The 52,047-nt window shown below is 42.0% G+C and overlaps 3 protein-coding genes across 5 annotated transcripts; 1 reads left to right on the top strand and 2 right to left on the bottom strand.

Moving 5' to 3' along the window:
• Positions 1–23,028: 23,028 nt before the first annotated feature.
• Positions 23,029–28,490, bottom strand: LOC147267767 (uncharacterized). Of its 2 annotated transcripts, none has more exons than XM_086200658.1 (4): positions 28,442–28,490; positions 27,817–28,115; positions 26,812–26,935; positions 23,029–25,254 (listed from the first exon to the last, which is right to left on the bottom strand). In XM_086200658.1, exons 2-4 carry the CDS (start codon positions 28,112–28,114, stop codon positions 24,864–24,866), a joined length of 813 nt encoding a protein of 270 aa, XP_086056784.1. In that variant the 5' UTR covers position 28,115; positions 28,442–28,490; the 3' UTR covers positions 23,029–24,863. The 2 variants fall into 2 exon arrangements, with proteins under 2 accessions (XP_086056784.1, XP_086056783.1); XM_086200657.1 differs by having other exon boundaries at positions 28,333–28,487.
• A 42-nt stretch (positions 28,491–28,532) lies between these two features.
• On the top strand, positions 28,533–43,671 carry stx18 (syntaxin 18). Of its 2 annotated transcripts, none has more exons than XM_086200655.1 (11): positions 28,533–28,725; positions 39,463–39,530; positions 41,036–41,151; positions 41,279–41,353; positions 41,446–41,512; positions 41,599–41,690; positions 42,010–42,101; positions 42,371–42,429; positions 42,691–42,760; positions 42,852–42,932; positions 43,030–43,671. In XM_086200655.1, exons 1-11 carry the CDS (start codon positions 28,573–28,575, stop codon positions 43,123–43,125), a joined length of 969 nt encoding a protein of 322 aa, XP_086056781.1. In that variant the 5' UTR covers positions 28,533–28,572; the 3' UTR covers positions 43,126–43,671. The 2 variants fall into 2 exon arrangements, with proteins under 2 accessions (XP_086056781.1, XP_086056780.1); XM_086200654.1 differs by having other exon boundaries at positions 41,276–41,353; positions 43,030–43,668.
• A 444-nt stretch (positions 43,672–44,115) lies between these two features.
• LOC147267765 (neuronal vesicle trafficking-associated protein 1-like) lies at positions 44,116–48,946 on the bottom strand. Its single transcript, XM_086200653.1, has 5 exons — positions 48,648–48,946; positions 48,235–48,388; positions 47,958–48,074; positions 46,561–46,671; positions 44,116–45,494 (listed from the first exon to the last, which is right to left on the bottom strand). The coding sequence occupies exons 2-5, from the start codon at positions 48,361–48,363 to the stop codon at positions 45,294–45,296; spliced, it is 558 nt and encodes a 185-aa protein (XP_086056779.1). The 5' UTR covers positions 48,364–48,388; positions 48,648–48,946; the 3' UTR covers positions 44,116–45,293.
• Between the last annotated feature and the right edge of the window lie 3,101 nt (positions 48,947–52,047).

Genomic DNA, 52,047 nt, shown 5'->3' with positions numbered 1-52,047 from the left:
AAATACATCTTCACTGAGAGACATAAACACATTTTAAAAGTCATATTTCGCTTTACTTTTGGGTTCCATCTGATTTTTTTTTGGACCCTCTTTGATGTTGATTTCATATTCTTCCTCTTCCCTGGCAACATATGTCCCGTGTTACATCACGTCATGCTAACCAACAATCACTTTGTCAAAACACATCTCCAGGCTCAGAGTGAGGGGATGAGAGAGGCTCTGAGAGAGAGAGAGAGAGAGAGAGAGAGAGAGAGAGAGAGAGAGAGAGAGAGAGAGAGAGGAGGCCTGAAAACTGAAGGCTCTGTCAGGAGTATTATTAAAGCAGTAACAAATAGCTACTCTTAACGTCGCGCGGCCAGCAGCTCCGCAGCCTCGCCCCTGGCACCTTCTCCTTGATGTTAGCACCAGGTCACTGTGGGACCGGATCAGGCCGGCTCATTGAGTGACAGCTTCAATAAGACTAATTACAGTGGGCTGCAGGGCCCAGTTATGTTGTCTGAGGACTCCACCCACTGTGGAGCCAGAATGACTGTGTTAACTATGGTGTTAGAGCAAGGTAGACATCAGTCAGTCACCGCTGGACCTCAGAGTCATAAACACACACACGCACACGCACACGCACACACACACACACACATACACACACACACACACGCGCGCGCGCACAGTCACATACATGCACACTCATGCACATAGGGATGCACAGAGGCTGGTTTATGACCGGACACAAGAAAGTCAACCCACTAGGGATGCAACAACAGTTATTTTACTGTTATTTTCATTAATTTGTTAATTACTTGGACCATAAAACATTCACACACAAAAAAGGTTTTCTGAGAACAAGTTAATGTGCTTACTTATTCCAGGAAATTACATATACGGACAGAAGGGAAAAAAATATAAATATATATATATATATACACATATATATATATATATTTGCAGATTATTACTTATTTCAGTGAAGTCAAATATATTTATCCCAAAATATATGAGAAGAAAAAATTGGCACGCACTCACACACACACACACACACACACACACACACACACACACACACACACACACACACACACACACACACACACACAATTCCACATACCACACATATTACACCCAAAAATATGCTCATGTGATGATGAGTATAATAAATATCTCAGAAAATATCCTATTTCTTTGACCAATGAGCAATGCTCACATATGACATAATTATGCTCACTTACAATGACTCAGTCATAAGATTGATATATATATATATATATATATATATATATATATATATATATATATATACAGCATATATATATACAGCATATATATATGCTGTATATATATATATATACAGCATATATATATATATATATACAGCATATATATATATATATATATGCTGTATATATATATATATTGTGTGTGTGTGTAAAAGGCCCCAAAAAAGTCAAAAAATGTTTATTGATGTATATGAAACAATATGATGCATCACTATGTTAAATAATTACATTATTTTAAAAACACATTTCACACAAAATTTATTGTTAAAAAGTAATAAAAAAATCACATCTGGAATAAGAGTGTTTATGAGGATGGTGGTGGAGTTCTCCAAACAGCTGACTGTCTGTCACTTTTCATTCAAGTCAACTCTGTCAGAAGTTATTTGATGCCTTCCCTATAAAATGTTCCTAAAAATATTTATTCAAGTAAATAAATCAATTCAAACAGGTCCTTTTACCTTCCACATCATAGTCAGCTGCCACAACATCCCATTAATTTTAAAATCAGGTTCAGACTTTCCTGTTTATACAAAAACTGCAAATTATGGTTAATTATGTATCAGCTTAATGACTGTCATTAAGGCATATTGTAATTCATTATGGTATATCATAATTACTGGTTGCTCATCTCAAACACCATGGCAGCGTAGAGTTTCATTTATCACAACACGGAGCTCGACAGTTTCATTCTGCTCCCAGACCACTTGAGTCTATCGGATTATTTAATTGTTTTTTAAATGTAATCTAGGAAACTACACAAGTCTGATCCGTGGAGATGCTGATGTTCCTTCTCTATTCATCCTTCAGCCTGAGATGCAAAGGTGGAGATCGGTCAACCTGGCAACCCAGCAGACAGGACAGGGATGCGTAGGAGGTTCATTCCACAGTGGAGCCACGACTGCTTAGATGCTGTTGTGTCTGGACTCCTTCAGGTCACTTTAATGTCAGCCCACGGACTCAAATCAGCCCCCGTGTTGCTGCAGCGGCTCCAGGAGGATCCCTCTTCTTCCCGCCTCCCTCCCTCCCTCTGCTGGTCCATCCTGCTGCTGCTGACCTGTCACATTCCTCTGTTCCTCATCACATTTTAGTCAGACATGAAATGTTACTGATGCTGAAGTATGAGATCACGTTCTTCAACATCTTCTGGATTTTAACGAGTCCATCATCAGCCTCTTCTCTCTGTGTTTACGGCATCACTGATCTGGCAGTAAACCCAGTTCCTGTCTGCTTATTTTTGACGTTAAGAGTACACAAGCTATCCCCGAGAGCTTGTGTGTATACAACTTTGCTTTTAGGGGATTAGACCCTGCATTGGGCCTTTTAACTTCAGTCAGAGCTGCATCCTGATATCCTGGTGTGACTGGTTTGAGGGGGTAATTCACTCCACTCGAAACATGGGCTTTTAGAGGTTCCACATGTGCCTTGGCACCAGACAGAAGAAAGGCCGGTAGGTTTCATTAATTGTGGCAACATTCCTGTACTGTTGTCAGGTGGTTTTATTAGCATTAGCTCTGCCCGCAGGCTGTCATTATGCCTCATTTAGAGGCTGAAGCATTCCCATGGCTGTCAGGTCATAAATGCTTTCGAAAAATGTTAATCACCAACAACTTAATCGTCAAATCAATAAAGTCATTTTAATGTTTGGAACTAATCGATGCAATCAGCCAAAGGTAAAAGAATAAACTACCGAATGAGCATAAATTAGTGAATTTGGAACAAATGATTCTTTAATCTCTAGATTTTAGAAACAAACTCATGTTCCCTAATGTGCTCTTTTACTAAGATGGAGTGACAAAAATATTTCCCCATCAGACATCCCAGAAGAAACATCAGCAGCTCCTTTAATCGAGGAAACTCATGGGGAGGATTTATTGGAGCAATCATCGTAATAACAGTAAATCCTCAATAATTGACATGCCAAAATTACTTGAAAAAATTGGTTTTGGTTTTTTTGTGTTTTGTTTAGTTTTTGTTTTTTTTCCTGACAGAGACCTTTAAACAGGCAGCGGTGATTCAGCAGGTTGAAAATGAAAAGCAGACTGATTGTTGCTGTAAGCATTAACCCCTCCTCTGGTTTGATCCTCAGGTCAGGCCCGGCTACTGAAGCAGTCTCGCTCCTGACGGGGTCGACGTGAGCCCGTTGACAAGGTCAGAGCTAAGTGGTGGAGAGGTTGTCATGACTGACTGCCGAGCGCATCTGACTCATCTGTGCAATAATTTGTCAATATGTCATGTTGCTTGAGTCAGAGAGTTGGCTGAGAAAAGTTTCATGTTCGGTCTTGAAATGGGATTAGATCGTCTATTGTTCGTAAATAAACAGAGAATTATTGAACTTCATTACTTTCCAAACATTTGTCACTAAAGGCATTTTGCTAAAAGTTCTTTTTTAGTCATTTTTTTATGTCTTTTAATAATGTTAAAAAAAGAAATTGACCAAAAGAGATATAGTCTAGTGCAGGTTAAGTATTAATTGTACTTTTTTTCCCCTAATTTTCCTGGATCGGACTTCTTACTGGCACCATGTGACTGATACAAGCTGAGAAATGCGACTAGTTAGCGGTGCTTATTGTGGTCATCTGGACGCAATTTGTTTGCACCAATAAAAGTGCACAGGAATTGTTTTAATGACCATGTTATCCACCATGGAAGCATGAAATTTTATGTCTTTTTTCCACTGTGACCTCCAATATCATCTCAGGATGACCTAATGAAAGCAAATTACACTTCATTACAAATATATTTAGCTGTTTCAGGCTGAGTTTTTGACTTTGATCAAGTGTGTTTATGCGCACATTGCATGCAAGCACATGCATGACCTGTTTATTTGTTTGTTTGCGCAAGATTTGCAGCCACTCTCTGAGAGAAACTCTTGACGTCATCATGACTTGCTCAGAAGTGTGTGTGTGCGTGTGTGAGCGTGTGTGTGTGTGTGTGTGTGTCTGTGTGTGTGTGGTTAACTGTCTCTCTGCATGGAGCTGAGATGTGAGGAGTGAATAAGGAGCTCTGCTGCTATCCGACTGCAGATCAAATACACATCAGGCGGCACATGGACGACAAACAGTCAAAACAGAACCTGATCTCGGGGCAATTACCAGTGTTTGTTTAATCCCTAGAACGTGCTGCCTGACTCCCCTTTTCAGCTGGGGTGAGAAAAGGGATTATTACTCATTAGGACTTCCCAGTTTTTTGAGGTGTGGGGGTGGAGGGGAAGTTTGACAGGGAGGAGGGGGAGTCTCAAGGTGCCAGTGTGGAAAAAGAAAGATAACTTTGTGTGTGTGTGTGTGTGTGTGTGTGTGTGTGTGTGTGTGTGTGTGTGTGTGTGCGCGCGCACACGCATGTGTGTGTTTCCTCACACAAAAAGCATTCAAGAAGACACACAGGGGCAGTAACTGAATTTTCTCCAGCTTTCTTACTTTGCAATCTTTGTTTTGATGAACAAAGTTCTCACACTGACGCTTTTCCACCGTTCCTCATTGTTAGCCCGCTGGCGATACTCTCCCAACGATTCTGTTACCTGTTTGTTACTTCAGCTTCAATTAAAGCTATTTGAAACCTCAACCACCCACAGGCTGACTGTGCTATACAATTAAGGTGGCGTGAGACCTGGGTTTGTCTCAGACTAACACTTAAATGACAGCATTCAGGGCCCTTGAGGGTTGGGTGAATTACTTTATTGGATAGCTGAGGATTTATAATTACCCCAAGAAGTAATTGCAACTAATTCCACCCAGCCTCGAGGGTATCATAAGTTATGTATTCAGCAGAAAGTCGAGTCTTTGACTCACAGGCCTATGAATGCCAGGAAGTTGGAAAGAAGAATTTAATATGAGTTGTGTGGGTATGAACTCGTGGTGAATGGAGTAACCCTGTGTACTTTGTACAACCCAGCATCAGTAATGACTGTATTTTCATGGTTTTACTTGCATTTCAATTTTGAATTGCAATTCTAGGTCATTTAAAAAAAAAAATCTGATGAATTTGAAAGGATATGCTTGAGTGTGCACACTCCAAATCCCTGCAAAAACAGAGAACAATCAGAGATTTCAGTTTCAGCCCGTAAGGATCAAAAGAAGCCAAGGTTCAACTTTAAACTTTGATGCATGTTTGCTGTTTGGCCAATAATCCCATTATTTGTCTTCTGGCTAATTTTGTTCACCTCTGACTGTCCTGTGTTTTCAGGGATTATATGACTGGAGGCCACAGTTTTGTTAGATGTTACAGTGGGACACAGCTGCTTGTTTCTCTTTCTCAGGATTGCCCCCCGAAACTTAAAAGAAAATTCTTATTTGAACACAAACCATAAACTTTCCCCAAGCCACTGTTTTTGGGCCTCAAGCTAACTGGAGCTCAACCAAGATTTATAATGAGGCACAAAGGAAACATGTTTAATAGGTCATATATGAAATATGGTATCGCATCAAAGGGTCAGAACAAACAAGTAACAGTCATAAAGGTTGGATGACTTGTTTGACATTTGAGGATTAAAAATAAGTTTATGTGCTTTGAGCCAAATTGCTGCCGTTCATCTGGATTCAGTCACATTTTCTGTCCTAGTTATTTGTGACTTTATTAATTCAAGTTCCTCTCCACAAAAAAGTGGTTCAAAATGTGTGTTACCATGATGATAAATGATCCGTCTAATGCGTTTGCACCTGCATTCTTTTTATCCTCATTAGGATCGGAAATATTTCCTCCAGAACAAAACATGCACACGAGTCAGTTGTGGGCTGGGCGTCAACTTGACGGGTACTTGGCAGGTACATATGTCAAATATATGGAATGCCAATCATGTTTCTGGGTGGATACGTAAGGTCATACACTTAAATCAAAAATGAAACACAGGAAGGTAAAGCAGAGGCAGGATCACCACGGATTATGGATGTGAGTGGGTCCTAAATCAGATGGTGATTCCTCGACAAATGAAGTTATGATTTTTGTAACGCCACACAATCTGCAATTCATCAGCAGCAGACCATCGCTCTAAACCTTTACCAAACATTTGTAGGGACAGTCGAGTAATCATGAATAAAAAAACATCTGTTGCAAATATACTAAGATGACTCAAGTTCTGGTAGCGTAGTAAGAAACTCGAAACAAGAGCTGCATAAACAAAGGCAGGTATTTTGTGTTGTATAAGTGCTACATTTTTTTAACTCATGTAAACTAAAAAAAAAATCTCCATGTAAAATGTTAATATCTATTTTTCTTGGGATTATGAAGTATTTTCCAGTGCATTATACAGATTTGCATTTGAGCCGTTGGCTTGCGTGTTTTATTGAACTATTGCATGCTTTCTCAGTAAGGAAAGTATTAATTTTAACGTTTGAAAAGTCCACTGTTTGGAGTAATGCATTTGCAACTACTGTAAGGAGAAAGTTGTGTGACAGTTAACTGTTAATGAGTGGTGGGAGTGTGTTGTCAAGGGGGCTTTTGGCTACGATGACGTCACTGAGGACGTTATGCGTCAACCTGTTGTGCAGATTCCCTTTCAAACTAGCCAACCATGCAGACAAGCAGATTGGTGGAAAAATACAAGAGCTGACCGACTGTATATTCATGTGTAAATGAGTGGTGCTATCTAGTGGGCGGAGTAATTATTACCACAGGAGCATAGGAAGTCATGTGACATCAGAAGATTAGGACAAGATCTGTATGCAGAGGTGGAGGGAGCAGAGGATAGATTATTATGAAGTGGACAGATGATACGAGACTCATGTTGTCAACTACTGAGTGTTTAGATGGCTGTTTTGACAGGATCTGTGGAGACGGTCCGGTAGCCGATGAGGAGTGGATACAGTGGAGGCAGGTGTACTGGGAGACGGCCTCCTGCTTCCACCAAGACATTGTTCAACCCTGACCTAGATTTTTGTCTTCGTCTTCGTCGTCCTCCGCTTCATCCGGTGGGTCCGGGTCGTGGAGGCAGCAGTCTCAGCAAGGAAGCCCAGACTGCCCTCTCCCCAGCCACTTCAACCAGCTCTTCCGGGAGGATCCCGAGGCGTTCCCAGGCCAGCCGAGAGATATAATCCCTCCACCGTGTCCTGGGTCGGCCTCGAGGCCTCCTCCCAGTTGGACATGCCTGGAAAACCTCCAGAGGGAGGCGCCCAGGAGGCATCCTCACCAGATGCCCGAACCACCTCAACTGGCTCCTCTCGACATGGAGGAGCAGCAGTTCTACTCTGAGTCCCTCCCGAATGACTGAGCTTCTCACCCTATCTCTAAGGGAGAGCCCAGCCACCCTGCGGAGGAAACTCATTTTGGCCGCTTGTATTCGCGATCTTGTTCTTTTGGTCATTACCCAAAGCTCATTACCATAGGTGAGGATTGGAACGTAGATTGACCGGTAAATCGAGAGCCTCGCCTTTTGGCTAAGCTCCCTCTTCACCACAACAGACTGGTTTAGCAACCGCAAGACTGCAGATGCCGCCCCAATCCGCCTGTCAATCTCCCGCTCCATCTTACCCTCACTCGTGAACAAGACCACGAGATACTTAAACTCCTCCACCTGAGGTAAGACCTCCCCCCCGACCCGGAGTGGGCAAACCACCCTTTTCCGGCTGAGGACCATGGCCTCAGACTTGGAGGTGCTGATTCTAATCCCAGCCGCTTCACATTCGGCTGCAAACTGTCCCAGCAAGAGCTGGAGGTCGTGGCCCGATGGCGCTAAGAGGACTACGTCATCCGCAAACAGCAAAGACGACATCCTCCCGCCACCAAACTCAACCCCCTCCACCACCCGGCTGCGCCTAGAAATTCTGTCCTTAAAAGTTATGAACAGAACCGGTGACAAAGGGCAGCCTTGGTGGAGTCCAACCCTCACTGGGAACAAGTCCGACTTACTGCCGGCCACACGGACCAGACTCTCACTCCTCCGGTAGAATGACCGAATGGCCCTTTGTAAAGGGTCATCCACCCCGTACTCCCGGAGTACCCCCCACAGTATGCTCCTGGGAACACGGTCGTAAGCCTTCTCCAAGTCCACAAAGCACATGTGGACTGGTTGGGCAAACTCCCATGCCCCCTCCAGCACCCTAGCGAGGATGAAGAGCTGATCCATGGTTCCACGGCCAGGACGAAAACCACACTGCTCCTCCTCAATCTGAGGTTCGACTATCGCCCTGACCCTCCTCTCCAGTACCCTGGCGTAGACCTTACTAGGGAGGCTGAGAAGTGTGATCCCCGATAGTTGGAACACACCCTCTGGTCCCCTTTCTTAAAGACGCGGACCACCACCCCGGTCTGCCACTCCAAAGGCACTTCCCCCGATGTCCACGCAATGTTGCAGAGACGTGTCAGCCAAGACAGCCCCACTACATCCAGAGCCTTGAGATACCCAAGGAGGATCTCATCCACCCCCGGGGCTCTGCCACCGCGGAGTTGTTTAACTGCCTCGGCGACTTCTGCCCCGGAGATTGGACGACCCCCCCCCCCCCCAAGCACTCCCCAGACTCTGTCTCCTCCACGGAGTACGTGCTAGTGGGATTGAGGAGTTCCTCAAAGTATTCCTTCCACTGCCCAATTATCTCCCCAGTTGACGTCAGCAGCCTCCCACCTCCACTGTAAACAGTGTGGGCAAGTTGCCGCCTTCCCCCCCCGAGGCGACGGACGGTTTGCCAGAACCTTTTTGGAGCCGACCGATAGTCGTTCTCCATGGCCTCACCGAACTCTTCCCACGCCCGAGTTTTTGCTTTGGCGACCGCCACAGCTGCACACCGTTTGGCCTGCCGGTACCGGTCAGCTGCCTCTGGAGACCCACAGGCCAGCCATGCCCCGTAAGCCTCCTTCTTCAGCCTGACGGCTCCCCTCACCTCTGGTGTCCACCAGCGGGTTCGAGGATTACCCCCGCGGCCGGCCCCAGCAGCCTTGCGGCCACAGCTCACAGCAGCCGCCTCGACAATGGCAGAGCGGAACATGGCCCATTTGGACTCAATGTCCCCCACTACCCCCGTGATGTGATCAAAGCTCTGCCGGAGGTGGGAGTTAAAGATCGTTCTGACTGGTTCTTCTGCCAGGCGTTCCCAACAAACCCTCACTACTCGTTTGGGCCTGCCAGGTCTGCGCGGCATCTTCCCCTGCCATCTGATCCAACTCACCACCAGGTGGTGATCAGTTGACAGCTCAGCTCCTCTCTTCACCCGAGTGTCCAGAACATGCGGTCGCAGGTCAAATGATACGACTATAAAATCGATCATAGACCTGCGACCTAGGGTGTCCTGGTGCCATGTGCACCGGTGGGCATCCTTATGCTCGAACATGGTGTTCGTTATGGCCAAACTGCGACTTGCACAGAAGTCCAATAACTGAACACCACTCGGGTTCAGGTCGGGCCTGCCGTTCCTCCCAATCACACCTCTCCAGGTCATGCTGTCGTTGCCCACGTGAGCGTTGAAGTCTCCCAGTAGGACAATGGAGTCCCCAGCCGGGGCACCATCCAGTACCCTTCCCAAGGACTCCAAAAAGGGTGGGTACTCTGAACTGGTGTTCGGCGCATATGCGCAGACCACAGTCAGGACCCGTTCCCCGACCCGAAGGCGCACGGAAGCAACCCTTTCGTCCACGGGGGTAAACCCCAACGTACAGGCAGAGAGTCGAGGGGCAACCAAAAAGCCCACCCCCGCCCTCCGCCTCTCACCCGGAGCAACTCCAGCAAAAGAGAAAGTCCAACCCCTCTCAAGGACTCGGGTTCTGGACCCAGAGCTATGTGTCGAGGTGAGGGCGACTATATCTAGCCGGTAACGCTCAACCTCTTCCACCAGCTCCAGCTCCTTCCCCACCAGAGAGGTAACGTTCCATGTCCCAAAAGCAGCTTCCATGTCTGTATTTCAGACAGCCGAGGCACCCGCCTGAAACTGCCACCCAAACCCCATTGCACCGGACCCCTCCGGTTCCCCTGATGAGTGGTGAGTCCAAGGGAGGACGTGCTTTTTGATTTTTGTCTCAAATCTAACTGTGCGTTTTGTTTGCCGGACTAAGAAAATGTGTTATATTAGAGAGTCAGAACAAATGATTTACATCTGTTTGGGTTTGACAACATGTTGATCCAAACTCAAAGTAAGAAAGACATCTTAGCATTAACTTCATTTTTTTTTCCTTTTCCAGATAACTTCTGAATTCTAGTCATATCTTAGCAAGATTCTGAATTTGAACCTCTGAAATAAAATGAGTACTTGATGTCATTTTAAAAAGCTTTATATTGAACACATAAAACACTGCATACCAAGCAAGATTATGCTATATTCTAAAAGAAGTTTTGTAGTTATTTGCTCAAATATGTCAATGGGATTTGAAATGAGATTTTTTTGGAACAGAATCAAACTGAGTTCAGGAAATACGTAACTTTATCTTTGGTCTATTTTTGCTGTTCCTCCTTCCTCTTCTAACTACTGTAATCTCTCGTTCTGTCTCTCTACTGGCTCTCACACACACCCATACCCACACAAACATTTTGTGGTCATGTAGTGACAAACCCGGGGGATGAGAAGAGGTTTCATGCTGACAGGATGTCAGTGCTCGGTGGGAGACGGCTAACTAGTGGGAGCATCAAAGACCAGCTCCCTTCCACCACAGCACACACTCACCGCATTCCTCAAAGGTGCAGATATGAAAGGGTTAGAGTGTATGCTTTGTAGGCTGAACAACAACAAAAAAAAAGCAGCAATCAACCATAAGACATGATTCTTTCTAGACATGGAGGTACATTGGCGGAATTAGTTCAGATTCTACATTTTCATACATTTACACACATCTCTAAACTATCAATGGTCTCTCCAGCTGTCTCCACTTTGGACTTTACTGTTGGCTCTTTTTCATGACTTTGGCAGCAGTTACCACCATCCTAAAACAAAAAAGTCTCATATACCACTCAGCACACACACCGCAGGGCGCTGTGCGTGTCTACTTTGCCCCAGTGTGAAGTGGTAAAAGTTGTTGCGGAAAGGAAAAGGGAATATAATGAGACATTTATTTGGTGACAGTCTCACTCACTGTGCCTCTGTTTCACATCATGTCAAGAGATGCAATAAATGACCAAACGTTGTGAGTACTGACGGTGCTTTCTTTTTAGAGCCAATAAGTCTCTGAACAAGCTCTCTGTGAGGCAGATATATCGTTACAATACCATCCATATCATATGCATGTAAATGCATAGCTACTTAACTACTAAGGCCGTTCTTGGGCACTCTTGATATTAAAACTTTTGATAGTGGAATATAATCCATATATAACCCATGAAATCATGAGCAGGAGTGAGAGGTCATTTCCTTTCGCAGATATTTATCTCGTTTCAAATCTAGAAACTTTATTGAGATGTGACATCTGCAGCTACTTTTGTGATTCGTTAGCTGTGAACTTCCTAACCCTTACCTGATCTTAACCATTTAACTTTTCACCACTATCTTAAAACAGTGTTTTCCTTTGAGAAGGAAAAAGCAGCTTGTAAAAGAATAAACGCTACAATTGTTACTAACCCAGTAATATGATTTTGTTTTATATTTTTAACAGATGGCTTATGTATTTACATTAGTATATTCTTACATTTAAAAAAAGAACTAGAAACCGCGAACTCACATCTAATTTACTGGCGGAGAGAAAGAAACGAAAGGAAAAGAAAGAGAGAAAGAAAACCCGCGGGTTCCCCAGAGCCCTCATACAGTTGGTAACATAGTTTACTGTAAAATTTGAGATTGTATCCAAACAGGCAATCCAGTGTAACTTGGCAATTCCCAACCAGACACAATGACATCAAACACCATATGACTTATTAAAAGCAAGCTTATCTGAAAAAATTGACTCATGGATATATATTGAGTGACAGAAATAAATGAATCTTATGTAAATCTAAACTGTAGTTTGAATACGACAACCAGCCACAAGGGGGCGTTTCAGCTCTTTAGGCTTCACTTCTCAGTGGCAATTATGTGTACATTTATGTAGCACGTGTTACAATACCACTCCTGAAGGAATATTGTTTGGGTTTTCACTGTAATTTGGATTTAATCATTTGAATTCTAATGATTTACCTATCTTAATTGGAAGTGCTTTGATGATATTTGGATTAAACATTCCTTTTTTGGGATCAGTGTTAGTTCTTCCACGACTTGGACAGTATTCTGATGTCAAAAAAAAGATTAAAGGTTCTATCTGCATATCACCACGAATAGTCTGACACATTTATCGTCCAACTCTATTGTGGATATCTTGGGAGTCTTTTTTGGGGCAATTTGCTTTTTGTCAAATAAGTTAGCACCCTTTTTATGACTCAGTGATGACTCACATGTCATTGCACGCGAATAAACATTGACTTTATTTCACCTAATGTGGGTTTTTCCTTTTTGCTCTTCACAGCATCACTATTGTCTTGTCCCCATTCTTATTCATCCCAAACAACCCCCCACCCCTCCATTACCCTTGAGCAATGTGACAAACCCCCCTCCACACACACACACACACACACACACACACACACACACACACACACACACACACACACACACACACCTCCCCTTCCATGATCGTCACACACCAAAACAGGACCTGTTTTGACTGCCGCTTAATTACACACCGTTTTACTCCACAGCCTACCTGTCAAAATGAGGGGGCCAGCTGGGGGCTGGAGGTATTGGGGCCCCCAGCATCCTCTCCATCAATGTCGGTAGCCCTCACAAAGGCCCTCATGACAGGGGATGAGTAGTTCTAATGTTGAGGCCATGCCTGCCGCCCAAAGTCACCCCATTCCTAATTGCCCTCAGAGATGGCAGATAATGAAGGGACTTTAAAGTGAAAATGGCCCCTAATGAGTGAGAGGAGTGAGAGAGAGAGCACAAAGACATGTAGGAGAACAGCAAAAGTCAGTATATAAGTTAGAAAATGCTAGAGATATGCAGAGAGCTGCTGTCCCCCTCACTGTGCTCCAAAGAGCTCCAAGGAGTCCTAGACGGGAGCCTGAGACGGACACCCAGCAGGGGGCTGCTTCATCCATCTTCCTCCCTTGCTTCCTTCTCACCCATCCTCACCCCTCTGTCTCCAGCGTAACCTCCAGGCACCTGTCTGCCCCCTCCCCTCTTCGGTTTGTTTCGCAGCTCAGCTCGCCATCATTTCCCTCCTTGCGTCATATTCCTCTCTCTTTCATCCTTTATTGAGGTCTCTCTGGAAACCCATCCCTCCCATTGTCCCTGCCCCTCCCTCTTTCTCTGAGTCCTCAATGAAAACTAGTTGGATGGACAAATTTACAATGGCACCGCCACTCGGTCTGGCGTCAGGGTCTTCCTATACCAGCAACATGCCTGGGATTCTTCACGCTGTCTTGCATACTTTCACATGACGCCAAGGAAACTTGTGTGATTTACATACAAAGCATTTCTCTCTTTACTGCATGCTCCTTTTGTCATGGTACTGTCTCCTGATAACCTCTTCTTTGTTATTGTGATGAAGCGTCCTCATCCTATACCTCTCATTTATCAGCAAGCTATAAAGTCAGTTTACACCCTGAGCTCTTAGTTCCTCAAAGCAGTAAAAATAAAGTCAAGATCCATTAAATACTTTTAATGATATTGCTCATAGGAAGGTTGGAGACGTAAAAACTAAATTTTTAGTTCATGAACAAGTTTTTGCTAAGAAAATATTTCTGGCCTTATTTTCAGCTAAAGCCTGCTCATTTGAAATATAGTACAAGGCTTTCTGTCTTTCGTTTAGTTCTTATTTTACTGTGTAAAAATACTTTTGGAGCAGTGTAGCCAATATAGGATGAATTAAAGGACAATATATAAAGTACAAATGTTATATAATGTCGTGTATAAATGTCATACGCATTTGTATTGTATATGTATAAGTATCATCAATGCAATAGCCCAATGAAGCTCATATATAAGATCTCTCTCTTTCTATATATATATATATATATATATATAGATAGATAGATAGATAGATAGATAGATAAAATGTCTCAATACATTTTAAATCCTCCAAACAGGAGCAGCACTCTTCTTTTTTTGTTGTTTTATGTGAAACAATGACAATAAAGGCTTTCTATGTCTATTTGTAATTATTATTCACAGTATTTGTTGAGTTTAAATACATTTGACCAGTTAATTATTGTCAACTAATAATTTTAATTTAGAAATATTCTCACATTACAATATATTCTGAGAGTTGTCATCAATTAGAGAAACAGTAGTGACACACCCCCCCCCCCCCACACACGCCTAAATGTCCTCAGTAGGAGGGCCTGATGACAGAAAACTGCTGCTATCTTGAACTCTTAGTAGTTTTATTGACTTCCTGCCGTGATTCAGAGAGTTTCGAGATATTCACTGCAGCGGAAACACACTTTAACTGTTGTGACTGACAATTAATCCAAGTCAACAAAGTCTATAAGAATGAACTCATCTCAGTGACAGTGATGACCCGCCCTTGTTGCACTGTGAAATACAAGCTGATGAAACGGCCTGTTAACTGTAATCTGCCTTTATCAGGCTCCATCGGCCTTTGTGGCCTTTTGTCTCCCCCTTGAACAACTTGCGTTGTTGGTGCGGCCCTCTAAGGGGAGTCCTCTCCTCCTGACAAAGAGCAGAGCCAGCAGGCTCCTCTGAATGATAATATGTGTAGGAATCAGTTGGTATTTACTGCTGAAGAGGTGGAGTGCATTAAGCCAAAAGACTGATTGTTGTTGTGTTTGCCTTTACTAATTGGCTGGAAGGCAGGAATCTGCTGATATCAATCAGAGGGAAAAGCAGTGATCAGAGGAGGAAAAAGGGAAAGGGGAAAGGAGGAGTGGAGGCTGCAGATTAAGAAACTGCACGGTTGGTTGGCATTCTGAGGGCTGATGAGAACATTAAGATTAAAAGGGCATGCCAGACAGTGACAAGCGGTCGATCCTTGTTTACTTAAAGCGGAATTATATTGTGCACATTCCCACATGCTGATTGAGGTCACGGCCTTCTTTATCACTGACTTTGTGCGCAATCGTAATGTCTTCATAACACGTATTAACTGCCACAGTGGTGAATAATTAACATCAGGTTTATCCATCCAATGGGGTCCCTCTGAGAAACCACAGCGATCATCCCTTTGGAATAGGAAGGGAGGGAAAGCAGGACCAGAGAGTCCCGTCTAACCATGGGTACTTGTCTACTTAGTAATCAGGACAAGCTGTGGGGAGACTTGGCCTACAGTCCCAACCGCAATTTCTTCCTCCGCAGAGGAAGAAGAAGAAGAGGAATAACGGTGGGGGTGAGGGGTGGGGGGTGGTAAGAGAGCATTTTTGCTGGACGAGCAGAAAAGTAGCCATCCCTGCGATGTCCTAAAGAACGTAGGCAAGCCACATGTCTCAAAGTGTATATTTGTATGTGTGTGGGCGTGTGCGTGCACGGTGGTGCGTGTCACAAATGGACTTAAGTCAGCTGCCCTGAAAACAGAGACGCTACTCATCAACTTTTAGGTCAGAGGGAGCCCAAATTGAGTGTGTGACACACAGCCGAGAGGGAGACTGGAAAAGGGGGGTGGGATGGTTGAAATACATGTGAGAGCCAAAAAGTTGGGCTTGCAAATGGTCATGGTTGAAACCAGTATTCACAGTGAATTTCCGGCCGCAGTGCCATGCCTAAGTCCCCTTGATTATTTTCTGGTTCAGGGGTTGCGGCATTTCAAAGCCTCCTCTCTGCCCACGTCTGTGATTTGGTCTTGTTAAGGGGCCTATATTTCAGCGGGAGAAACCTTAAGCTAAATTAGAAGTGACTATCAATCACACAGAGTTCTCATTCTTCCAGCGGGGTGTGGTGTAGACCTGGACGCTCACCAGTCTAACACGCTGACACTGAGTGGGCTGATATTTGCGTTTGTAATAGAAGGTTAAATTTATGGCGAGACGGGGAAATTTTATGAACTTTTACAGCACTGCGAGTTTGGAAGTGCACCTCGACAGTGAGAAGGCCTTTGTCCAAAGTGAAGATGCTTCAGTGGAAATGAACAATCGCTCACTGTCCAATGGAAAACACCCAAACCAAATGAATCTCATGTTTATGTCATGAAAAAGATTCTTATTTTGGGGGTTAAATCTGAATTTTATCCAGAATCACATCTTTGAAATATGTGACAGGCAGACTGGCTGCTCTTTGGTTTTGATTTGTAAACACAAGAGGAAAATCTGTTTTTGTTTGAACTGATGTAAAAGAAAACTGCACCAGTATCTACAACATGCACATCACCATTGTTTATTCTTTTAATTAAATTTCAATCATTTAAAGGGCTTCTGTGGCTGTAGGGGAGCTCTCCGAGGCTGGAAAAAATAAAACGTTGTTTTTTTCTGTGAGTGAAGTAGGATTCAGTGACTTTGGTGCACATCAGCAAGTCAGGATGTCTGCCCCGCTTTGATTGCGACTTTTCCTTTTTAATGTGTTTCATAAGAGACCCTGAAACTTTGGATTGAACTTATAACCGAAAATCAAACAACTATCAGGGGAAACCCTAATAAAAGAGAATCAGCCTCTTTTGATGAGGGTAATTATACATTTTGATTAAAGTGGCATCCATCCATCCATTTTCTTCTGCTTATCCTGTGAAGGGTCACGGGGGGCTGGAGCCTATCCCAGCAGCCTTCAGGCGAGAGGCGGGGTTCACCCTGGACAGGTCACCAGTCCATCACAGGGCCAACACATAGAGACAGACAACCATTCAAACTCACAGTCACACCTACGGTCAATTTAGAGTATCAATCAGCCTCGTCCCCTCTTGATGTCTTTGGACTGTGGGAGGAAGCTGGAGTACCAGAGAGAACCCACACAGGAACAGGGAGAACATGGAGACTCACACAGAAAGATCCTGTGATGGAGCCGGGACTCGAACCAGGAACCTTCTTGCTGTGAGGCGACAGTGCTAACCACTGCACCACCGTGCAGCCCAGCATTCATTTTCACATTAATTAAATTTTTCTAATCTACAAACGATGGAAAAATCATGAAAAAACAAAGATAGTCAAAGGTCAATTTTCAAATCCAGACAAAGAACTACAGATAGATACAGAGAAAAGTCCGCTCAGTGCTCATCCAGTAATTAATGAAACTGGGAAATGTTGGAATTTTTTGTTTGATAAGTAAAATAATCAACTGCTTAAATAATTAACCTATCTGAAATATTAAGGTTAAAGGTCAAAGGCATTCAGAGTGTGGAGAAGAGAAATGACCTCTGACGGGAAATAAAAGAATGAAAGGTCAGCGGGCTCAACTCCTCGAGGACATAAAGAGAAAAAATGAAAGCGTTCAGACGAGCGATCAAGTATCTGTTTCACATAGTGCCTGTCGCTGCACCCCCCCCCCCCCCGATAAGACATGAAAGAGATAACCTCATAAAAAATTGGAATAAACCATCTTCCAAGGTTGAATCATTGTAATTACATGTAATTGACTGTTTGGCGGCAAAACCATTTCCTCCTCAGATGTTTTTTTTTTGTTGTTTTTTGAGAATCACTTTGTTCTTGGCCCCAAGCCACCGACTGACCTTCTCAAATTGCAGTCTTTCATGAATTGTGGCATGAGTGGGACGGGGACGGGGGTGGGGGACGGGGTATCTGTGTGTGTGTGTGTGTGTGTGTGTGTGTGTGTGTGTGTGTGTGTGTGTGTGTGTGTGTGTGCACGCTGGGGGGGGGGGGGGGGTTGCAGCATGCTATGTTGTCACCAGATGAGTTACTCTGTTACTCTCCACTAGTTCCATATGGTCTTAGTCATCTATCAGGCTCCTCTCTCTCTCTCTCTCTCTCTCTCTCTCTCTCTCTCTTTCTGCCTATTTATAAATTCAGCCGTTTGTGATACTCAGGCCTTGGACGGAGCGGGAGGTTAAGTATGGGAGAAACCACCAAGACACAAGTTAGTTCATGTTTCGTGCGAGGGTCTCTGGGGAGATTTGGTTTTGCTCAGAGGCAGGAATACGTGCCTGTACAGTAGACAAGCCTGAGGATGCATAATGGTGGCCATTGTTTTGGGTTGATTGACCTCAACTGGTCATCTTTTGTGCAAAGGTTCTAAAAAAAAATAAAAAAAAATCTGCAGGCTGTTTTATTTAAGGAGAAGAAAATACAACATTCTGACTATGAATTCCTTTTCTCAGTGAACCCGCTGACTTGCGTTCACACCCATAATTCCCCATCATTTTAAACCATTTTCAACATTACATCTCTCCAGCGAGGATGAGGCAATGGGAAGACTAGTGACCCGCTCTGTAAATGCTTCCATGGAGTAACCCCCCCCCCCCCCCCCGCCCCAGTCCATTGTGTCAGGGTGAATGTACTCTCCTGTGTCACTTCTGTCAAGTCATAATTGGGGGAATGTTCAGAGGTTTGCTATTCAGGGAATTGTTTGAATCCCTGGCAAATGCACTCCATTTAAACTCACAAGACGTAACTGTTAATGACAGCGCTGATGAAGCAATGTGACAATTTGTGACTTGAAACGTGCGGAAATACAATTATTTACACATGGTTAGAGTGGAAGATTTTAGCCCAGCTTACAGTTGACAGGGAATGTACAGTAGTGGTTGGACGAATGACTGCAAACATTGCTTCTATGTATCTAGTTGTAAAAGAAAAGCAGCGGACTGCTTTCATTGCATCTGGTACGATGAGACAAAAAGAGTGAAGCTTCAAATTCAAAATGTGAAATGAAAAAATCAGCGTTGGCGTGTACCATCTGTCACAAAAGGTCACAGCCAGACTTTAACTCGTGATTTGTCGGAAAACAAATAGTCCAGTGGTCTCAAAAGATACCAAAAAATGGGAAACAGTCATTGAAAATATCAGTTTCAATTTCCAGCAGTGAGGTTTCACATCATACAAGACTTGACTTTTATATTACAGTGAGCAGAATTACTTAGGGTTCACTGAATAGCTAATCATTTGAACCAATAAGAAGTAAAGAGATAATTACATGTGTTTGACTTTTAGTGGATTAAGTAAAAATGTCCCTTTGATCTAAAAAGTAAAACCTTCCATCCAGTTATAATTGAGAAATTATAATTCTAGTATTCATTGCTGATTTGTCTTGATTACATGGACTCAAGAGTAAGCTGCGATTGCAAATGTCAGCTTGCCATTTTGATTTGATTGGCTGATGAAAGGTATAATTTGGGACTGCCAAGACGTCAACTTCAAAAGCTTCCTGTGCCATATTAGGCTGGAATGTCAAAGCTGTCCAGGCAAAAAATGATCCAATTTTCTACTGGCTTTAATTACAAAGAGGATCCCGTTTCATTGGTGGAGCAATTGCTGACCATTTTTGAAGACCATTGTGGAAAATGATCAAGTCAAGCGTATCCAGAGCGCTTAGATCTGGGCTGTGTCAGTGTGGCCATGGCATGATTATGTCATATATGAGACCCACACACTCACAATCTCTTACAAACGAAGAATTAAAAGACATTTTGTGCCAAGGATAAACAGAACAACATACAACGATAACACGGATGGCCATAATTTTTAAAAATATTGTTTAACAGTCGTTTTTGTTTGTGCTGCGGTGTTGGCTATGAATCTAAATGAAATAAGTGCATAAAGGCTAATTTGACTTGTAAACGTGTCTTTTGAGAGAGTTTTCCATTCTTGGCTGATGCACGCCAACAAAATAAAAGCATAAATTGTGGTTAATCCCTGGAGCAGAGACATTGTGCCTGAAGCCCGTTCGTAATGGGCAATGCCCTTTCTAATCTAAATAAAGTTAAGCGTTTGTAACAGTGACTGCATTTTGGAAAATCCAATTTGTGATTGCAACATCTGTACTTAACCTATTGGTAGTTCTTTGTTGGTCCAAGCAGCTAAGCTGCATGTCTTTTCCATTATTATTTTTCCAGGAAACTCACATGTACATGACCTCGCATGCAATGCTTATGATTCATATTCAGAGACTGGGTCCTGCTTATTATGGTGGTAAAACAGAATTATTCTCAGACATGCAAACGCATGAACAGAGCATAAAACACAGTTCTGCGCGCACAAAAGAACAATATTCCCGTCCTGTAGTCAAACACACGCAAACAATCAGTTACAGCATCGTGGAGGCTTTGTCAAATTAAAGGACATTATTTTCTCTATCACTGTGAAATAGAATATTTATTGTTGTTTATAATGAAATCAGAATACTATCTTGATGATTCAATCAAACTTGTCTTGACATTAATTCCCAATATCTTTTCTCCTGAGCCCTGAACCAACTTCTTCCACCCACCTGGTTGACACAAAGCCAACCAAAACAAACTAGATCATTTAATGCCTTACCTTCTCTTTCAGCCTTCCACCTGTCACATTCTGTCAAACCATATGTCACGAGAAGAAGGACACAAAGAAAAGGAATCATTCTCCCACATGTGGGACATGTCCAGAGGCTTATTAGTAAGCCTGCAGGGTGTGGCAGGTAAGCCTCCACCTCAAAGACAACTGCCTCCACCCATGTAATTGCCCTTCATCCGATCAAGCTGCATGACATTCCTTCAGACTGGTTCAAGAACCTACCGCCAGAAGACGGAGAGTTAACTGCAGTCAACTGGCCTAAAGAGGGTGTCTGGCTGAGAGATTGTCAGTCATGACTGTACGCTTCATGTAGTTCTGTCTGTCACTGTTGTGAGATGACGCGTGATGTCAAGTCTTCGTGTGATGTATGGCTGTCACAAAGAATTTTACAAACCGACTGATCAAAGTGAAGTGTCTCTGATCAGTGGTGAAAAACAACTATGTCTGTCCTCTGTGGCATCTGTAGCACATTTTGGGCAAACACAAGCTATGTCCAAATCTTCACGGCCGGGAAAAGTTTAAATATATGCATTGCAGACCATTAAGTGGTGCATGATGGGATATTGTGTCATCTGCTCATGTGTCAGGCTGGTACAGCAGAGCTTAGCCACATGCGTTTGTTCAATAATCACAAATAATGATACACTTAACGATTCAATCCAGTACAAAAGAAAAGGGTAAACGCAACAAGCCAGAAACATGCAAGTCAATCATATTCCCTCTAATGAGTTCTCAGAGCTGCGGCTGTTCTGTGGAGTCCGAGGAAGGGTGCATCCTCAGGCTACGCAAAGATAAGGACCTTTGATAGAATTAAGCTAACGTCGAACAGCCAGTAGATGAGTCCGGTGAAGATAAAGCAGCCCTGACTGACAGCTCTGATAATAGTCCAAACAAAGAGAAAGTGGAGATTAAGGGGTTCCTTTTCAAGCAGTTAAGTGGACTGCCCAGAGGAGGCCGTGAAACATGGCTCATCTGTCAGGGATGGAGTGGAATGGATACTGTCACTGACACTTCACACAGGGATAGATAGCATCTAGGAATGCCAATAAAGAATGTGTGACTAGTAGCTCAATTATTAGGCAATCATTAGCTGTCTTCTTCATAAGAATGTTTGCCTGCAATGTATTATTAAGCATGCGACAACAACAAAAAATGCAAGAATGCAAGAATGCATAGATCAAACGGTATTCCTGGAGTAACCGCAGAACAAGTAGGAGTGATTTACTTCTACTCTACTTTTGGACAAGAGGGTTAGAAATTTAAGCAAAACCAACTCCATAAAAAAAAAGATACGATTCCTTAATACATCTCCAAATGTGCTTAAAAGAAAAAAGGGACGTGCTATAATTGGCTGAAAACACAGACATCTTCTTCGAACATTCTTAGCGTCTTTCCAGGTAGTCTCAATGTGGAGTTCTTTAAAGGTTAAGGTTACTCAGGGATCATTCAGAATATTCTGGGAATATTCAGAGATGTAGGGCTTTAGGGCAGACCTTCCCTCTAGAAAGTTCCTATAATGGAATCTGAGCAAACGTTTTAAGCAGGTGAACTTAAATATGACCAAAAAGAACTTCATTGGTTGTTTTCTTAAAGGTTCCTGTCACATAACAAGACTCTGCTGATGTACTGGGAACACTGGAGACCTAGAGAAGTGTTCTATTGTAACCCACAAATGTTCCCAAAATATCGGAATTTTCCACCAAATAAAAAACTGTGGGGATCAACAGGCATGTTCTTAGAATGTTCTTGAAACGTACAATTTTGCAGATGGCGAATATTTTCATGTGACCTATGGAAAAATCACATTCCAGCATTCACTTTACATCATAAAATTCCTCTTAGGTATATCACAATGTGACCAGACATTAACAAAAGTTAATTTTGAAATGCATGACTTTTGAAACCAAGACTTAAGTTTGAAGGTTCTCCTACGGCTCTGGATGTTCTACACTTTTAGCGAGCATTTAAAGAACTTCTGAACAGTGGAAATAAGCTATCAGGGACATGGAACACCGAACCACTTGGGTTAAACAACATTGTTAGTGTATCTACTTCTAATTTTAAATGTAAAATAGCAACTATTTAATAATCCAGATTATACCGAAGGTGCTCTCGAGATCATCTGACAGAACGGGGAGACTTGTTGTATCAGACCAAAATGTCTGGCTTTGTTCTCGATACCAACCGTCCAGCTTCCAAATTCTTGCTGTGTCAGTTGGTGACGCATGAATCCAGCAAGCTCAATTAGCGTTTGACCCCGGAGATTAAAACAAGGAAACCGCTCACGTCAACACGTTTAATATCATAAGCATAATCGTGGATTATTTTAAGTATAAAACACTGGCCTCTTTTCACTGTCAGACCTTAAAAATAAATAAATGAAAGATGTTTTAATGCTGAGGCGGCAGAGAAGGAGAAACAGACAGTCACAGCACTCAGCTGTAACACGGTATGGCACAACACTAACAAAGGAAATGAGCAAACCACACAGCAAATAAGAGACTTTTATTTAAAACTCCTGGCGCCAATTCTTACATCTGACTGCCAACCTCAGTCACGTACAAATAAACAGATTTATGAGAAATATTGCACACAAATTACTACATTTTGTCTAGACAGGACATTATTTTAACTTTACTTACATTGGCATGGAGTTCAGTTTTCATATATATGTATATCAGCGTACTGTATGTCAAACATTTACGGCTTCCAAATTTGCACTTAAGAGTCAATGGTATGTATCAGCAAATAAACCAAATGTGCTACAGTGTAAAGCTTATTCATATGAATGGCACTTCCTTTCCAAATAGACACAAATTATACTTCATACCACAAATTATTTAATTAAAATTCCTGAAAATAGAAGGTTTGCAGGGTGTTCAGTTCAAATTTTGGTAGAGTGAAGTTTCCTTAGCTGACATTCCCTTAATTACGGAGTCCCCTCGTTGAAGTTGGAGGAAAATAAAGACACATACAATCTTATCCTTGGTTTACGCACAAATACAACCTAGACAAATTTAGATTTGTGACCAGCGCACGTGGATTTGCAAACTTGCACAAACACATTGGCAATCTAAGCCCATGATCTAGGAAACTGTGCTAACAGTACACCGTGGATGAGAACGCATGGTATCGGAGAGCCTGGCTCTACCAGAGCAGAGTAATATATTCAGCCACAATTGGTCCAGATGAGGCCCAGATGTACTTGAAATCTTTAGCATCAGCTATATCTGGCCCAGAGATAAGATGCTAAAACTCACCCTTCGCTCTTGCTGTGTTGTACATGGGCCAAATCTTGCCTACATGAGACCAAACTCCAGTCAAATCCAGGTTGTGGTTGTTGGCCAGACACGACCCTTATGACCTCTTCCTCTGGCAGAAATGAGCCGTGGTTGGCTCACAATTGCTTGCTATCTGGAATGAAGCTTCATAAATCAAACTAATTCCAAAGGACTCCATTTGAGAACGTCTGGTCAAACAAGCTAGTCCTTCTGTAATGGCCTTGCTTTGCCTTTCCAACTGATTTCCACTTAAATTTATCAACACTTCTTAAACTAATTCCTTAAAAATGGGCATTAAATTATTGCAGAGCTGTTCCTCCGTACTGCGTTTGTTTGCATTCACAAGCATTTTGTCTGCTATTGGTTGAGGTGTTCAAATAACTGGTTAACTCTGTGTATAAAAACAAGAATAACTAAATAACCTGTTTATTAGCTGATCCTCTTGTTTGACGTGTTTGGATTCCGGTGGTGTGTGCTGATCGCATCCTTTATATGAACAGGACTGGAAAGAAGAGAAGCGAGAAGAGGAGTTGAGGAGAGTGAAGGAGCCATGAGGCAAAAAATAGAGCAAGAGGAGAAGTGAAGAAAAGTATCAAACAAAACAGATTTCATAAAGTTCATCAGGGTTCAAAAGAAGCCTTTGTCAAACAACAAGAACAGAGGCTTTAGGAACATTGGAACCTGAACTCTAGTATGGATGGACGGATAAATCACCCACCAGGTTTGACAAACTAGATTTTGCTGGTACAATAATCAGGTCCAGTTGACCTGATTATTTTGTTCCCAATGAAAACATGGACATTTAATGACCTGGCAATAACACAAATCAGCACAACTATATATATATATATATATATATATATATATATATATATACACACACACATACATATACATATATACACATATATACATATACATATATACATATACATATATATGTATGTGTGTGTGTGTGTGTGTGTGTGTGTTACACATCACACTTGGTTAGATTTTAGGAGCAGGCAGCAATCACAAACTGGTGCAACAGGTTGTCGTCCTTCAGCTAAGTCAGTCCTCTGTAGAAGAGTCGGCCATTTGCTTCTTCATCAACAGGATTTTTAGTGTGTAATATTCCTCCTGCAGCTTGAGGACAGCCTCTTGTCTTCTCAGAACAGACATTTCCAAATCCACCCTTTCTTGCAAAGTGGTAGTGTGCACTGGAGGTGCCGAGGTAGAGCGGGATGATGCATGTTGTTCTTCAGGGGAGGTGAAGAGAGCAGCGTGTTGGTTGCTGAACTGGACCGCCACCGACTTGGAAATGTTGGAGGAAGGAGTCATTTTCTGTTCTGGCGGAGAAGTGGAAGAATCGGTGGCGAAAGTATCGAGCACCGGCTCTGCCTGAGGAAGTCCGTCTGTAAATCCCTCACCTGTTGTGTGATTGGTTCCAACTTTATCACAGCTGAAAAGGCAGAAAAAACAAATTTGGCCCTGTGTATGTTGAATTTCTACAGTTACTATTTTCTGACTTAAACTACTTAGTAAAAATGCAAAAGACAAGCAAAAAGGTTTTTTTTTAAAGATGTGAAATGAAAATACAGATACATGCAAGGTTGAAATATAAATTGGGAGGTACAGAAGCAAAACGATGGAGACACAAAATGATTAAAAAGGAAACTAAAAAGAGAAATAAAGAGAGACAGGTATATTCAAACATTAATTCATAAATGGATAAAAGAGGCCCTGCAACAGCCTGCTGGTCTGTCCAGGGTGAACCCCGCCTCCTGCCCAGAGTCAACTGGGATAGGCTCCGCCCCCCGCGACCCTTAACAGGAATAAGCGGAAAACAGAAGATGGATGGATCAAAGAGGTAAATACATGAGGGAAATTCATACGATGGTAAATGAACAAAGAAGACATTAGAAATTATTAATTCATAGAAATATGAATCTATGTCGCATTTCATCACAAACTCAATATTTGGTGCTTTAAATGGAACTTATCATTTATTTTTTTCTTATGTTTTTTTTTAATTTTTATTTATGTATTTTTGATCTTGGCATCTTTGCTCCTCCCTGTAGAGAGAAGAGGCTTAACTGACATAGAGCAGCTGCAAAGTACTGAGTGGTCAACTGAAAATTCCTTGATCAAGTAATCAAATAAAATCTAAAATAAAACAATTAATTTTGAATATTCATATATTTACTTATTAACGGTAAAGATGACTGTTACTTGTGCATTTTATCACAGAATATTATTCAACAATTTATGAATTTATGACATTTTGCACCAACAACCTTACAAAATTTTGAAAGTAAAAGTTTTTATTCGAATGGCAAAATGAATTTAGGCAGACCAACATCTATTACTAAGGCTCAATATAAAAATAAAGGACATTCATTGTTGTGCATTCATTAACCCTACACCTGCCAAACCCAGTTCACTCTGCAATAAAACTGACTGAATTTACCTCCTGTATTGGAGCAAAATAAGCTCCAGTGCTACAAATATTTCATTCATCCATTATGGGAGAAACACACACACACACACACACACACACACACACACTCACACTCACACTCACTTGTTCCACAAGACCACAACACTTTTGCCTGGTAGAAGTTCCCAGCTGGTGATCAGTGAACTAAATTAAGCAACTGCTCAGCATTATGTATTTCTACTTCTTTTTCTTTTCACCAATGTCGTATGTGCGGACTTGAAACTAGCAATGATGATTGCGCTTGACTGAGCAAAAACTTGTGCCATGTTTAAAAAAGGGCCTTTGGAATTTTGGCTCCTGTCCTCCATTTTGCAGCCTGCGCTCCAACCAAACCACGTCCTCTTCCGAGTGTCTCCTTCCGCTTTGTAATAGCGGCGTGTTGAAAGCCGTGATTTAAGCTTTGAAATGAAACTAACCAAGCTTCGAGACAGAGGATTTGCTTGCATCCCTTTGTAAATCAACGTACTTGGGTTAAATTCTAGACACACAAATAAAGCCAACAAATAAAAAATGTGTCACCTGTTTTGTTGAGTTTCCAAGGATAGAGATTCCTCTCTCTCCTGCTGCAGAATGTCTGAGAGGTTCATCACAGAAATCACGATTTGGGTGACTGTACTGAACTGTTCAAGGGACAAGCCTTCATCTGTGAATAAAATGAATCATGGTATACTTTATATCATTTGAGTAGAATCAATATTCAGTCGTGTGCATTTGTTTATTTCATCATCGAAGTTCTTCTCTCAGACATGTTCAGACCTCATATCGACACTGAAGTTGAACATCTCACTGGAACCAAATATACAAAATCTTTGAGTCATGGAAAATGATTTCTAACCAGTGCAATGGATAAAGGCTGCAGTTGGATGGACCCTGACCGTTCCCATCAGACAGCCAATTAACACCACAGCGAATGACATCACACACACATATGTTAGCGTTAACAGAGTTGCCATGGACACCATGGATCAACTGCTTACACAGCAATATAACCCTGACTTCCCTGAGTGCAGCTGAGATGTCAGGGGTGGATGGCTTCTTCATGGACTCGTTCTTGTTCTTCAGTCCAAAAAACACTGCTGGAATTTCACAGGAAAAAGCATTGCTGTAATCTATGTTGCTCATCTGAAGTAATCCAAGTTTCTTGAAGCCTCAACATGCCTCATGCCATGTTTTAGCCTTACTAAAACCATGGTGCCATTGCTGGGAGCTCCAGGCGGGCTAAAGTGAGCATGGAGGCTAAAAACACGGTGTCAGAGAAGCAGTTTTAACTGCCATCCTAGTTTTCTGTTGGTTAAAAAAAGAAACCCCGAAAAATAAGTTTAATGTGTGATACTTAACTGAGATTTGGACCTGTTGAATGAATAACAAGGCAATAAAATGATATTATTTTGATCCGAATGAGTAATTTGCATCATGAGTTTCTGAGTTTAAACCACTGAATAAATGAACCAAATTTAAACAGAAGTTTGCAGTTATACTAATTATAATGTGCTTCATCACTTGCAAAATGCAGATTTTACACACCTGTTCCTGTTTGCCTTTTCTGCCGTTTGATTTCTTCCCTTGACTTTGCCAGCAAATTTTCCCACTTCTTGTTGCAGTCAGCAACTGTGCGTTGAATCTGGGGAAAGGCAGCATTGATGGCCTGGGCTATCTCTTCCCAGGCTTGTCTTTTATCTTGTATTGACACTCCGGTGCAGCATTTTCCTCGAATTATATCTTTCCTATCCTGCATAAGCTGAGCGAGAAGTAAACACTCCTGGTCTGTCCAGTTAGGTCTCCGCTTCCTGCTGGACATCCCCTCAAGAAGTTGTAGGGGCATTCTGAGGGACAGAAGGAGGTACACATATTGATTATTTCATGATTAACTATTTGTAGAACTAGTCCTTACTATATATTTAAAGCACAAGCATACAGCGCAGACAACTCATCACCAATTACAGTATTAGTGCTATTATTAATTGACACCCTTCCACTTAAGTCTTTTTTTATTAAGTCATGCGTTTAAGAGATTTTTTTCCCTTTAAAATGTGTAGCTACCTGGAGCTGAATCAAGGTGAGGAGTATCTTGATAATAGATCAGACCACTGCGCGATGTTAGTATTATGAGATATGAAACGCGCTAAAACAAGTAAATCAAAATAAATACTTAAGGTAAAAGGTAAGGCTTTCTCCTTCGTCTCAGGGAAAAATTAAACGTGGCGCAGAGCAATGACGTCGTTACTTGGTGACGTGTCAGTTTGTTTACAGCGGTCCTCCCTGCGCTGCAGCGGCACAGACATGGCTGCGGATATAACTCTACTTTTCAAAGCCAGCGTCAAAACAGTTAAGACCAGAAACAAGGCGATAGGAATAGGCTTTGACTCTGCCAAAGATGAGATTTTTAAGAGGAGCAGACCCAAGAGCGGCTTCTCTCCCAAGGCGAAAGAAGTGGTGAGTGTTTCCTCAAGCTAACTTTAGCTAACCGGGCTAGCACTCACGCGAACCCTCTTACCAGCCGGTAAACTGCTGAAATGACAGCGTTACTTGTTCCGTATCGGACTGAAGATACGCGTTCGGTTTGATGTCCTGAGTGTCGACACATTAAATCTCAAAATTTAGATGAATTAGTTTGAAACAGCTGCTCGTACATGTTGCTGACCATGCTCCTTCAGAGTGGATGCCTTCATAAGACGCTCATATAAGATAAATAAAATAAATATCTATCTTTTTATGAATCATCATCATCATAACTGCAGTTTGTGTTGGAGTGATATACATTTATTCTGCCTCTCTTTGTGTTGATATACGTGTCAGCTGTACTGTACTTCTTATTTATGGGATGTAGTGGGTGTATCCTGCTATCATGCTGTCATATACACATGAACAATAAAAAAAAAAACGAAAACAGCCACCTCTGTATAAAAATGCCCATGGGAGATGCACCGCCCTAGCTTAATGCTTCACCAGCATGCTAGAAATGCTATGGTCCACTTTATCTGCTGATATCAGATTCTTTCTTTTAACTCAACCTGTAACAAAAACAAGATTTATTGAACAACATACAAGTTTATGATGGAATATTTGTAAGTGATACGACGCTGTTGGACTCATACATGAACAGCTCCTCGTGAACAGCACAGCAATGCGGTGAGAGTTGCCCATGTTGAGGAGGAAGTGACTGTCTCACACTCATAGTTGTCTGTATTAAATTCAGTGTTTTATTGCCTCTTGGTGTAAATTTGGTATGCTGTAGAACCTGAGCAGGCCTGAGATCTCCGAGGCACCAGAGTGAACTGCCCTCTGTCATTTGTGGCCTTTAAAAATATTGGCATTTTATTTCATAGTGCGTCATATGATAAAGGAGGAACCCAGTTAGACAGACATCGCAGGTGAGGTGGCGTGTCTTTACTATAAAGACATTTCAGTAATTTCTTTGTCTTTTTATATTGTTTCGAAAAATCTCACAACATGAAATAAATGTGGGATTTAATTTTTAGGCCTTGTCACTCAGAGCACCACAGACAAATATATGATGTGGAAAAAGTCAAGATCATAGTTATAATGGCTTTTGTATTTATTACATTTTCGAACAGGAATTTGGATCATCTGACTTATGTTTACATAATTGCTATGAAATGAAAAATACAAAAACATTCTCAGACATTTTTCATTCTTCAATTTTAGAACGAGGCTGAAGATGACCTGCATTTTCCTCACAAGAGGCCTGTTTGACAACAGTGGCTGTGAAGTGACATTGTTGAAAAGACAACTGAATTATTAACTGGTAAATTTAAGCCCATAACGTCTCTATGTTTAACATGGAACATATTGAACTATGGCTGTTGATTTAGATAAAATTTAATTGAAATCGCTGTTTTGTCCAACTGCAATTTTCAATTCTCAAGAAGCCAAAATATTTGTTGAAGGCTACTTTTTCATCAAAATACCAGTTTAAGATAAATATTGTGGTACTGCAGAGTGCTACCATCCATCCATCCATCCATCTATTTTCTTCCACTTATTCATATTAAGGGTCGCAGGGGAGTGGAGCCTATCCCAGCAGCTAGGGGCGAGAGGTGGGGTTCACCCTGGACAGGTCACCAGTCCATCACAGGACCAACACATAAAGGCAGACAACCATTCACACTCACAGTCACACCTACAGTCAATTTAGAGTATCAATCAGCCTCATCCTCTCTTGATGTCTTTGGACTGTGGGAGGAAGCTGGAGTACCAGAGAGAACCCACACAGGAACAGGGAGAACATGGAGACTCCACACAGAAAGATCCTGTGATGGAGCCGGGACTCAAACCCGAACTTTCTTGCTGTGAGGCGACAGTGCTGACCACTGGCAGAGTGCTACGTATTGATAAATGTGATTATTTGAAATGAAGATCATTAGACAAATCCCACCATTATCATTTCAATAGATCTTAAGTTGCAAATCATATTGCGATATTTTTCAAACTAATTGCAATTACATACTTTTTTGAATGTTTGCAACCTTACCTTGAACCGACTGGCCAGATTTAGCTTTTTTTTGTTTTGTTTTATCCTAAACGTCAACTCACAATACCCTAATACTAATAGAATTGGATTCAAAAACAAAAAACATATTTTCTTATGTTTGAATTGACTTAAACTCTCTTGAACTTACAAGCTGCAGTTTTGGTTTTTGATTTTAATACTTCTGTTTATGGACTTAACTAAATCTGGCTATTTACTGACCTACAGAAATATCAAATAACTCAAAAATAAGTTGTTTTGAAGCTCTTATCGTAGGATGTTCATTTACGATCTGGAAATACAACATTGGTATGAATGAGTCTTTGCTCTGCATCATGAGCATTGCTTGTTCAGCTACAAGTCCTTGGCCTGACATGAATTTCATGAAAACAAACTTCTTCAAAGGCACCTTGAAGAACCACTTTACATTTCCCTCGGGGAGTCTGGACTTTAAGTTGTACCTGATGTCAACCATCAGTCTGAGGCAAACATGAGCCCAGTCCCATCAGCTCTGCACCAGCAGATTTTGTTATGTTATGCTACATTTGTATTAGAAGTGGTGGTTTAATAAAAGCAGTGGTGCTGATTCAAAGAAACCTAAACCTGTCCTGTGGTGCATGGCCTCTGCTCTTTTCCCCCCCTACTGCTGTCTCCCTCTCACTGCAGATATCATCTCAAACCATCTCAGTCAAGCAGCTTTTGTAGAAATTGAAATTGGGGAGTTTGGAATGTCCTGACTGCTTACAGTTATGTTGTGGTTTGCGCCCACATCTTCCCCCAACTTCTCTCTGCACTGTCTGACAGAGGCAGTGTGTGTGCGTGTGCGTGTGCGTGCGTACCAGCACGCGCAAGCCCTCTCTTCACATGTATGATTCCATAAACATTCTGCAATAACATTTTCTTTCGGCTCTTGAACAATTTCTTGGGGAAAGCCGATCCTCCCAAGAGCCAGTGATTAAAGGTGGAAGATCAAAACAGAGAAAATATTAAATTAGGTCCCCAGCAACAATGTTGACAGCCGGCACCTAATGCACAACAGATGTGAGTGCCCTGAAAGACATGCACAACTCTCCAAGTTCCCAGTGAAGCTTCACAAAAATAGAAAGAAAACATCAAAGTTGACAAATACACACTTTTTCTATGAGGTCTTTTTTTTTTCTATTCAGAATTCAGCTCATTGAGAAGGGAGATGTAACTTCTTTCAAGGCGATGCAAAATTGCCTCGATTGACTAATAAGAGGGCCAGTGTTAGCAGAGCGGGGTTTGGTCAGGGGAATCTTTAGCTCTTAGGGGTCGGTTTGGGCCACTGTGATCTTTATTTCACCACTCGCCTCATCTCTCTCCGCGGCGTGCTGCCCTTCTCCAGTTTAAATGGAGGAGGTCATTCTGAAATTGTTAAATTGTGTGTTGAAAATAGTGCCTGGCTCCCTGCTGTGCCTTTAGTATTGGTATTCCAAAAGTGGCCCCTTCTCACAGTGTTTTCGTTACACCCGGAAAGTGTGGCCAGCGTGTGTGTGTGTGTGTGGGGGGGGGGGGGGGTGTATCTATTCCCAAAATACTTAGATGAATTATTAGAATCACAAATTTCAAAAAGTCCTTCTTCTGTAATTTGAAATAATCCGAGAATTATTTGAGGATACTCTGGATTTGTTACCGCGCAAATAAAGTTAAATTCTGATGTTATCATAATTTAATTTATTTAAATTATGTTTAATGTTTTGATTATTAAAAAAAACAATAAAATAAGAGCTGGAAAACTGATATTGTTTCTGGAACAAAAGATCACAATACATTGCCACAAAGACATTTTTCCCAGCCTGCATCAGCATTGACAGTTATGAGTTGACATTAATGTCAACCTTTAAAGGAATCCAGTGTTGGTCTGGAGTACATGGCAGGTCTGTCCTTTAAATACCTCTTATTCTTTCTGAGATCCTAAATATCCAAAAAAAGATTCTTAACATTATGGTTCCTTAACTGTATCAGAGAAATAGCTTCATTAACATGTTTCTTACTAGATTATTAACATTTATTTACATTTGATGCTAGGTAGCATTGCTAACATGTAACTAAACTGCCCCTTATGTCAGGTTTACCAAGGGAATTGTTACTTTCATGAGATTAAAGCATAATTTATTACACGTTTGATATGCAGTTAGTTGCTTGTAAATGCACAATAAAGTACGAAATAATTGTAACAGAAAAGACAACAAAGCTTAGCAGAGGTGAAACAATAACTTAAATATAACTTAGTTAAACAAATATGTTGTAATACTTCAGCTGGACTGTGTCCTTTGCTCTCTGTGCACCGTCGCACGAGGCAAACATTTGCAAGCCTTAATCTGGCGACAGTGGAGAGGATGCTGGTATATGGTGCTAGCCGCTCTCCTGCTTTGATCATTACAAGCCTCTGACAAGCTGCATTTCAGTACCGCAGCATCACAATTAAGGTCATTCGCTCCATCATCTGTGACTCTGACAGTCTCCAGTGTGTCTGGCAAGTCAGCCAAACCAGGTAAACAGGTTTATTAGCAGCTGCGTCTCTGAAGGTTTTCCCCACAAACGCACAGACAGCGGTGGGTTTGAGTAGAAAATACTTACTGGGAGAAGCAAAATCCTAGTTGTCTTTTCATCACTAGCAGTTTCCTATTTAAAGGTCAAAATTTTGATACCCCCTCTGGTAAATGTGTACAATGTAACAATAAACATTTTTTATGATCTTTTATTAACACTTATATCATCCTTTTAAGACGTACAATGTTAATTAGGAGCTTAAAGGCAAACCTTCTATGTGCTGTGATCATACAGTGATGAAATAGCTGTCCACAGGCCCAAGAAATGCTTTTGTGATCATAAGGCAACAATTCACGATTCATAAAATTCAAATAGGAAATGGGCCTAAACCTGACTTTATGTATGGTCTTGTCTACTTTGGTGTGAAATCCATACAAAACTTTTTTGATAATTTCTGTGCTCATCAAGTCAGAAACTATGATAGCCTGCAGGTAAAACTAGCTCACACGCAGCTTTCCTCAGCCGGGACTATATTTGAGGCGCTACTTGGACCATGGGGAAGTGATTTCCTGAGATCACCCGCAGATAAACGTGCTGCTAAATACTCTCTTTACCAGTTGGCCTACTCTCTGCACTGTTTTCTCTTGAAAGCCAGGCAAATTGAATTTTGGGGGCATCTGCTGTCAACGACAATCTAGATTTTCATTCGGTGCGTGCTCCAAAAAAAGTTTTTTTTGCATGATTCATGAAAATGAAGATAAAAGGGGGGGAAAAAAGTGGTGAAACACAGATTTGCAGATGTATGTCAAACTCTAAATCAAGAGATGGACGCCAGATACACTGCAGACTAAATTGTTTAAGTGGAACAAAAGTAACGTTGGGTTCAGAAGACCAGGCTCAATTTAAATCCAACATATATAGCAGGACTAAAGCAGCAGCTGTAGATACTTACTGAACAAGGTTGTCAGGCTTTGTCCTTTAACAGATCTATAACATTAACAAACAGAAATACTTCTAATACAGATGAAAGTTAAAAACCTGAAGACTGATACTCCAAAATACAGGGGGTCCTTCCCCATGAAACCTCAGCAGCTGTGTGCTCATCTGCTCAAAGACGTGACCTCACTTGCGTTCCTTTTGCTCTAGATTAAGATGTCAGGGGTTAGTAATTACATACTGTTGGTTCACATTATTATTGAGCGTGTCAAGTGAAACTAAAGCAGATAATGTTGTTGAAATAGCAACAGTAAACAATGTTTTTCAGCTTAACTTGCGGTCAGTAACCATCTCCAGTAGATGAAAGGCTTTGTTTAAGGCAAAGGTCAACAGAGGAGGTCTGCTGGCTTCCTCCGTATTATCTACTTTCTGCGTCTTGTTTCATCTGCTTCTAATGATACTTCAGTATTACAATATTGGACTCTGCACTTCAAATAATATTACGTTTGAAAAGAATGAAGCGAAGCTCGTCATCTGAACCAGGGGTACCTTATCGGTCTGACTGCCGAAGTCTTTAAGTCACCTTTGCTGGGCGATGAGGAAAAAATATGGTAAAGATATGATTCATGTGCTTTTCTAGATGTTTTGGAAATAAACAAAAATGTTCTTCTTTGAAATTCACAATGTTAAGGTGTTTTTCAGTATGTACAAAATGTGAATACATAGAATTGTTTTTAATATAGAGAATAGAGAAATCTGTAAATATCTGCTATCGAACTAGTACGTGTTGGAATAGTGGTATTTGGAATATTAGGAGAAAAAAAACAACATCTTGCATTTGTAAAAGTTATTTTTCAATCCTGGCAAATGGATTGGATTTCCCTGTTAGGTGAAATCCCTAAATTCTCATTAGCTCTATTTTTAATGTCTTGAATTTAGCCTCAGTTGTTACGCCCATTATTTTACATTTTTATGTTTGATTCACATAATTCTAAATGACTTGGAAAATTAAAAATATTTATTGATTAGCATATTTAAAGAAGGAATGTTCAAACTGTGTAAGATGATGCTGACACCACTGGGTTCCGATTATGATCACGGTGTGAGAAAATGGCTTCAGATTACTCAACAAATTAAAGCAAGTGAATGCAAACACTGGCAAAATTTGGAATGTCAACAAGAAACTAATTCAAATTTAAGCTACTGTTTTGTACTTCGGAAGATACCGCGTTGATTTACCAACTCCAAAAATTATTACTGCCGCAGATTTTCTTCGGATTATTGTGAAAAATATTATTGTGCCAAAATCTTGAAGCTGTAATGACTATTAAACAGACAGTTATTAAAAAAAAACAAAACATAATTGGGAATACCGTCATATCAAACATTGAGAATCATATAATAATGATGAGGAAAAATGGGCAGACTCTGTTCCTGCATGCTGTCACTCAAGTTTGTGTTCTTATATGTCGGTTGTCTACCTGATGCTGGCCTCTCGGCTGATGTCACATTTCTTTCCCATCAGAAACCTTCCGTTTCTGCGTTGACTCGTTCTACTGGGGTGTCCAGGCTTTTGGGAGTTAAATGTGACACCCACGTACCCTTCCATCTGTTTCACATGAAACTGATGGTTGAAACGTGATTTGTCTGCTTCGAAATGGAGCAATTTAGTCTTCCATTGAAGTAGTTCCAAAAAAAGACTACAAGGCCACAAAGAAAAAGATGGTGATGTAACCTACACTGTCCATCAGCGGTGAGCGCCATCGACAGGCCTGTGACTGATAGTGAGTGGGGACCAGGATGTTGCTTGTCACTTGGAATTTGTTGTGAATGAGGGAGGATTTAAAGATGTAACAACATCTTAATGTACACAAGCAGTTGTCCAAAAGGTAGTTTTTGTATGTTTTGTATGTATGTTTTTTACTCGTGCCCCACATGAGGTCCATACAGACATGTGTCAGCGTCGTTAGCGTATGATTCACCCTCGCCACCGCATCAAAGTCAGTGCTGCTCTTGTTTGCTTTAGCCAAGTGACATTTTATTTGTAAGTCAGAATGACATCACCGGCTGCCCTGATGTTCTCACTCCACGCTGCACAAATACTTCTTATGTGCTTTCGTGGCAGTTGGCGTTTAGTTAATTTAACTCCTGAACTTTATTTTTTAATCAATTTTCTTATTGCTGACGATGACATGTCAGTAGCTGATACATGTGTGTGTTTCATCTCGCTCGACTAAGTTTGCACCTGTGAATCATTGTGGATACACCAGTATCCCGAACTGCTACCAGACATGGAAGCAGTATTGACACAAGTAAGTGGATCAGGTTTGATGAGAAGGGGGCAGAATTGTCTGTTACCAAGTCTCGCTTTTATACTGCTTGTGAACTGTGCATTTGATATATTTATATTTTATACTGAAATTTAATTGAATAAGAAACAGCGCTGACAATTACAGGAGGTATATCCATGCATTTATGTATATTTTGTATGTATGTTCAAAACTTAGAAAAGTTACAAATAAACAACCTTGTTTCTTCCGGAAAGACACTTTGCTTTGAGACATGGAGGTATTTAATTTACTTTAATGCTGGTGCTGGATCAGCACATGTTTTCAGCTCTAGGACTAGAGCATCTCTATGCAGAATCTCACCTGTATGATCAAAAACAAATAAACACTGCATACTAAACTTTGAATCCAAATGAATTATCCAGTAAAAATTTAAACACCTCATTAAATATATTCCTGAATAACCTCAAAAGCTTTTTTTTGGTTGTAGTTTTGTTTATTTAAAGTTCCGAACAAACCTTTTTAAGTGGAAAGTGACGTAAGCCTTGTTTCCACTGCACTGTAACGGCTAGATTTGGGTTTTCCATCAGGAAAAAAGTGTGGATCGTACCTGGCTGGTACCCCTGTTGAAGTTTAACTGAGTTGATAGTGAAAGTTTGTCCCGTTACCGTCAGCCTCTCATGCTGCAATTAGATTTTTTTTCTCTGTGACCAACAGTGGAAAACACCACCCTTCAATGATGTCACAGCAGTTTCACGTGCCGTCACTATGGCGACCGGCACTGAGTGGGTACAGTATGCAGCGCAGTAGAGTTAAGTTGAGCCAGTAGCATGCGGTGGAAACGTGGTGGCAGGAAGACTAAACTGAAGCCATTGCAGAGACAGACATAAACACGATAATAAAATCAACATGTGACATGGTCTTCTCCAGTGAAGCATCCTTTCTGTATCAAGCCCCCTTGACTAAACACAAGCTAGCGTGGCGTCAGTATGGATAGCCTTGGGTCAGGACATGCAGGGACTAAAGTAAAGCTGGGCAGTCATCATCAAATTCTGTCAGTTACCTGGATTTAACCAAACAAAGCGCCATCCAAGCTCTTTAGAAATCTGCTAGCTAAGCCTTTTCTCTTTTCTTCCTCATAATAATCCCCCCTGATGGTTTGTTTGGGCCCAGTCAGGGCTGGAGGGGAGCAGGGGGAAGGAGAAAGTGAGGAGGTAAAGTGGGGGTCTTTGATGATGTCGAGATTAGACGTAGCCCGGCAGACTGTCTCCTTCTGCCTCTGTCGCAAGCTCTGGCTCACACACACCTTTGCAGCGGCACTCACCGCTTCACATGTACGTACATACACATGTATGCAGCTAGCCACATGCACAAGGCTGCCCCCCCCGCCCCCATTGTTGAGGAATTACTTGCTCTTTCGGGTCTTAAGTTACAAGAGCAATTGATCCCCCTGACCCCCTGCAAACCCTTGAGGTTGTGCTGGGAATCTGAGCTCCAATGTATACACACAGGAGACAGCTCAACCCCCAGAGCAGCACTCTGGCTTGACACTCCCCGGTACCCCATAATACACACACAGACACACACACACACACACACTCATGCCTGTCAGTTCTTTCAAGCTAAATCCAATGCTGTGGGTTTAGCACTGCCTGCTGTCCAAAAAGTGTAGCAGCATATTTTCCTACATGGACCTGCTGGAAACTAAAGACGACACTGAAGCCAACCACTGAAAATATTAGATTCTAGTAAAGATAAATTAGTCATGCCATGTAACAGATTATATATTCTGCAGATGAAACTGGCTTTCAGTTTTTCTAGTTTATAACAGTTTCACCATTAGAGCTGCTTTTCTTCACTGAGACGGTGCAATGTTTTGAAAGATTGTGACCCGTGAGAAAAAGCTTCACCCCCCCCCCCCACCCCACCCCCACCCCACCAAACTTAACTGATCTTAACAACAATTAACTCCTGACCTTTAAATAATCGTATTATTACAAGGGTCGGCTTGTCTTCACAGCCCTCTCCTGGGTCAGCTTATACCCCACAGCGGTGTCATACGTCACAGAAGTAGCTTTTGAAGAGGAGAAGGAGATCTATGTCTCCAACAAATTGCTCCGCTCTGTTAACGTTGACACCTTCTTTTCTGCATTTTAAATGTCGGCTCTAATAAACCACCGCTTCAGGTCAGCGTGATGCGAGGGATGGATGTTTAGAGACATTATTAGACAGCTGGTGCCAGATTACACCTTACAGCCAAGGCAATTAGATAATTGAGGTTGTTAGAGCCAAAAAGCTGAAGGCCGAAGACAGCATGGTTATGCTATCAAAATAATCTCCCACGCTCAGGGGTCGCTGTCACAGTCAAACTCATTGTGTCATTTTTCAATCCTTGGCTTGTCCCGGTTCTGTCTTCTCCTGGTGTAACAGAGCCTGCTGTGTGCTCATTCACACCCACTTGTACCCGTCCAGCAGGACTCTGTGGACAGGGAAGCAATTTGGTCTTTTTAATATTTGACTGGATTACAGAAGCAAATATTGAATTGAAGCAAGTTTCCTTTGGTTTCTCCTGTGCACACATTCACTCACACATTTTGTCAGTGAGAAATAGTAAGAGAACATGAATGTAAAACCTATTAAGAGATCAGTCTGTCGCAGCTCTGTGTGCAGCTTCTGGTGGTTTTATTTATGAGAGCAGTTTGCTGAGGAAATAGCCAGTTTGATTTTAGTATGTTCCAGGGCTGATGAATTGTCAAAAGCAAATATTGTGAGTTCATAGATAGACAGAGAAGGAGTAGACTGTCACATTCAGTCAGTACTGAATGTGATACATTCACTCTGGCAAACTGTAGCTGTGAGGAAATATTTTAATTCTCCCTTGAGCTGCATTGACATAAAGGTGATGAATTAATACATCTTCTTTCTCTCTCTGTGTCTTCACAGATCACCAACATCACAAAGCTCAAAGACTTTTTACTGCAACACAGGAAAGACTATGTGAGCGCTGGGAGGTAAGCGTGTCACAGCACTGATCTGAGGCGGGGTGACTTTGTAATTGTAACAAAACTCAGATGGTCAGAATCGGGGCTAACGTAAGGTACTGTCAAATATGCTTTTTCTAAGTGTGTGTGTGTGTGTGTGTGTGTGTGTGTGTGTGTGTGTGTGTGTGTGTGGAGCTGCTTGCTGCTGGCACAAGGTCAGCAGCGAGTAGGGTGGTCTTTAGCGGCAGGCTCCAGTCTAATTGTCTGGAATAATTGAGCTGCAACCAAATGGAGAACAAATCACGCCCTGGGACAAATTCTGGCCTTCCACGCTTCGAGGTTTTGTTGTTGAGGGTGTGTGGAGTCACTTATGTAGCGTTAAGTTTGTTGACAAGCCTTCAACACAATACATTAACTACAATTAACGACACAATACTGACTTAGTATGGCGCTAATGTTTAATGGTGGGAAAATCCATCAAGAAGCCATTAGATGTATGTGTGCAAGTCTGGTCAACCTTCAGCCTGCTCCTGTCTGACAAGAACAGTTGTTGACTGGGAATTCAACAAAGTTCATGAACCCAGTTGGCGTAGCTGCTCAGGTGGTCTAATGTTGAGGTGAAGGCCTCAATCATGCTCCTGTAGAAGAAGAGAAAAAAACTGCTTCAACTGCAGTAAAGTAGAGTTTTTGAGTATGTTACTGCCATTTGTTGAAGTGAGTAAATGTTAGGATCTTTTTGTAAAAGTGGAACAGAATACATTTTGGTATGCAAGACAAATCTCAGAAGCTTGTTCTGAAATGAAATTAAAGCTTTACATCTCAGCATTGCATTTCCTTTTTTATATATTCACTTCATGGTTAGTACATGTTGATACTTTTTACAGTAGTTAGCCAATTTATTCATTCATTCAATTGAAAACCAAAATCTCTTTGTATGAGGGCCTTCTCCATCCATCCATCCATTTTCTACTTCTTATCCTATTAAGGGTCATGGGGGGGTGGATCCTATCCCAGCAGCCTTTGGGTGAGAGGCGGGGTTCATCCTGGACAGGTCACCAGTCCATCACAGGACCAACACATAGAGACAGACAACCATTCACACTCACAGTCACACCTATGGTCAATTTAGATTATCAGTCAGCCTAGAACCCTCTTGATGTCTGATGCAGACTCCACACAGAAAGATACTGTGATGAGATGGGGCTCGAACCCGGAACCTTCCTGCTGTGAGGCGACAGTGCGAACCATTGCACCACTGTGCTGCCCTGAGGGCCTTTTTGTCACTGACATTTGCGTTTGCTGTTTCCTCGTGTCATTGTTACTTAGATGTCCACTAGAGGGAGACAGTGAGCGCTGACTGCAACTGTTTTCATGTGCTGCTTGAGTTTTTGTGGTTTCCACATTTCCATTTCCTCTCCTGAAATAAAAACACATAACTCATGTAAACTGGAAACTTCAACATACTCATATGTGACGCATGCATGCATCTGTTTGTGGGATTGACCAAGATTGGACTTTTGTGCTGTATTTTACAGTCTCATCTCATCAGATCTTACCCGCATGACGGATAATGAACGAGATCAGATCGACCAAGATGCTCAGATCTTCATGAGAACCTGCTCGGAGGCCATCAAGCAGCTACGTAATGAAGGTGTGTGTTTTGTGATACACTGTTGTATGTCATACATGCTTAGATATGATTGGAAAAGAACATTATTAGTGATCATATTAGTGTCAAAGTGCTCCGAGCTGAGTGGATGTTGACTGTGTTGTAGCAGAGAAGCAGGTGACATCAGCCCAGGTTAAGGAGCACAGGGGGGCCGTCCTGGACCTGATCGAGATGTATCTGAAAGGTGAGTCTGTGAAACATTTTCTGCTTGCTGAGCAAGTATGAATGAGCCCAGAATGGTAAGATAGTGTGTATCTTCTAATTGTTTTTCTAAAGGAGTGTGTAAGCTGTACTCAGAACAGAGAGCGATACGAGTCAAGAGAATGGTGGACAAGAAGAGACTGTGAGTACTCATGTCGTTTATTATCTTTCTCCCTCTTTCTCATTTTAGGATGTAGCATCTGAAACACATCGTGTTCTCTGTTTCAGGTCACGACTGGGACCGGAGCACCACAGTCGGGTGGAGAAAACAGTGGAGGAGGAGCCCACAGAGGACAAGACTGTCAAGGAAGAAAGTTCTGGTAAGACGAGGCCCCTGAGACACTTTTACAGCACAAAGACAGGTGCTAACACCCAAGAAGAGGCTATACATTTCTGCCCCTCTGTGCACTTCAAACCTTTACCGCAGGGAACAGTACAGAATTTAAGGCTGAGTATACTGTAACACTGGCTCTTAAACAGAATTTTATCTGTTCAGCTGGTGCAGTAATTCAGGTAACCTTTATTTTTAATAATTAATAATCACCACACCCCAGATATCAGTTATTCCCTCTGTAAACTATTAATGGAATCAGACAGGGTGTTAATGGTGTTTTTTTGTTTTTCATGTGTTACCTGTAGAGAAGAGTGTGTCAGAGGTCCGGGACAACAGTGTCAACCTGTGGGAGGAGGGGCGAGTGGAGGACGAGCTCTCTCCTGAGGAGATCCAGATGGTGCTGAAGCGCAAACATGATCATTTATTATTCATATCATACGTGACATGTAGATGTGAAAATGCAGCTGCTGCTGTAGAGGACATCTACATGCACAGAGATGCTACTGTTGATGCTAATGTGAAATATGGAGGGTTTGTTGTTCAAAACCTGCCTGGAGGTTTGTTAATTGAAGCTCCACATAAACCACGTGCAAAATTCAGTCTTTCCTGACTTGTAACGACACAGATTTGCAGTATAACATCCCTGATGAATATTTTTATGTTTAGTTTGAGCAGGAAAACCAGAAGTTGGTGAGTGAAATGAACAGCCTGGTGGATGAAGTGAGGTGAGTCTTCCTCCGCCCATCATCACTGTCCCTCTTTTGCAGACACTACTCACATGGAAATAGAGACTGTGTGAATTTGTCAGTGGGCCCAGCGATTTTAAATGCCAGGTGGTGAAATACCAGCTATCTAATCAGACAGGAGTATAGTGACCCGTGGACATGGTGCAGGTGAAATATGCCCTCACTATGCTACCTGGGAGGTTTTTAGTGTGCGAGGAACTCTGTTTTCATGGGAAATCGCATGTCTCTCCTGGCCACCAGGCAAATTGAAGGGAAGGTGGTGGAGATCTCCAGGCTGCAGGAGATCTTTGCAGAGAAAGTCCTTCAGCAGGTGAGCTCCTAATATTTCCTGCTGGGCTCAGGATCAACTGTGTTTTGAGAAGGGAAAAAAAAATGATTTTCACTCTGTCTTCATGTGACAGGAAACAGAGATTGACAGTATTCACCAGCTGGTGGTTGGTGCTACAGAGAACGTGAAAGAAGGCAATGAGGATATACGAGAGGTGGAGGCTTATTTACTCTGCCTGTTTGCTCCTGATATTTGTTTAAAACTGCAGTTGGTGGTGATAAATCGAATCAGTTTTTATCATCTATCACTAGGCAATCAAAAACAACGCTGGCTTCCGGGTGTGGATCCTCTTCTTCCTGGTCATGTGCTCATTCTCGCTCCTCTTCCTGGACTGGTATGACAGCTAACTCCTCTGCCACCGTGGACTCTTAATGGCAGGAAGTCTCCAACTCTGGAACATACTGATGACAACAGGATCCCACGGTGGACACAAGGACACGAATCTCCTAACCGTTCATGGAGACTGTTCACGGTGGTGTTTGTTCGGAGCATTTGGACATCCTCGACCACTAACACAGCTGATAATGGTTTGATTGGCAACAGCTGATCTTGTCCGACTGAAAAGCTGGTGTTTGTGTGCTTTGTGTCGATCCTCGACAGGATCAGATCTTAATGCACTAGTGAATTCCTTGTACAATCGCATCGCACTTCTGAAGTATCACAGTCTCATGTATTTAAATAAAATATAAAGTTGTCTCCTGCAAACGTCCGTCAATTTAAAAACATCGAACATTGAGAATCTTTTACTCACCATCAACTAACAGAAGGACTTATACAAGTATAACGGCATAGTTCTCTCATTGCCATTCAGTTACATTCTGTACCTTATTTCATTGCCTCGGCGTGTAATTCTACAACAATTAATACATTTAAATCAGTGTCAAACACAACATCAAGAGTGTTTGTTGAAGGAAATACACCATCAACATGAGATTTGAGTCTCCTGATGTCTTTTTATCAATTTATATTCCACTAAAGAAGTAATCCTTGAAACGACAGTTGATGTTTCAACAGATGCAGCCCTAAAATACTTATCAGAAATGCTCCTGGAACACTTTACAATTAGGGTACATTAAAAACAGTTAGTTAATGCTTAGTTAAGTGTTAACTAAGAAGTAGCCAAGTCCAGTTCAGTAATGGTGTTCATGTTAACTGTATGGGTTACAGGAGCGATGAATGGAGACAATGAGGGCAGTTGGAGTGGGAGGTCATCAAAGGTCATGAAGATCATCAAGAAAAAGTGTGTTATGCTTAATTCACACTTATTCTGATGTCATCAGTGTAGCCTTATTGTAAAGCGCTCCCGCTCACATTCACATATGGATTCTGCAAAGATGTCGGTGTGAAATGTGGGCACTTTATTTCAGTTTTTCATTTAACATTGTTATGTAGCAAATGCACTTCAATGGTCATCACTACATTGTTTGAAAAAATTCTGACAATTCAATTTAAATGACAAATACAAGAGAGAAAAAAAAAAAAGCATCAGGACAGGCAACTACTTTCAGATTGTTCCACTAAATCGACCTAAGTCTAATATTTGTGATGGCTGCCAGTAGCCATGTGATGACATTAATCAATGCGAAGCGTCGCACAATACCGCGTCTTCACTAGCAAAAACATTCAGTACAGTAGCATAAAAAGGTACGCTAAGAAAAGAAAACATCAGCTGGATGTCTGCAAAAAGAAAAACACATGGTTTTCACGACAAATGACGATGGAGAACAATTATTGATGCTGGTTTCAAAGACTTGATGCAACAAATACTGAAAACATCTTAACAGCACTTTATGCAGAGTAGAATGAGTCCGAACAATCCCAAAGTGTCTGCTCCAGGTGAAGCCTCTGCGATTGTCATGACAGTGACATAGTTTGACACACATAACTCAAGCTAGATGCTGCAAACCTTCAGGAGTTTGACCACCAATCGGACCTCACGGGTGTGTGTGTGTGTGTGTGTGTGTGTGTGTGTGTGGGGGGGGGGGGGGTCTGGTCTTGCATGCACTATCAGTACATGATCATTTGATTCAAAGCAAACTGTTACCAGAGTCGTGTGAGAGCGCATTTCAACAAGCGACGCGGACATGAGATGGTTCACAGTCATTACACAGTCTGAGTACTAAAGTGTTTTGTTACATATGTGTATGTACAAAGACAGTGAGCGTGTGTGTGTGTGTGTGTGTGTGTGTGTGTGTCAATGTGGCTTTTTCTACACATTCGCCACTTATTGTGAAGTATAAATAAATAACAACATATGCTATTCAAACAAACTAGTCATCCAGCCAAAGTTGAGTTCCACTTTCCTGAAAACGTGTTCAAAAAAACTCCACCTATTTCCTGCTACAATACACTTGAGATGACCAAACATGGACAAGGTAGCACTGCACCGCAGGCAAGATACAAGAAGTTGATTTGACCCCACGGAAAAGCCACGGGACTCAGGTTTGCTTGAATGGCACAACCATATTATTTATTTAGCCGCAGCAGGTGAGACCGCCTCCTGATCCCTGTTTCCTCAAGCCAGTTTCTGGGCCGTCTCTGTCTCCTGCTGGGTGACCTTCTCCTCGGACACAATGGTCATCCATGGTGATACTGACCGAGTGATGGTCTGCTTGGCTATGTTGTAGTGGTTGATGAGGGTGAAAAGGCGCCCGTGGCCCCCAGGTCCCTGAGGGGGGTAGTTGCCGTACATTCCAGCTGGCATGCAGCGACCTTGCTGCTCCGGAGAGAAAAGAGCATAAAATGCCAAGAGATGAGGAATCAGTCTTCCTTTACACAACAGAATGAAGCGTGAACAGAAAATGTTACGCAATTCTGATTCAGGGCAGAATGATTAAAATCGAAGAACCTAATTTGCTCTGACGCAACTACGACACTGGACTATTTAACACGACAGCGACAGATCACCCGTTTATATGAAAGTTAGGCCGCATAAAGAAAAAGCAAAGTGGATACGGCTCAATGTATAATCCAGACAATTTGTGAAGACAGATTAGACTTTTCTAGATGAGCTAACGATGATCAGGAGGAGAGGATCAATATAATGTATCAAGCTGTTACAAGTTCGTGGGATAAAACAAAATAGTGAAAAGTCAAATTATGACCCACCAGTGCCTGTTACGCTACTAACTGAGGTCAGTTGACATGAGCCACCATGTTAGTCCACTGAAGGTAGATTTTAGGAAAGAGTGAAACGAATTGGTAACTAATTTAGCATTTAAACAGTTGTCCAAAGTTCAGACGTGGAGATGAATTTCTCTCATTTTGGAACAGAAATCAAACCCCGGCCTGCAAATTCTAGGATTTACAACAATATTTTATGGCTATTACATGCTGACAGTGCTCTTATTGTGGAACAAGAATAACACTCGGAGAGGTCCAAACTCTGCCAAGGTCTTTTAAAAAAACCAAAAAAAAAACACTTTTTTTCATGTAACAAGTTTGCCCCCAAATCGAATGGCCTACAATTCTCCACCAAGTTTAATGAAAATCAGGTGACATGAACATCAACTGGAGAACACAGACAAACCAAGCAAAGACACTTTTAGATATACAATGATAGATTTTAAGATTTATTTCTCTATTTGAATGAAACCTGAACATTCACCTCCAAGGACTGGAAAAGGAATGGAGATGTAATTGTACAAATGTGTATAAACCCTGGAAAACATAGCCCCCCCCCCCCCCCCCCCGAGTTACTGGACTTTATTAATGCAGCACAAAATGATGCTCAACAAAGACAATAAAAAAGGGCTGTGTAAGATAAGAAAATGAGTGTTTACCGTGTAAACGAAGCTGTCGGGACATGGCTGCTCGTACTGGTAGACCTTATAGACGACCAGAAAGACCACACACACCAGGAAGGCCAGCGCACAGATCACCAGCAAGGTCACCTGAAGGAGAAACAATAACAGCTCAGCCAACAAACACCGCACACACTGACGACGAGAGGTGACACTTACCTGAATATCTGCATGACCAATTGATAAAAGTGACTAACTGCTTGTCAGGGCAACAGGATATTGTGCACACATCTCCCTGTGCAGGAGGAAGACTTGTGTGTCCATCTGTGGAGCCCAGCTTTCACCTCTCTGGGGAGTTACATAACGGTTACTGGTGTTTCTGTGATGCGGGAGGGGGGTGCTCTCGTTATTGCACCCCAGGAGGGCTTATTTAAACGACTCACAAAATCCCTGCGAATGTGCAATTCCTCACAAGAGAAAATTTTAAAAAAACAACAACTTTCTAATCCTCCTGATCCAATCAGGGATTCTATCAATGTCAATTTTAATTTCATGCTGCGCTGACTGAACGTTTGGTTCTTTTTAAAGTAGACATGCTCTTTTCGCATTGTTTCCAAACGTGGTCAGCTGGGGTTTGAGGAGGTTTTGAACGGCACAAATCAAGGACAAACACGTTTGTTTATCTCTGCTTGTATAATCCGTACAAAGCAAAGCAACAGGAGACTAGAAAAGAGACGGACTGTGATGAAAGTGCTGCCCGCAGCATCTCGGAGTACCCAGCCTGTGTTTTCTGGAACGGCGGTGCGCCTCTCTGCCTTCCAGATGTCTTGAAATCAAAGTTGCAAAGGAAACCTTCATCATGTTTCATCTGTACAAGGAGTGTTGCAAGTTCCAAATACAAAAACCAGAAGTACTTGAATCATAAACTCCATCGTCTGTCTGTAAAAATAAAGAACACTCCCAGAATTGACTGATGCATGCAAATGATCTAATTGATCCACACTGAGCTGCATAACTGCTGATCATGTCAAATATTGTATGATCCCTCAAATAATCGAGCCACCCTGCTGTGTGTGTCATCTGGAGGGTCCTGACCCCTGATCTACTGAACAAAGACAGGATTCTGTTTTCTCTCCCTCCCTCTCAAACTGAACCATATGTTTAATTATCTATGTTGTGAAGAGCTTAACACATTTGCCAGTGAGGGAGGCGTTGAGGGAGGGGGGGGGGGGATGCTGCGTGCCATTTGGAGGCCATCACCATGGCAGCAGGTAATTTAATGAGTTTGAGGGTGGGGTTAAGTGAATCATTGTGCATTAAGTCTCCCCGTGTAGCTTGACAAGATGACAGGCAGCAGGACGGGAAGGTGGCCTGAGCCAAGACGCTGGCATCGTGTGTGGGAGTGTGAGAGATGATGGCGGGGACATGATTCTTACTTTGAGTCGCTCGGAAACACCTTCAATGATGCTTATTGAAAACTCTGCGATTTTAGGAGATCGGAGCTTCCCCTTCTTACTGTCACCATCATAGTCTGCCTTTGTCTTCACCACCACCTAGTAGAAACACACACACACGAGAAATGATCCAATCAGCTTGCACCGGGGAATGAGTTCCTTGAGGATGTAGGAAAGGAGAACAATCCTTTATTCATAATGATAATATCACTATCAGGGTACACACTCCAAATCAGAGGAGGATGAACTCCAAACCTACCTTGTCTGGTGGAGGGAACTGCAGCTGACTGGCATCTAGGGGTGTTATGAGAGGGATGGTGTCAAAGCCGTCTTCAGAAACCACCTTCCCATTGTTTTTCTCGCTGAAATTATTCCCAAGTTTAACCATTTTCCTTCCGAACACAGACACCAACCTGAGGAGGGGGTGAAGGGGGGGGGGGGTGAAAACAGGCCTCTATTTATCCCGGTCGACCATCTTCTTCTATCATCGTCACTCATACCATCCGAAGCATGAAAATGATTTCAATACACACGCACAGCAAGTCAACAATAAAAGAAAACGCTGCTGCGGCGCGTCTTTTGTGGGCCACGAGGAAGCCTGGAGAAGCGCAGGAGGACATAAAGGCGCTGATGCATCACCGAGAAAACCTCCATTCACATCCGAACACTTACCAGCTCTGACGAGTGCGATCAGGAAACCTATGTATTTCTTCGGTTATTTACTCTTCCGACGTTACTGCTGCTGTTGCTGCTGCCGTGTGTGAGACTGAATGTGTGTGTGCTCTCTTGAATATATCTGACGCAGCCGGTTTGAGGGGAATCTGGTGCACAATATGGCCAGCTGGGTCGGTGCGCTGCTGCCTCCGAGCTGGATGCTGCTGCTGGCGACTGGCTGCACTGCAAGTGATGGAGCAGCCTGATCACATCCGATCAGAGGCTCTCAAACCGACGGAGCGCATCTCCAGCCCCGATTTACTGCAGTCACCCAAGCAAAAGAAATGCAGCTGTGTGTGTGTGTGTGTGTGTGTGTGTGTGTGTGTGTGTGTGTGTGTGTGTGTGTGATTCTAGAATTTGAGAATGTCCAGCAAAAAGTTATTCATGCTAAGTGTTGTCTTTGTTTCATTTTGTTGGGAGGAGAGTAAATAGCTGAAACTCAAACAAAATTAGACGAAAACAATACATATTTTATGAATACTACTTTTACTACTTTAAATGTTGATTTAATGGGGATCCAGATCACAGATAACATAAATAAACATCAACAAGCTCAACTAACCGGTTATCAGGATAAAACCAGCATTATTTCAAGACCTCGGTTATCTGAATTTATCTCAGGTTAATTTATTTTGTTATCTTGAGAAATCAAGAGCCAAAACCCTTCATCTAAAGAAAAAGAGCCTAGTTATCTCAAAACGTCAGTCTTGTTATTTGTCGTAGTTTATCTCAAACTCATGTTACATGTTTTCTAAACAAAAAAATGTAATACAGAAGCCTTTTTCTCTCAAGATAACAAGAAACATGAGCTCATATCAGGAGAAAACAATCGCTCTGATCAAATAATTCCTGCCTGGCACATTAAAGATTCGGACACAAGAGTTTTCTTTCCATGTGGAGAGCAGAGGAGAAAAAAAACTACATTTTCTTCAACATGTACAAAAGAAACAGTTTATATGTGAGATCTCACAGCTGAACAGCAGGATAAGTCATTTTATTGATTCATTTTTAAGTGATTGCTGTTGTGATTACACAGTGGTGACTGTAGGCTCTGCTCTCTTGATAGATTCCCATGTTTTGCCGATACACCGTTTCTTGTATACAGCTTGGTTTGCATGGAATGAAAAAGAAACATTAATAAGTCTGTGGTACATGGAAATGCGTTTGAGCAGATATGTGATGGTGACGGTGAATTACAAACCCAAGAGGCTGAGTTGCAACCGGGTGCAATCTAAGCAAATTATCACAAATAGTCTTTGGCACATCAGCCTGGTTACAATACACAAGCCTCTGAATTTCACTCTTTGTTTTTTAATCCTTCAGATCTCCTCATTAGTTAGAATTAGTAGAATGGAGCTATCTTGTGTCTGTACATATCATCCAGAGGCTTGTTGCCAGGCTACAGTGCTGATGAAAGGGGGTTAGGAGAGGCTGCATATGAGACAAAGTCCAGCTTGTTCAAGCACGTTGAAAAGAAAGCAGCCGAAGACAAAAAAGATAGCGATCACTTTCCATATTGAGAGAGAAACGACAGCTCTTTAGTGATGAGAGCTGCAGGGTCTCCAGGTGAGGATGGTGAACAATTATGAGGGTAAACGCAGCGACGGGGAAGCGAATGAACGCTGACACGGATTCATGGTGTGGCGTTCTTCACCTTTGTCCTTCAGAGGTGTCAAACCTGCAGTGGAGGGAATGAAAGTGTTCTTCTCTCATCCTGTTTAACCCATTTACAAGCATAATGAAGTTACAATGCAGGACAATGTTCCAAAATTCATGCTTAAATTTGCTCAGTTTGTTTAGAACTCAATATTTGATCAAGGTAAAGAGGTTTGTGTGTTGTGATGGGTGGGATCTCCTGTCCTGCACCTCATGTTTCTATTGTGCTTTTCTAAGTGAACAAACAGCATTGATGTTATAGCATCGATGGACTGAGGCTTGTTACGCTTGTTGCAGCGCAGATCATCTGAAGGTGTTCTCAGATCAGCAGGATGGTTCTTGGAACTTGACCTCAATATCTGCACGGAGCTCTAATCTAATCTCCAGAGGCAGATGTTGAATCTGATGTGAAGTCCTCAAGCACACAGTCTACAAGAATGCCCATCCATCCATCCATTTTCTATACTGCTTATCCGTCAATGGTGTGTGTGTGTGGGGGTGTGTGTGTGGGGGAGCCTATCCCAGCTGAGATTGGGTGAGAGGCGGGGCTCAGCCTGGACAAGTCGTCAGTCTGTTGCAGAGCCATCAGGAGCTCAGTACTTTGCTCAAGGATACTCGGACATAGTCACCAAGGGAAGTGAGAATCAAACCAGCAACCCTCCGCAAGGATGTAGCAAAATCAAATCATAGATGACTGATTAAAACAACCCAGTTGGTCTCCTGGTTTCATAATTCTGTTGTAGATTGTGTGATGCTGGGCTGTGCAGCATCTGTGGGCTGTGTAGTAGCTGGAGGTTCCACTGCAGAGCAGTTGCATTCTGACATGATAACACAAGAGGGAGACATCAACACATGGTTTTATAACTGTATTATATAGACAGACAACCATTCACACTCACAGTCACACCTACGGTCAATTTAGGGTATCAATCAGCCTCGTCCCCTCTTGATGTCTTTGGACTGTGGGAGGAAGCTGGAGTACCAGATAGAACCCACACAGGAACAGGGAGAACATGAAGACTCCACACAGAAAGATCCTGTGCTGGAGCCGGGACTTGAACCCGGAACCTTCTCGCTGTGAGGCGACAGTACTGACCACTGCACCAGAGAGCCACCCAAGTTTAAACTTATAAATCCAATTCTTTTTCATCACGAGCAAAAATTCCATATTTTCCTTTTTCAGTATTTTCAAACTTACAGTACAGGACAGAGGGACTCTAGAGAAGTACAAGATAAAGCAGTGCTGGAGTGAAAATATAGGACACACTTCGTAATGTTTAACATTTAATATTAGAGCATCCAACATTTTATATATTTCAGTGAAATTTTTTTAGGAACTGCAAAAATCAATCATTTTCTTTTTCAATAGCTTCCAAATTACAGTTTGTGACCCAGGAACACTGAAGATTTAGCAGAGATCCCCTCATTAATGTGTCTGTGACGTGTTTTAACTGTGAGTTACTGGTTATGGACTAGACAGATGTCGCAGAGATATTTGTGTTAGTCAAAAAAAATTCAGCAAAATTGAAAATGTGGTGCAAAAAATGATTAATATGTTTCATGGGAAGAATATGCCAAAATTATATTCCTATAGATTTTCAGCATCACATAAAGTTGTATTTAAAATTTGGAGCTCCTAAATAAAGTTAGGAATACCAGAGCAAGTAAGTAAGTAAGTTTGTCTATGATAGTAGACAAGATT

The sequence above is a fragment of the Aulostomus chinensis genome, chromosome 3 (assembly GCF_037954235.1).
Source record: "Aulostomus chinensis isolate RoL2024-O1b breed Wild chromosome 3, RoL_Achi_v1.0, whole genome shotgun sequence".
Classification (NCBI taxonomy): Eukaryota; Metazoa; Chordata; class Actinopteri; order Syngnathiformes; family Aulostomidae; genus Aulostomus; species Aulostomus chinensis.
Note: the sequence above shows the minus strand (reverse complement) of the source record. Positions and strands in the feature narration are given on the sequence as shown.

What these genes read in the sequence shown, in the direction of transcription:
- LOC147267767 (XM_086200658.1), bottom strand. Translation starts at nt 28,114, where the DNA reads ATGCCCCTACAACTTCTTGAGGGGATGTCCAGCAGGAAGCGGAGACCT. An exon ending in GAAAAGGCAAACAGGAACAG is followed by an intron (nt 26,936 to 27,816) that starts GTGTGTAAAATC and finishes TTTTATTCACAG; the next exon opens with ATGAAGGCTTGTCCCTTGAA. An exon ending in TTGGAAACTCAACAAAACAG is followed by an intron (nt 25,255 to 26,811) that starts GTGACACATTTT and finishes CTGCCTTTTCAG; the next exon opens with CTGTGATAAAGTTGGAACCA.
- stx18 (XM_086200654.1), top strand. Translation starts at nt 28,573, where the DNA reads ATGGCTGCGGATATAACTCTACTTTTCAAAGCCAGCGTCAAAACAGTT. An exon ending in CAAGCAGCTACGTAATGAAG is followed by an intron (nt 41,152 to 41,275) that starts GTGTGTGTTTTG and finishes ACTGTGTTGTAG; the next exon opens with CAGAGAAGCAGGTGACATCA. An exon ending in CTCCTGAGGAGATCCAGATG is followed by an intron (nt 42,102 to 42,370) that starts GTGCTGAAGCGC and finishes TTTTATGTTTAG; the next exon opens with TTTGAGCAGGAAAACCAGAA.
- LOC147267765 (XM_086200653.1), bottom strand. Translation starts at nt 48,363, where the DNA reads ATGGTTAAACTTGGGAATAATTTCAGCGAGAAAAACAATGGGAAGGTG. An exon ending in AGTTCCCTCCACCAGACAAG is followed by an intron (nt 48,075 to 48,234) that starts GTAGGTTTGGAG and finishes TGTTTCTACTAG; the next exon opens with GTGGTGGTGAAGACAAAGGC. An exon ending in GTGTTTCCGAGCGACTCAAA is followed by an intron (nt 46,672 to 47,957) that starts GTAAGAATCATG and finishes TTTCTCCTTCAG; the next exon opens with GTGACCTTGCTGGTGATCTG.